Consider the following 72089-nt stretch of genomic DNA (forward strand, 5'->3'; position numbering starts at 1 on the left):
ACAAGACCACCGACGAAGAGCAGGAAAATAAATTTTCTTTGCTCTCATTCTGTGGCTCTGTGTCGGACAAGATAAGCCGCCTGTTGAAAAGACAGAAGATCAAATCAATGTTCAGGCCTCCAATGAAAATCCGTCAATTACTGAGACCAGTTAAAGACGCAGTAGGTCTCAGAACACCTGGAGTCCAGGAAATTCCTTGTGAGTGTGGCCAGAAGTACATCGGACAAACAGTGCACACTGTGGAACAACGCAGGAAAGAACATGAGAGGTATTATCGCATACGCTATCCAGAGAAATGTGTGTGTTAGCTGAGCATGCGTTAGAAAACGGTCATGACATAAAATTTGACCATACCTCTGTCGTGCCTCGCACTAACGGCTTCTGGGACAGTTTAATAAAGGAAGCCATTGAAATAAAAATTACCGCAAACACCCTGAATAGAGACGGTGGTTTGCAGCTCAGTGCTGCGTGGGATCCAGTGATCGCGCGGTTGAAGAGGGCACATCGAACGCCGACTCAAAACATCCTCACGGGCACCAGTGACGTCACAGCCGGCAGTTAGCGTATATAAGGGCGCACCAACAGCACACTGGCAGTCATAACACTTGACAATGGCTAAGAGTGCTTGGCCGAAAGCTTGTGTAGTTTTAAGCAATTGACGAGGTTGGAAACCCGATAACATTTTATTCAGAATCAGCTTTGATCAGAAAACACGGAAGACCTCCACCTTACCCTCCAATGATACCTCTTTTACCACCAGTGCAGTCGCAAATGACGGTGGTTTGGGGTCAGTGGAATGCGCACTACAGAGCGGTTGGCTCGGAGGTGTCCTTCAAGTAATCGATTTGTTGTGTCACTGTGGTGCCAACCGCTGCTCAGATTGCTGCTAAAAATGTAGTACTATGCTCCAGAACCATAAAGCGAACACGATGGTCTCCCTTCTCGGTAGTGTGACGTGGCCGACCGGAGTCTGGTCTTCTTCTGCTCGTAGATTCTCGTGAACACCACTGCCAGCAATAATGTGCAGAGGCTCCAGTCCCATCAAGTTTTTCTGAAATATCGCTGATGGAATATCCACATTCTCGCAGCACTATTACACAACGTGGATAGTACTCAGTGAGGTGTTGATAATGATGTCTTTCCCGCCTCAAAGGCATTGTCGACTAACATCAGCTCACCACGTCCAGTTTCAAAAGTAACTAACTTTCGCGACCGTTGCATTGTGCTCTTAAAGCAAATGTGATCTGCATCCTCGTGGTGGGGTTACTAGCACCACTCATATACGGTTGGCACGAAATTTGAACAGACATCATCTTTGAGATGTAGAAATATATCTACCGACTTCGGTATATGTTGCACAACTACTTCTTGGTACTGGGATTTTTTTCGGCTAATGTATTTCTTTTTACGATTTAGTGACATTGTTTTTTGGCCGTGAGTACATGAAGAAAGCCGGCAACATCAAGAACCACGATGAGGCTTAGTAGTCTGAGACGGGTCGTTCTTGAGCAAAATCATTTGTTAAACTTTTGTCGTCGTGTATCTTACTTTGTAATATTTTCTGTTCTATAAGGAACTTATGTAGTCGTATCACATGTTGAAACTAGTGATAAAATGGGTAATACTTTTAATACGCTTTATGAACGTATATCGGCAACGGCCTTGCCGCAATGGATACACCGGTTCCCGTGAGATTACGGAAGATAAGCGCTGTCGGGCGTTGTCGGCGCTTGCATGGGTGACAATCCAGGCCGCCATGCGCTGTTGCCATTTTTCGGGATGCACTCAGCCTCGTGATGCCAATTGAGGAGCTACTCGACCGAATAGTAGCGGCTTCGGTCAAGAATACCATCATAACGACCGGGAGACCGGTGTGCTGACCCCACGCCCCTCCTATCCGCATCCTCCACTGAGGATGACACGGCGGTCGGATGGTCTCGGCAGGCCACTCGTGGCCTGAAGACTTTTTTTATGAACATATATCGCGTTAGACAATTCTTCACTTTCTTTTTTATGCCGAACGTATTCTACAGATAAGGCTATGGTTGGGGTAAATCCAGGGAGAAACGAAGGGGAAAAACCGAAACAACCTGATATTATTCCATGACTTTTTTACATATAACATGTATGTGTATTGTAAGAAGTATATGCTTTTAACGGTATGTTACTTATGTTTTCAAGTTTTAATAACTACAATTTAATAATATGGAATTTTGTCATTTTCGTCTATTTTAGCCTATTTTTGACACTAGTAATTGAATTACTACCCCTTATTGAAGATATATATTGTCATTTGATCTTGGGCCGTTGAGCACCTGATACGGTAATGAAATTAAGACACGATTTAACAGCCATCCTGGAAGAGTGGTAACACTGTAACAAATACCTTAGTTTTTCGCGCATGCATACACTAGAATTGCAACAATGCAAAATTACCCCTCTGGGCTTAAAAGAAAGGGTGTTATTCTGCTCAAGGCACATACATTTTGCGAAGAGGAATTTGTACCATCACATACAACAGAAAGAATGTCAGATTCCCAGAAGACAACAGAGTCAGATACTGATTCTTCCTCACATGCTGTTCCGTCGACTGATGGGCACACACAGTCATCATTCGCTGTATTACTGGAGAGTGTAAAGCCAGTTCCTGATTACGATAGACCATCATCAACCAGCTGAAGAGGAAAATGGACCGTGAGTCTCCCTGCAAAAATGAACTCAATGCAACAAAGCATCTTATAGGCAGGTTGAGAGAACGTTGAAAGACTCTGGGTCTGGATCATAAGAAAAGAGAAGAGTCGTGGGAGGCAAACAGGTCTTCTGAAGATAAGGATGAAACGCCCCGTCTTCTTTGCAAAGAGACTTACTCGCGAAGAAAGAAATCAGATGATTGGGTAAAGTATTTAAATTGTGAGACGTGGACCCATGAGGACTGTACAGCGCAGACTGAAGACGATTTGCATGAGTGTCGGTGTCTCCCATGCCTAGGACGGAAAATGTAACTCTTCCTGTTTGCGTCTCACAGGGTATAGTGGTATATTGAACAGTGCTGAGTTATAGTAAATATAATTTAAACCATCAGAAAGAAGTCCTCATTGTTTCATGTCTTGTTTTTCTTTCAGGGAAATAAATTTGAATTCCGAACTACGAAAATTGTCATTATTATCTAGTTTCTTCTCAGTTATCCAATTACACCCTACCTTCCCCTACGAGGACGCTGACATGTTGAAAGATCAATCCTCGTATGGAATGTACGTTATGCGAAAAAGAAAATGGTTGAAATGGCTCTGAGCACTGTGGGACTTACCTTCTGAGGTCATCAGTCCCTTAGAATTTAGAACTACTTAAACCTAACTAGCCTAAGGACATCACAAACATCCATGCCCGGGGCAGGATTCCAACCTGCGACCGTAGCGGTCGCGCGGTTCCAGACTGTAGCGCCTAGAACTGCTCGGCCACCCCGGCCGGCCATTATGCTAGTACTGGGTCTAGTCACATAAATGCGACGACCTTTCAAAAGCCCGAATATCCACCTTTTCCAGCGTGCACGTGCAGGAAGAGAGTCAGTCATGTTCCGGAAGCTGACGAAAGGGATGTGCTGCAACGCTGACTTCAGTGCCTTGGTCAGCTGCGCTGGGTTTCACATTTAAAGATCCATGGTGGGAACAACCTAATCACATTCTCGATAGGACCTAGATCCGGGGGGGCCTGGTGGCCAGAGGACTACAGCAAACGCATACAGATAAACTTCAATCCACGCACATACACTGAGAGCTGTACTACACGATGCATTGTCCTATTGGTAGATGCTATAGTGCCAAGGAAAAATAAAACTAAGTTGGGATGGACATGGTCCCAAGGATAGACGCATATATGTGTTGATCCACTGTGCCTTCGAGAATGATGAGATCACCCAATGATATCACCCAACGGAAGACAGGAGAAAATAGTCCAGAAAATAGTCCAGATAACAAGTCCCGTAGCTGCGACACTCCTGATGATTCTGGCAGGGTAGTACGCGCCAAAGACTATCTTCCGATGGAGCATAAAACGTTTTTGAACTTGCAAGGTCACCTATCATCACTCAGTGGCAGTCCAGTTCCGATAATGACGTGCAGATTCCAGCCTTTGTTGTCAATGAACAACACTAGTATGTGTGCACGAACAAGGCGCTGACACGCTACAATGTTTGTTGATAGGTCTTTGAAGAGACACTGTTGATAGCCCCTTGTTTAATCTGGGCGTAAGGTGGTCAACAGGTGCACTTCTATTCGTCCATACGTATCTCCTTATCCGTTGTTCATTCATGTTACAAGTGACCTATAGTTCAACATTGTTGGCTCAGTGCTGGTTTTTGATAGCGCCGATTTACCATGCGTGGTGTACTTTACGCACTGCGACACGCGAACTTTTTGCAAACTCAGCGGTTTCGAAAATGCTTCCACCCTGGGCGCAAATGGCAATGATCATGCCTTTTTTGATGTCAGATACATAGCTGAGTTTTTACATTACGACAACGACTGCGCAGTTTTCCGCAGCACAGCGGTACGCTTTATACACTGACCACTGGTAGCGCCGTCACATGGTATCTGTGAGTGGTTACTGCACGTTAACGTCCAATATAGCAGGTGTCACATCGATATGACTGGATCGTTTACAACAAATCCATGATCGTACAAGCCGAGCGGGTGCAGTGCTTGTTCCTTTCCCTGAATTTTTAACGTAACTGTTCGTTGACTTTGGCCATGGTTCACGACGATAATAGCCGGAACAAAAACATTACGTGTGCACCAGATTATTCTTGTTATTATTACTGGATAAACTAACCACGGAATAGTCTGAAGGAGAATGTAAAGCATCTTGAAATCCAAGTCAAGACGAAGTGTAGCTGGATTTTTTTTCTCTAATGACTAACAATAATTGAAATAAAAGTTAGGAGAGAGCAAAGTTCTCTAAAACTCCGAACAAATACACAAATGACGCTAACACTGTCCGGAGGTGCAAAAATGTTTGATAGTCTATGGAGGAAGTGCAATATGATCTGCTCATCCGGGCAGCCCGTGAAATGAAAGTCAATGATACAAAAACACGACACAAATTGTAACCAATTTAAGTAAGACTAGTTGCGTGGCAAATTAAGTAAGTAACGAGCTGTTCAGAATACTGATCGTCCCACCCCAATTGCAAGACTTAAATTTCCCCAAAATTAGCAACCGTGTACCAATTAGCACCAAACGGCAGACTTGAGACGAATTACCCTAATGGCAGTTGTCGATTAAATGACCATGAAACATAGGTCTCCCTGTACAACCCTGTACTTACGAAATAGTCTAAATGGAAGGGTAGATTCAGTGATGGCCACAGTTACGGACGATAATGTTGCTTATTTCATGAAAAATGGGGGAAGACTGCAGAAACTCCCCACTCCTGGTGTACAAAACACTCCTTAACAAATGAAAGATTGATATTGGGATTGGGCAGTCTACCATCGATTTGTTTGCTTCTTCGTTCCAATCACTATGTTGGGGTGACTCAGTCCGACTCCATACAATTTTTGTGCGTAAGCAACTGGCCTTTGCGCGCTGGCTGGCCAGCATTTTGCTGTCTCACCCTTTGACGTCTGAACGGAATAGACAAAAACCTCACGCTTAATTATTCGATGAAGATGACAGTGGTGGCACAGCGTCTTCCACTCGGCGAAGTGTTGAGTGCTATTGACAAGGATTTCAGATTGATTCCGTATTTATGGATTTCCAGAAGGCTTTTGACACTATCACACAAGCGGCGTGTAGTGAAATTACATGATTATGGAATATCGTATCAGTTTGGTGACTGGATTCGTGATTTCCTGTGAGAGAGGTCACAGTTCGTAGTAAGTGACGGAAAGTCATCAAATAGTTCAGAAGTGACTTCTGGCGTTCCCCAAAGTACTGTTATAGGTTCCTTCCTGTTCGTTATCTATATAAACGATTTGGGAGATACTCTGAGCAGCCGTCTTACGTTGTTTTCAGGTGACGCTGTCGTTTGTCGACTTATAAAGTCATCAGAAGATGAAAACAAATCACAAAAGGAATTGGGAAAAAGTATACATGGTGCCAAAACTGACAGTTTACGAAAAGTGTGAGGTCAGCTACATGAGTGCTAAAAGGAATCCATTAAACTTCGGTTACGCGATAAATCAGTCGAATCTAAACCCCGTAAATTCAACTAAATACTTAGGAATTACAGTTACTAACAACCTAAATTGGAAGGAACACACAGAAAATGTTGTGGGGAAGGCTAACCAAAGACTGCGTGTATTTGCCAGCACACTTAGAAATGTAACAGATCTACTAAGGAGACTGCCTACACTATGTTTGTCTGTCCTCTTTGAAAATACTGCTGCGGCATGTAGCATCCTTACCAGATAGGGTTGACAGAATACATCGAAAAACGTTCAAAGATAGGCAGCACGTTTTGTATTATCGCGAAATATGAGAGAGAGTGTCACTGAAATCATACAGGATTGCGGGTGGACATCATTAAAACAAAGGCGTTTTCGTTGCGGTGGAATCTTCTCACGAAATTCCAATCACCAACTCTCTCCTACGAATGAGGAAATATTTTGTTGACACCGACCGACTTAGGGAGAAACGATTTCTTTATTCTTTCTTTCACTTGTGCCTTTTTCCCACAGGTACGCAGGTCGGCATGGTTAATCGGATTTGGCAATGTTAGATTAAGGGGTGGCCGCATGCCCTTCCCGCCACCACCCTCTACCCCCCCAGGACGGAATTAGTGTACCCCAGCTGTCTGTCTGGAATCCATGGAAGAATGCGGAAGTGTTCAGATGCCCACGAGCCGTGTAACTGAGGCGGGACATGGGGACCAGCCTGGTATTCACCTGGTGGGATATGGAAAACCGCCTAAAAGCAACATCCAGGCTGGCCGGCACACCGACCGTCGTCGTTAATCCGCCAGGCGGATTCGATACGGGGACGGCGAGCCTACCACGAAGCAGCGCATTAGCGCTCTCGGCTAACGTGGCAGGTCACTTATAGAGAAAAGATCACCATGATAAAATAAGGGAAATCGGAGTTCGTACGAAAAGATACAGATGTTGGTTATTTCCGCGCACTATACGAGGTAGCAACAATAGAGAACTGTGAAGGTGGTACGATGAATCCTCTGCCAGGCACTTAAGTGTGATTTGCTGGGTATTCATGTAGATGTAGATGTCAAAGAATAGGCACCAGCTCTGCTGAAAAAGTCCGATGTAAGCCCGACCATTAGTCCTGTGAACACTGCCCAGCTCCCTGGGGAACTTCGCCCTACGTAATGAGTTTCTTTGAGCGTTTCTGCTGATAACAAGGACCCAGAGACCACACTGGAAGGACTTCACATCCATGAAAGACGGCAGTGTTTTCTCGTAGCGAATACGCCCAATACACACGAAATGAAATTAAACATAAACTGGTGGCAAGAAAGAATATACACTACTTGCCATTAAAATTGCTACAGCAGGAAGGTGACGTTCTACAGACGCGAAATTTAACCGATAGGAAGAAGATGCTGTGATATGCAAATGATTAGCTTTTCAGAGCATTCACACAAGGTTGGCGCCAGGGGCGACACCTACAACGTGCTGACATGAGGAAAGTTTCCAAACAATTTCTCATACACAAACAGCAGTAGACCGGCGTTGCCTGGTGAAATGTTGTTGTGATGCCTCGTGTAAGGAGAAGAAAAGCGTACCATCACGTTTCCGACTTTGATACAGGTCTTATTGTAGCCTGTCGCAATTGCGGTTTATCTTATCGCGACATTGCTGCTCGCGTTGGTCGAGATCCAATGACTGTTAGGAGAATATGGAATCGGCGGGTTCAGGAGGGTAATACGGAACGCCGTGCTGGATCCCAATGGCCTCGTATCACTAACAGTCGAGATGAAAGGCATCTTATCCGCATGGCTGTAACGAATCGTGCAGCCACGTCTCGATCCCTGAGTCAACAGATGGGGACGTTTGCAAGACAACAACCATGTGCACGAACAGTTCGACGACATTTGCAGCAGCATGGGCTATCAGCTCGGACACCATGGCTGCGGTTACTCTTGACGGTCCATCACAGACAGTAGCGCCTGCGATGGTGTACTCAACGACGAACCTAGGTGCAGGAATGGCAAAACGTCATTTTTTCGGATGAATCCAGGTTCTGTTTACAGCATCATGATGGGCGCATCCGTGTTTGGCGACATCGCGTTGAACGCACATTGGAAGCGTGTATTCGTCATCGCCATACTAGTGTATCACCCGGCGTGATGGTATGGGGTACCTTTGGTTACTCGTCTGTCACCTCTTGTTCGCACTGACGGAATTGTGAACAGTGGACTCTACATTTCAGATGTGTTACGATCCGTGGCTCCACCCTTCATTCGATCCCTGAGAAGCCCTACATTTCAACAGGGTAATTCACGACCTCATGTTGCAGGTGCTGTACGGGCCTTTCTGGATACAGAAAATGTTCGACTGCTGCCCTGGCCAGCACATTCTGCAGATCTCTCACCAATTGAAAACGTCTGGTCAATGGTGACCGAGCGACTGGCTCGTCGCAATACGCCAGTCACTACTCTTGATGAACTGTGGTATCGTGTTGAAGCTGCATGGGCAGCTGTACCTGTACATGCCATCCAAGCTCTGTTTGACTCAATGCCCAGGCGTATCAAGGCTCTTACTACAGCCAGAGGTGGTTGTTCACGGTACTGATTTCTCAGGATCTACGCACCCATACTACGTGAAAATGTTATCACATGTCAGTTCTAGTATAATATATTTGCCCAATGAATACCCGTTTATCATCTGCATTTCATCTTGGTGTAGCAATTTTAATGGCCAGTAGTGTATATCGTGTAGCGGTATGTGACGGTAACGTGAGAATGTTTGAAAATAAATAAAAAGCTTTCATTTTGTCGTGCTGATAATTAAACCTTTATTAGTGCCCCCGAGATTAATGCGTATAAAACATTGAGGGGGAGGATGGGGCAGGGGGGCGGCGACTTACGGGGAGAGGAATCTCACGGACTGCCGTTTCCGACGGCAGGGTGGTTGCGCTGCGCGGGACGTACTGCGTTGTCGGCGGCAGATACGGCCGTTGGGGTGCAGCGCGGCGCGGCGCGGCGAGGCGGGGTTTTTCCGTTCCGCTTGTCCGGAGCGAAGCGGACGATAGGCGGCGTTCAGATTGCGAGCGAGCGCGGGCTTAGCCTAATGCGGCCGTTATTTTGATGCACGGCCCGCGCCTGTATCGCCGACAGACACAGCCGGCGCAATATAAACTCTTATCGGCGGGTGGCAGCGGCCGTCGCCGATAGCCGCCGCCGTATCTCGCCGCGGGGCGCGCTGCAGTCGCCGGGTGGGCCCTAATGGCCGTCCGCGGACACGTCATCACAATGGAGTCGCGTCCTACCTGCCTGTGGGCGGCACGGGTGAGTGTAGACAGAACGGCGCCCCCTCGCAGGAAATGTGGCGCTTGATGTCCGAGGGCCATGGAAATGAAGCATAAATACAAATACTTGGATCTGATTGTTAAAACTGAGTTCTGCCGGAGAAGATTTTATTTCCTAGTCGCATTAAAGTCGGCTATATATACACACTGCGTAGTTGTTGAAGGGTAAACTATAAACTGCACGTAATTTTGCTGGTTGTCGGAAGGTATGGCTTTAGAACTCTATTTGAATGTTGAATGTCCTGCCCCAAGACGTCTAATATTTAATTTGCCTATATGGTAGATTGCAGGATTTAGAGATTTCATGTTTGGGGTAAAATTATTGGATGGATAGTATTTGAAATATCAATAAAAAATTTAGTTTCAAACGTCTAAATGGAGTAAGCTGGTTGTAGTCAACTTGGTCCCTATGCAAAATCCCTCGCTTTTAAACTGATACTGTTATTACTCAGCCGCGAGTCCGTATGTGATGTACAGTATAACTGGTCAGCATTTCCACCCGGAATTTGCGAGTGTAAGTCGGACCTTCCTTGATCCGCTTCGGTGGGTCGTCTCGTCGGATTTCCTCCCACCTGTGCACAGTGCAGCTTTCGTAAATGTCGTCCCGTTCAGATTCTTCATTGGCGCATTGGATGTCTGTGTCAGTGGAAGCTAATTATCTGAAATTTCTGTCGATAAACTTTTGGGGTATCTATTTACTCAGAATTAACATTCATAGTGCCGTAATATCACTTTTATGCCTATTAGACCAATTGTAATACCCCACCCATCACTTATCTGGTTTTGGTGTGTGTTCACCCTAGGTAATAGACTGACACATCAATAGAGAGTGCAAAACTGCCACAATATCGGATAATGCAAAGAAAGTAATAAGGCCCTGTGACTCCTGATTGAACTGCAGTGGCAGTGTTGACATTAATTGATTCATAATTGATCCCTTTTAATTAAAAGGGGTGCACATTGATGTTATATTCAGCTATTGAACACCAGATGCAAATGTTGAACACAAAATTAATTAAGAAAGTGACTTGGGATTTAAAATACTTGATTGAATACAGATGCAGTCGATTAGCACAGATTTATTTTATTTCATGACCTTCGATCATCATATTACATGACTCTCCTAACAGGCAGTGGAAATAAATAGCGTCTGCGTGGAGTAAAGCGCGAATCAAAAGTAATTCCTACCACTGACCCAGGTGTAATGCGAAGTCTGAGAAGATTTCTACAATACACGGCCCATGAAACCCTCGTGGAAACTTTGCTGACATGATCCAACAAATTAATCAGTGGCCGGAGCGGGCGCAATATCACCGAATTCCGCGTGGCGGGGCAGTGTCGTTATGCAGACATCGGCCGACCTCATGGTGCTGCAAGGCTGCACTCATCTATTCACTTCTAGCTATCTTGCTCAGTGCATAGCTGAACGAAAACTTTCTACCTCCAAGCTTAATCGTTCCGTTTGCTAAGTGCAGAGATGTTGACTCTCTCTCAGGCAAGCTGAGTAAAGAACGCCACGTCCGCACTCTACGCAAACTGGGAAAGGAAGACCACTGCGGAGACTTCTCCCAGTCTGCTCCTCTCCTCAGTATCCCCTCCAGCAAAATCACTTATGCCAATTGCAGTGCAAGTTACGTTAATTATGCATCGCTTCCCAGCGCCGACCAATGCCTGATCTGGGAAGTGAACAAATTCCTACAAAATTTCTCTCCCTCTCAACTTCTGCTATTTAGCTCCTCCCAAGCCACCCATCAAGGTTAGCATCTGCACAAAACACCAATTTTTTCCGGAATTCTGACTCCCAGGAGAGTACTTCAAATTCCATGGTCCTATGTTCCCATCGGAGGCCAACATATTTCATTCTGTCACTCTTCACCTGATTTACTTCAGACTCTGCAGACCATGAATTCGGCGTGAAGTTGCTATAGTCATGAACGCTCATAATTTGATCTCTGTTGACCGCTCCACCATAGCTTTGCATGGCTTTGTCGCATGTTTCACTGAAAACTGGACAATGAACATTTATCAACAGGCATACAAGTTATCTGTCTGCTTCCTGGTACACCAGCATGGGGTCAACCACCCACTCACTGTCACTCATCTTTAGGCAGCTGGAGGCCGCGCCCCGTTACCGTTTTCTCAGAGCTTGAGCTGCCCTAAGCTGCCTATTGTCGCTTCCCTTCGCCACTCCCCAGCCATCCACGGTCAATTCTGAATGCTTCCCTGGGATAAACTAGCCGCCAGTAGATCGACGAGTTTCCACAAAGTTTTCATGTCGTGTGAATTACTTTAAAACCATCGCCAGACATTAATTATTCCAATACGTCCTTACTATACCCTCTACAAGGTGCATTGTGCCTTGTCAGTAATTTTTGTTCAGCCCTACTGTTCGCTCAACGTGAGTTAGATGATCTTTACTGACTTCATGTAAGGGGCATAGTTCTTGCCATCTTACACAATAATGAAACACTCATGTCACAAACTACTCATAACCAAGAGCATAGCTACCATCGAACAAGACAGGAAGAGCTACCGACTTTGGCACGCAGTCTGTATCTCTTACTAGTTCCGTCACAGTTCGTGGATTTCCGATCAAGTTCGTACTTACTAAGATATGCATTTGTTAATGAATGGGTGTGAATTTTAATGAGGGAAAATTATGATAAATACTGTAGTTTTAAACATCCAGAGGCTCCTCCTAATATTCATGTTGTCATAAATGACTTTAATTATTAAATATAAATAAACAAAATCGGTGACTTTGGCGCCAAGATGCCGGTACTTTCCGTCATGTATATTTCCCAGGCTGACGCTTGTTGCTATGGTCCAGCGCCGAGCCCCACCCCACTACGCGTGACATATGGTCGCTTCGTCACCTAGCCAGCCAGCGTGGGAAATGCTCTCTGACTCATGGCCGGCACTACAGCACTTCCCAACTATCGTGAATACATCAATAAGAGGTAATAATTTATTAAAATTGGTAAAAATGTCTTCCTCACGTAAGAGGCACCTTACGCCTACCACCCACTAGAGGGCATTCCAACTTTCATGGTGGACGGTTGGAGGTAAGGCTTCTAAAACTTTACATTTTCATTAAATTTTGAGATAATAGCCCATCAATCAATATCAAAGTGGCCCACAGACGCTACCAAGCTACGGCGCATGCACCCCGTGTGATGTGGTGAATATGCTCTCCCCTTTGTTATACCACCGGCTTTTCGCTAACATCGGTAAGTTAACGCTTGCTGTCAGACTAATGAAAGAAAGCAGCTGAACTCACACGCTAAAATTAATTATGGTTCTTTTCCAAATCGATGTAAACTTAGTGAAGAAAATGTAACAAATTTAAGCTATACCGTGTTTTTTTGTCTAATCCTTTCACAATCGGAACCTGTTATGTTACGCGTATTTATGCGGGCTAATCGGTCGCCGCGAACTGGTGCTAGATCAGGTTAATTTGTTTACAGGGCTGCGTGTGAGTAGGCGGGATGAGGACGAACCAGATGTAAGGGCGTCAGCAAAGGACTGAAGGTGGGGAAAATCCTGGCATGGGGAAAGTGGACTATGCGTCGATCACTTAAGAGGGCTGGCTATGCTTCCAGCAATGGAAGACTTTGATAGGAAATGAAATACGGTTTCTCACAGCTCTTCGAGAGTTTGTAATAACCCACAGTCAAGTACTAAAGTAAATTTGAATACATTGCCGACCACAGGTAAATGAGGTGCATCTAGTGACACAACCAAATCTCAATATCTTTGAAACAATAGAAGTTCATCGTTGAAAGCTACGTATCTGTATCTATCTTATTTCTGGATTTATTACGTCTTTTACATATTTTTTAGATGTAAATGTTTGTCAGAACAACGAATTGTCCGCATTCATACAGCTAATGAATACAGCTTGAATACATCACATACTGCCATACTTGTGTAGCCATTTTATGAACACTAAACTACACACGTCACAAAAAGTTTTGCGTCACCTGGGTCGGAGAGTTTCGGAACCTGTACAGAAAATTTGAATAGAGGTCAACATAAACACCATTTCCGCCCTTTTTACTGGTCGTGAAAACCACATATCGCGTGTTGTTCCAGCATACAGCGAGACCTTCAGTGGTGGTGGTCCACATGGCTGTACACATCGGTACCTCTAATACCCAGTAGCACGTCCTCTTGCATTGATGCATACCTGTATCGTGCCACTCTTGGTCCAGATTGTCCCACCCCTCAACGGCGATTCGGCGTAGATCCCTCAGAGATGTTGCTGGGCCACGTTGTCATAAACTGCCTTTTCAATCTATCCCAGGCATGTTCGATAGGGTTCATTTGTGGAGAATTCATGTGTGGAGAACATGCTGGCCACTCTAGTCGACCAATGTCGTTATCCTGAACGAAGTCATTCACAAGATGTGCAGGAGGGGGGCGCGGATTGTCGGCTATGAAGACCTATCCCTCCCCAATATGCTGCCGATATGGTTGCACTATCGGTCGGAGGATGGCATTCACGTATCGTACAGCAGTTACGGCGCCTCCCATGACCTCCAGCGGCGTACGTCGGCCCCACATAATGCCACCCCAAAACAGTAGGGAACCTCAACCTTGCTGAACTCGCTGGCTAGTGTGTGTAAGGCTTTCAGCCTGACCGGGTTGCCTTCAAACACGTCTCCTACGATTGTCTGGCTGAAGGTATATTCGGCACTCACCAGTGAAGAGAACGTGATGCCAATCCTCAGTGGTCCATCCACACGTTGTTGGGCGCATCTGTAACGCGCTCCGCGGTGTCGTGGTTGCAAAGGTGGACCTCACCATGGACGTCGGGAGTGAATTGGCGCATCATGCAGCCTATTGCACACAGCTTGAATCGTAACACGACGTCCTGTGGCTGCACGAAAAGTATTATTCAACATGGTGGCGTTGCTGTTATGGTTCCTCCGACCCATAATCCGTAGGTAGCCGTCATCAACTGCAGTAATAGCCCTTGGGAATCCCCACTGAGGCATGTCATCGACAGTTCCTGTCTCTCTGTATTTCCTCCATGTCCGAACAACTATGCTGTGTTTCACTCCGAGATGCCTGGAGACTTCCCTTGTTGAGAGCCTTTCCTGGCACAAAGTAACAACGCGGACGCGATCGAACTGCGGTATTGACCGTCTAAGCACAGCTGAACTACAAAAACACGAACAGTGTACCTCCTTCTTGGTGGAATTACTGGAACTGATCGGCTGTCGGACCCCCTCCGTCTAATAATCGCTGCTCATTCATGGTTGTTTACATCTTTGTGTGCATTTAGTGACATCTCTGAACAGTGAAAGGGACTGTGTCTGTTATACAATACCCACATTGAACGTTTATTTTCAGGACTTCTGGGAATCGGGGTAATGCAAAACGTTTTTTGATGTGTGTATTTTGCCAGTAACTTTACTTAACTGTTGATTACAAGTACTATTAAAAAAGTGTACTAATTTGAAAGTCGTCAGTCATATGTGTTAGTGGGCACCACATTTGAAAAGAAAACTGAAAGATTCTTCTGTCAAGAGGGCATAAATATTTGTTTAAATAGAACTTAACGACAATTCTATGTCATTTAACGCGAGCGCACCTAAACAACAATACTGGCTTATTTATGTACGTAAAGTTCCGTCAAACCATGTCTACAGAGTGTATTGACAATGTTTTTTTGGTGGGAATTATCTTCAGCCAGTTGAGAAGAACACTGTAGGGGAACACTATGGGACTCAACTGGAGACTGGACCGTTTTGAGTGACAATCTCAGGGAGCGATTCTGGACGCTTTATGTCGAGATCTGGAAGGAGGCAGATCTGCTCATGTTAATGTGCGTGGTTCAGGTGTTGGAAGATGACTGATTCTGGACACTGAACGGCTACTGCAATACTCCAACTTTTGAAGAGACTTTATATTTCGAGAGGTCTGAATGTGCTCCAGAACTGCACTCTAACTTATTCCAGAGTATGAGTTACTGGCCTTTGTATCACGTATGTCAATTTGTTAATCATCGTATTGAACTCTGGATTGTTTTGAGCCGGTGAATGATCACATTTGGTGATTACGAAATGGACTTAGTTGTCATGTATCTTTGTGGACTGTTTGCTCTGGGGATTATACTATCATTCACGTAATACTCTCAACATAATTCTACTGCATTATAGAAGAAAATCTCCTTAAGTATTTTAACTGAATATCAGAGGACCATTTTCCGTTTATTTGAGATGTCCTTTATTGAATAAACATTACACAGCATAGTTTTCTGTCGTATAAATGAATTGCAACTGTTAAAATAGAATGCTTCTTATTAAATTCTTCATTTAACTTTTATTTTGATTTATGTGTAATTTGTTAACTTTCAATTCTAGCCAATGCATCGACTATTTGACTACAGGATCATAGCTACAGGTTATTATTTTCAACCTAATTCGGGGCATGAAAGCAGACGCGATCAGCTCGGGCCGATGACTCTCTCGAGCTGTTCTCTTTTAAACAGAGTCATGCATTGCCCGAAATGGTTCAAATGTCTCTGAGCGTTATGGGACGTAACATATGAGGTCATCAATCCCCTAGAACTTAGAACTACTTAAACCTAACTAACCTAAGGACATCACAAACCTGCATGCCCGAGGCAGGATTCGAAGCTGCGACCGTAGCAGTTGCGCGGTTCCGGACTGATGCGCCTACTGCTCGGCCCAAAAAGGTACTAGTAACCAGAGGTAAAGACGCCACTGGTACGCTCGTATGGAGTACTGTTTGACAGAGCAGATACTCACTAGCAGTAACCGTTAGGTACCATCGCAAGACATTTGTGAAGGGAAAGGTTCTCAGTGACCTTTGCGTAAGTTTGACCGTGCATTTCGATTACTTAAACCCCAAAGAACAAATTTACTTCCAAATTTGATGAAAGTAGCCAAGTCTGAGTTCAGCAACAAATAACAGACAAATATAAAACACGAAAACCCCCGTAAATAAATTCTTAAATAATTTAGGAAATGGATATAATTGTGTTCAGTTGTAACTGTAAGGTCCGAATAAATTCGTACTTGATTATGAATTTGACGTAATACAGGGCGATTTTTTCCACTTCATGTACAAACTCTATGGATTGACCGATGAGAGAATGCAGAACAAAAAAGGTCTGATGAACCTATGACCGGAAATGCATGGTTTCCATGGTAGGAACCAATTATTGAATTACGCTTGGTTAGAGAGATTGCGGTCCAGTTCGAGCTGTACCATGCAGCCACAGTTACATTATGCATGGTTTCTTCCTAGAGGGTTGTACTGTTCCTTATACGTCATGCCTTAGCGCTGTCTCCTGCCATAGTAATTGGTAATATTGTGTCCAATTCACTTTTGTTGCTGACTAGCCGTGTAGAGGCTGTGGTACAGTGTTGTACACAATGGTTCCGTGTTCGAATCGACAGCTTGCCGACATTGTGTTTGCTCATCGAAAGGCAAATGGGAAAGGGGGGCTGGCAGCAAGTTTTGATCAGACCTACCTCCGCAAACAGAGCATACAATGACTGCACAATGTTTCGCCTTTTGTCTGAGACAGGTTCTATGAGAAAGCAGGAAATCATGAAGAATGTACCCGAAATGTTCGGCCGCTAAGACTGGAGGAAAATGTGATTAACACTGTGGAAGACGACCGCCCTGACAGTACCAGGCAGTTGGCCCGCCAGGACAGGGTAAGCCAGACGAATGTGTGGAACATTCTCCACTACAATTGTTACTTCCCTTATCACTTACAGCATGTGCACGGCTTACTAGCGACAGACTTTACACATCAGAGCAGTTTTGTCATTGATTTCTTCACCAGGCAACCACGACTCCGGGATCTGTGTCATCCCTCCTATTCACAGATGAGGCCCTCTTTACGTGGAGTGGTATCTTCAGCGTTCATAACAGTCCTCTGTTGGGTAGTATGCAGAACTTCCATGGTATGGTGACAGCGAATCATCAGCTTCGGTGCAGCCGGAATGTGTGGGCCGGGATAATTAGCGGCCGTATTTTGGATCCGTCTTCCTCCACGTCGCCTAGGAGACCAGAGCTCTCGGCGTTTCTTCCGGGTGACTTTGCGTCCCTTGCTTTTAAGAGATGCCATTGATGATTGGAAAGGTTATGTGGCTGCTACATGACGTTGCTCCAGCCCACTTCGTCGCTAACGTCCGAACTCATCTCAGTCTTGCCTCCACTGGTAGATGGATCGAACCAGGGGCCAAGTTTTATGGCCTGGCCCGCTCGTTCACTGGATCTCAACCTCTGCCATTTCTGGCTATGGGACCATCTCAAAAGTATCGTGTACGCAGAGACCATTATGTGGAGACATTGGAGCAGCATATTCATACTGCCTTTGGCACTGTTCGGATGCAGCCTGGCCTATGTGAATGTGTAAGGCAGAACATGCTATGGCGCGTACATGCCTGTGTAGAAGCAGATGGAAACCATTTACAGCACATACTGTAAGTGTAGCTTCATGGCACAACGCGAATTGGACCGCAGTCTTTTAACAATGTATGATTGAATAAATGGTCCCTTAGCATGGAAATCATGCAATGCCGGGCATAAGTTCATTACACCTTTCTTGTTCCGTATCCTCTGATCGATCAGTCCCTAGAGCTTGTACACAGCGGAAAAACTAGCCTTTTATAACGTATTATTGAATGTACACACGGTTTATGTAGCTGACAGCTGTAAAAACAAGACTTGCGCCAAAAGCGAGCGAGCAGCTTCGCTATGACTGGTCGGCGCTCATAATCTAATGGCAGGTGCCACCGCTTACGCTGGTTGGCGCACACAACAAAAAATACGTAAATTCATGTATAATAAAACACTGCAGACGCGTGAAAACACAAACCTCCAGCAGAATACGTAAAACACAAGCAATAAGAGCTACAATATAATGTAAGGGAAGATGAACGTACTTAAACAGTACGACTGCTGTTTATGGTGAAGTTAACAATGTCAACGCAGATTGCATATGCTCTTTGCAAAAACTTTATTTATTTAAGGAATGTATATATAGAGAAATTAAATTTGAAACTGTTTTTAAGATGTTTTTAGTGTTTGTGGACGAGAACGCTAGTCGTTGAAGCGCATGTTTTTGAAGACGATGCGTTGTGACGCCGAACGGTGATTCGTCAGTGCTGGCGGTGTAATTAAAGCAGATCCATCGGTTCTGAAATAACAGCAAGTAATGATATTGCTTGGAACGTGTTTCTCCAAGCGGATATTCCATTCTTTGTTTCAATTCTTATGTCACAGGCCGTTGGAACATAGTTGTTTACGTATAAAACCTTGTTGGTATGCGTAGGATTACAACGTTCCTTACACACACTTTTCTGTTTCTAGCGTCCCATACACAATTCTAAAACAGTACAGTGTTCGATTCGAACTCCCGATCGCGATATTGCCTCAAGTACGCGTTTGGAAATCGTGATCGCGTAGTGACTGTTCTGGCAAAAATAGTGTAGCAAGTCAAAATCAGTTTGTGAGCCTCCACGGAGACAGTTAATGTTTTACGCTCGTAGCAATTTACCGAACAGCAAGCGAGGTCAGTATATTAAAGTACATTAATTCCTAACAGTCAATTAAGTGCAAATAGTGCAGTTCTCACAACAACTATTTCAGTCAATTTGTGTCTACATTACCTGCCTGAGTGGCCGTGCGGTTCTAGGCGCTACAGTCTGCAACCGAGGTTCGAATCCTGCCTCGGGCATGGATGTGTGTGATGTCCTTAGTTAGGTTTAATTAGTTCTCAGTTCTAGGCGAATGATGACCTCAGAAGTTAAGTCACATAGTGCTCAGAGCCATTTGTACCATTTTTGTGACCACATTGTCACTGCTGTTTATATTATTCCACGAAGCTCACAGTAGCGACAGTGTAAAATTTTGTTTCATAACATCCACATGTAAAGCCGTGACTGAAGAGTAAGAACACGAGCATGAATTTTCGTGTGCTTCTGTCTAGCACGATTACACAACATAAACCGCGCGTATGCTACGACACCGCACTCTTCTTGACAGTTCTTTTCTCTCCGACTGCATCTATCGATATCGCTCTCACATCTCACGTCATACAACAGTGCTGCCTATTACATTTATTTTTGCACAGCGCATTATACATAAGCATTACAAAGAAAACTAAACATACACTGAAACTTTTATATTTTATTATTATTCTGGATTTACAATGTGAGTACATTTTTCCAGCACCTATTCTAGATTACAGTAAGTCACTAATTATTGTTCTCCACTCTTCTCTATTTGTCCATAAATCTTCAGGAATGTTGTTCTTCCTCATTGCTGACTGAACTCCCTGTATCCATGTATCAGGTGGTCGTCCCCTTTTTCTTCTTCGAATTGGTACTCAGTCAATTATGCATTTTGGTGTCCTTTCCTGTTCCATTCGTCTGATGTGTCCATACCATTTAAGTTGTTTGTGCTCGATGAAATCAATAATTGAATTTTTACATTGCATCTTGTCTCTGATTACTTCATTTCTTATTCTTTCTCGTCTTGATATTCTTGCTGAACGTCTCCAGAAATCCATTTCTGTGGCTAATCATTTGATTTCAGTTGCCATTTTGTTGTCCACACTTCTGAACCATATGTAATAATGCTCCTAACTATTGTTTTAAAAATCCTTATTTTGTTATCAGTTGTTATGTGTTTGTCCCAGAGAATTCTATTCAATAAAGAGATTGTCGTCTTTCCAGAATTTATTCTTGATCTAATTTCTTTGTCCTGTTTCCCATCATTTGTAATTTTCACACCGAAATATTTATATTCCTCAGTAGCTGTTATTGTTCCCATCCCTTCTTCTAATATTAAGTCTCCATTCACTCCACCAATTACCATATACTTTGTTTTATTCATGTTTACATTTAGACCTGATTTTTTTATATTCTTGAATCAATTTTCTGGTCATATACTCTATGTCCTCATAGTCTTGGGCTATAATCAGTTAGTCATCTGCAAATTGTAACGAGTATATTGTTCTATCATTTATTGGTATTCCCATAGCGTGACATTTTTTCTTCCAATTCTGTAAAGTTACTTCTGTATATATTTTATACAATGTAGGTGAGATGCTACATCCTTGACGTAATCCTTTTGTGACTTGGAATCCATGTGATAGATATTTACCAATTTTTATTTTTGAAATAGAATTTTTATATAAATTTTGAATTGCTTTAATTATTCGTGGATTTATTCCTACTGATATTAAAGCTTTCCATAAACTGGATAAAGTCACACTATCAAAGGCTTTTTCTATATCTATGAATACTAAATGTATAGGTTGTGCCCGAACCATTTTTTCTCAATAATTTGTTGTAGACAAAAGACATGATCAATTGTTGATCTTCCAGCTCTAAAACCTGCTTGTTCTTCAGCCTCCTTTTCTTTGTGTTCTTGTTCTGACAAATATTTAATAATTCTTCCATATAATCTACTGAAGGTATTGGTCACTGTTATTCCCCCATAATTTTTACACTCATCTTTCGCTCCTTTTTTATGTATCACTGAAATATATCCTACTTTCAAATCATTTGGGACATCTTCCCCATTTAAACATCTTTCGAAAAGGTTTCTTAACAATTCCATTAATTTCTTTGTTCCTAATTTTAATAATTCTGTGGGAATACCTCCAATGCCTGTAACCCTTCCATTCTTTAAAGATTTTATTGCAGTTTTTACTGTCTCTATTTCCAAACGGATGTAATTCTCTGCTTGTAGATCTATCATTTCATTATATTCAGGGTTTCCCAAGTATTCTTCCCTGTTTTCTGTTAATAAACTTTTAAAATATTTTTCCCAAGAGTCATGAGTAATATATTTAATATGTGTTGTTTCTTTGGAATTCCTTCTTAAATTTTTTATAGTTTTCCATGCTTCTGTGTTTCTTTTACCACCAATATAGGATTCAATTTTTTGACATGACTGTTCCCAAACTTTGTTTTTTGCTTCTGCAACCTTTTTCCGGATTTTCGCTTGTTGTACATTAAGCTCTATTTTATCTTGAAGATTTCTGGTATTTAACCATTTTAAATATTTTTCTTTCTTTAATTTCACATCCTTTTTAATTTCTTCATTCCAGTAGTATAATGGATGGTTTGTACATGTTTGTTCTGTTTCTCCTAAAGCTTCCTTGGTGGCTTCATGTAGTTTATTTACAATATGATGATATAGATCTTCTATATTATCAAACTCTGTTTCTACCAGTTTTTCATCTAATCTCTTTTGATATAAAAATATTGTGCTTTCATTCTCTAAACTATGCAAATTATATTTAGGAATTTTGATTTCTGTTTGTATATTTTCTATAGGGCAATTTCGATTTTCTTCAGTGCTTTTTCCTCTGAAGGGAAATAAAAATTTGGAATTTACCAAATAATGATCGCTAAGAGTTACCCCTCTATATACTCTTATGTCATGTATTTTTATCCTCGTTTGCTGTTTAATTATAATATAGTCTATTATTGATTTTTGATTCAATGTATCTTTATGCCATGTGTATTTATGTATTTCTTTATGTTGATAAAAGCCATTTAATATTTTCAATGAATTTTGTTCACAGATATTAATAAGTCTATTACCATTATCATTTATAACATTTTCTCCAAATGGTCCTATAATTTTATTTCCAATTTTACTTCCAGTTGTACTGTTAAAATCCCCTGCAATAATAATCTCCCTGGTTTTCCCAATATCCTCTATGATTCCATTTAAATTATTATAGAAATCATCCTTTTTACAAATTGGTTCATCTTCGCTTATTCCATATACTCCTATAATAGTAATTTTGTATCCATGAATATCAATATTAATTTTAATCAGATTTTCATCAATAGGTTCCCAGTTTGTGACCATTCTTTTGAATTTGTTTTTCATCAATATCGATATCCCCCGTTTTGCTCTTTGATTTTTTGGGACACCACTATAGAAATGTGTATATGATCCTATTCTTTCAATACCTCGTCCTTTTTTCTTAGTTTCTGGGAGTATAATAATATCTTGATTTTTAGCCTCCATTTCTTTAATCACTTCTCCTACTTTATTTTGTAATCCTTGTATATTCCATACACCAATTAAGACAGTCCGTTTTCTTAGCCTTTTTCGTCTCCTATTATATCCGTCCTGCTGTAATCTTATAGGCTTTTTAACCAGTGAGGTTTTTCCAATGAATGGGGAGTTGGCCCATCGCATTAACCCCCAACCTGGAGGACCAGGTAGTTTTTGCTCAAGGTTTTCTTCCTTTAGCCTTTGGTAATCCAATACCTAAACTACAAGGCAGTAGTTGCTAGTTTTGGTCCACCCCGGGTATTTTATTTCCCCGGTACCCTCCATATCTGGTGGGCATTCCCCTATCCGCCACCTGGGGAGGCGCCCGATGGGAGACTAGCAACTCCACACGGGTGAAACTTTTATATACTCCATTAAAAGGAGATTCATGGAGCAATACAAGTAAGCCTGAATGTAGTAATGTTTCATAATACTGAGCAAAACACAAAAATGTGTTGTAGAGGATCAAAGTTATGTGTATGGAGTGAAAGAGGCACAAGAAAAGAAGGAAGAAAAAATTTACCAATCGAAATCAGCAATATATTTACAAATTAGGTTTATAGACACAGTGGTCTCGTAGTGAGAAGGCCAGAGAAACAAAACGATTTAACTGTGAATTTTAAGCTCTTAAAATTCACAAATCTAAAGTAAGATGAAATAAACGTGAATTTTACAATTTTTAATTGCACGAATAACCTGTTTGTGTAAGAGAGCGGGAAGAATTACAAAATTTCGCTTACTGTGCGCGCGCTGTATCTTAGGCGACATTTGTACGCCAATTTGAGGTTGCACGGAAAACTGACGTGGAGAAAAACACGCTATTATCTAGTACTGAAATGTCAACATCACAGAGTCGCATGGTATGCAACACATTTGTAATAACGATAGAGCAGACAACATTGTTTTGCCACACACATACGTCTATTGGGTCGTGAACTAGAAAAATCTCAAACAGCTTTCAAACTTGAAAATACACTCCTGAAAATTGAAATAAGAACACCGTGAATTCATTGTCCCAGGAAGGGGAAACTTTATTGTCACATTCCTGGGGTCAGATACATCACATGATCACACTGACAGAACCACAGGCACATAGACACAGGCAACAGAGCATGCACAATGTCGGCACTAGTACAGTGTATATCCACCTTTCGCAGCAATGCAGGCTGCTATTCTCCCATGGAGACGATCGTAGAGATGCTGGATGTAGTCCTGTGGAACGGCTTGCCATGCCATTTCCACCTGGCGCCTCAGTTGGACCAGCGATCGTGCTGGACGTGCAGACCGCGTGAGACGACGCTTCATCCAGTCCCAAACATGCTCAGTGGGGGACACATCCGGAGATCTTGCTGGCCAGGGTAGTTGACTTACGCCTTCTAGAGCACGTTGGGTGGCACGGGATACATGCGGACATGCATTGTCCTGTTGGAACAGCAAGTTCCCTTGCCGGTCTAGGAATGGTAGAACGATGGGTTCGATGACGGTTTGGATGTACCGTGCACTATTCAGTGTCCCCTCGACGATCACCAGTGGTGTACGGCCAGTGTAGGAGATCGCTTCCCACACCATGATGCCGGGTGTTGGCCCTGTGTGCCTCGGTCGTATGCAATCCTGATTGTGGCGCTCACCTGCACGGCGCCAAACACGCATACGACCATCATTGGCACCAAGGCAGAAGCGACTCTCATCGCTGAAGACGACACGTCTCCATTCGTCCCTCCATTCACGCCTGTCGCGACACCACTGGAGGCGGGCTGCACGATGTTGGGGCGTGAGCGGAAGACGGCCTAACGGTGTGCGGGACCGTAGCCCAGCTTCATGGAGACGGTTGCGAATGGTCCTCGCCGATACCCCAGGAGCAACAGTGTCCCTAATTTGCTGGGAAGTGGCGGTGCGGTCCCCTACGGCACTGCGTAGGATCCTACGGTCTTGGCGTGCATCCGTGCGTCGCTGCGGTCCGGTCCTAGGTCGACGGGCACGTGCACCTTCCGCCGACCACTGGCGACAACATCGATGTACTGTGGAGACCTCACGCCCCACGTGTTGAGCAATTCGGCGGTACGTCCAGCCGGCCTCCCGCATGCCCACTATACTCCCTCGCTTAAAGTCCGTCAACTGCACATACGGTTCACGTCCACGCTGTCGCGGCATGCTACCAGTGTTAAAGACTGCGATGGAGCTCCGTGTGCCACGGCAAACTGGCTGACACTGACGGCGGCGGCGCACAAATGCTGCGCAGCTAGCGCCATTCGACGGCCAACACCGCGGTTCCTGGTGTGTCCGCTGTGCCGTGCGTGTGATCATTGCTTGTACAGCCCTCTCGCAGTGTCCGGAGCAAGTATGGTGGGTCTGACACACCGGTGTCAATGTGTTCTGTTTTCCATTTCCAGGAGTGTATGCACGTCGGCAAAATGTTATTCCGACTTAATTACAACACCTACCAGCCACTCCATGGACGTGGCAACAACAGTATAACTGACGACGTCGACTGTAAATAGTGGTAAGAGATAGTCTCTGAGAAACGGAGGTAATGTATATTCAACAGACATAACAAGAGTCGCGATTCTGCGGCTGTATAGGAAAATTATGAAGCCGTATGAGGGTGCTAAAATAATTCAATGGCGACATCTGAATAGTTGTGTCAGACCTATACTCGACCTCGGATTTGCCGATTTGCACGGGTGGCCGTCTCAGTGGTTTCGGATATATGAACACGCATTCCGTCAACCCTAATCCTCTACTTCTTGCACGCTACTTCCGTAGCGCCCCCTGTACGTTTTCCTCATTGCTCGCAGCATCTCACATGATCCTGCAAGAGATCGGACCAAGGGTGCATCCACACCGAAAATATCATGAAATGCCGTTGAGCTATAGATATTACTATTACAGGAGTGGTGTCTGTTCTTTCGGACATTTCGTGATATTTCCATTGTGGATGAATCCCAGGTCTGACCTCTAGAGGGAATCACGCAATATGTTGCGAGCAGTAGGTAAATTGGAAAGAGGGTTGCTACAGAAGTAGTGTGCAACAAGTTGGAAACTTGAGCTGGACTGGAAGCGTTCGGCACAAAGGTGACGGCAGACTTGCATGCCATCTACATGCAATAGTAATCTGAAAGTATGTTGACCTTCGCATCCAGTGCAATTTATCCTTCACAACATGTTGATTAGTTTAAAACTGGAGGAGAATTACTTTTATGGAGGGAAATTGTCTGTCAGATTTACCGGCTCATAGATAATGTACACAATCAAGTTGTGATTATACACTGAAGAGCCAAAGAAAGTGGTACACCTGCAACTATCGTGTAGCGCCACCGCGAGCACCCAGATGTAGTACAACACATTGTGGCATGGAGTCAACTAATGTTTGAAGTAGTGCTGGAGGGAACTTACACCCTGAATCCCGGAGGCCTGTCCATAAATCCGTAAGTGTATGAAAGGGTGGAAATCTCTTCTGAACAACTCGTTGAAAGGGATCCCAGATATGCTCAATAATGTTCAGGCCTCAGGAGTTTGGTGGGCGACACAAGTGTTTAAAGTTAGAAAGTGTTCCTGGAGCCACTATATAGCAATTATGGACATGTGGGGTGTCGCATTGTCCTTCTGGAATTTCCCAAGTCCGACACAATGCATAATGGGCAGGAATGGATGCAGGTGATCAGTCAGGATGCTTACATACGTGTCACCTGTCAGAGTCGCATCTAGATGTATCATGAGTCCCATATCACTTCAACTACAACCCTACCTCTGCTATTGTAATTTAATATGCCTTTGCCTAAATAAATGAAAAACCTATCTCTATGTTGTAATGTATACTACAAGCCCAAGAGAACAAATAGTCCTGTTGGTTTCAGCGGGCAATGCCCCGTCTACTGGCTTAGTCACAGCCTCAGCTGATTGTTCTGTGACATTACTCTCCGTTTGCATTGGTATAGAATTAATTCTCGCTACAGCGGTCCTCTGCAGCGACTTATCAGCTGACGAAATACTTCAGTTGCTGGCCGACTGTGATTCACCTGCAGTACCATCTGTCGTGACTGGCCTAGTGCCCGGCATCTCATCTGCACCGTACTGCAGCGTATCAAAGCTTCACTTTCTATGTCGAAAATATTCCTTGCATTTGTGCCTCCTGTATCTTGTTCACGCGTCCATCCGACCCTCAACGTTCGCGTTATTTAGTTTAACTCCTCCCTATGGAAGCTATTTCGCGGCCTATGTCCTCTTCCACGATGGTTAGAGGAAAATCTTCCTCTGCCTCTTCCTCTTTTAACAGTATTAATTTGTTACAGATTATCATTTTGCCCATGATTACTGTTATTCCGATTGTTCTTTTGAATCCGGCGGTTATTACTCTGACGGAAATTGTTTTCTTGCCAGCGTTCTTCGTCAATCACTTTTTCTAAAAATGCCGAAAAAGTATTATGGTTTCTGCCTATATATCTTTTGGTATCTTCTGGTAACTTCTTCCAGAGCTCACATATGATTTCGGAATCACTCTTTCGATTCCTTAAGTGAGTCAGTTTCCTATACCGTAACTCACAAAATTGTTTCATATTCGTTTGGCCTTTACCTTCGAACATTCTCACCATTATAAACTCACGCCAGATCATATTTTGTACCTGCTCGGACCAATATTTGTTCAAGAACTTCTGTCTACATCCACTGAAATCCATTGCCTCAGTACTTAAGTTAATTCCGCACCGTTTAGCATCTCCTGCCAAACCACTAATTACGATATTTACTTTTTTGTGATCTGTGGTATTTTCAGGAAACAACCTTTTGCAGTTCTTAATAAAATCCTCAGGGAATAATCCACTGTGTTTTCGATAATGGTCGAATTTTTCTTTGCCCTCTAGTACCTTGTAAACTGGTTCTGTCTACCGCATAACTGCCATTACACGTAATCTTCCCGTCCATGTCACTAACTTTTTCATGTATACTGGAAGTGTTATTGCAACACTTCTCTTTGCAGTGCTCTACCTTCCTTTCTAGGTTTTTCTCAGTCTCTTGAACAGTCATTCTCAGTTGACAGTTGAGATATCTGTTCTTCACTTGCTTTAGTTATTGCTTTCTTAATATGGGAAATTTTTTCATCAGCCTTTGCTTATATCATATGTTCGAACTGTTCCTGTATTTTCTCTACCTCGGTTTCATACCTGTCATGAATGTCCACAATTTCTGCCTGTATATTACTAACAATTCCATCTAAATCCATTACATTTTTCTTCATGTTAATAAGTTCCTTAGTCAGGAAACCTATTGTATTATTAACTTTTTCTAACTTTTGGTTATTCCGTTCCATTTGTTCACTCTGTTTCTAGAACTTTTCGTTTATACTGGCAGTCGTTTTTAGTCTGTGTTTCCATTTTTACAGATAGACTTTTAGTAACCTAGCCTGTTCCTAAACTAATTTTATTCAAACTTTCAAATTTTTCGCTTTGAGCCATCATTTGTTAACTTAGAATTGAAGTGTTCTTGTTTTGTGCTATTAGCTGTGTATGCATACTGTGTAGTAATGCGTACAAATCAATTGGTTGTTATTCATTTTGTTGATAATTGTCTACCCCCTTGTATTCCTCCTCTGAATCTACTTCTTTCTTAATCTGAGATGGTCTTAACAGCATAAAAGTCTCATTCCCCAAATCAGTATTTTCTTCCTTCTTCTCCATTAGTTAAATCGATTTATCTCTGTCCTGTTCCTGATCACTGTTTACAGAAGTGTCACCACTCTTATCCCCCTGCTTTATTTCTCTATACTGCATATACTTATCTCTATCCATTTTTAACAATTGCTGAAACCACATGTATAATAATTTATACGACTATACCTTTCTCTTAACAAATTTGTGCCCCATAGACATTTATACTTCTTCCAAATAACCCTACCAATCTGTAAAATGTATAACTGTGCTTAACTACATATGGACTCTTAACTGCTGCAAAAGGCCCTGTCACCAAGCGCCACGCATAACCCTACCTCCACTATTGTGATTTAGTATGCTTTTACCTAAATAACAGAAAAACCTGTCTCTATGTAGTCGCGTATACTATACCCTAACAGAACAGATAGTCCAGTTACGGGAAAAGCCACGCATAATCCTTTTACTAAAATTTAGTTTCCAACTAAAGTACACTGTGGGAGGATAGTCCTGCCATTAGGAAAAGGTAATCAATAGAGTTACCCTTTTTAATGGATTTGACAGTGTGTTTTGTCTAATGGATAAAGAAATCAGACCATTGAATTCTTTTCCAAAGATTTTACCCAGCAGTTAAATAGAAATGCAGTATGAATAACATTATACTGAAGCTAGCACAACTCAGTTCCAAGTTCATTTAGTGGTTTAAAACATGTACTGATGGTCGCCAGCCTATCCAGGCAATGAAATAGGGAAGTATTGGAAAAGCAGGAGTATGAATTTTGGCCACTTTCTTGCTATTGTTTAATTTGGTTTTTTAATTCAATATTACTCCACATAAACAATTTTGGTGCAGACAATGGCATTTATTTTTGACTTCTACACCCTTACACATTACGTTTTAAAAAAATAAAAAAGCCCAGTAGATAACTTCAGGGAAGCTAAAAACTTTTGGCCAGGGGGGACATATGCAGTCATGCTCATAAATTAAAGGTAATGCTGTTACATGATGAAACATAGCTCTGGTGGGCGGTTTGCGGGTTTAAATCACCTCCGGGTATGACCATGCGGTGCATCTGACCTGCGGCCGTCGCACGGTGGCGTTGGCAGCAGTCCACATACGCAGAGGTGTGTTGGTGCATGTCAGAGTACGTTGCAGCGAGTAAGTGTGCAGACGTTTTCAGACGTGGTAATGGTGACTGTGTGTTGAAAATGACTCAAATTACACGTATTGATGACGTTATGATGGGTAGAATACTAGGGCGACTGGAGACTAGTCGAACACAGCAGGTCGTAGCAGGGGCCCTCAGTGTACCACAAAGTATGATCTCAAGATTATGGCAACGATTCCAGCAGACAGGAAACGTGTCCAGGCGCTACAGTACGCTACAGTAAGGGACGTTCACAGTGTACAACAGCACAAGAAGACCGATATCTCACCATCAGTTCCTGCTAAGGGCCACGGAATACTGCAGATGGCCTTGCTCGGGACCTTACTGCGGTCACTGGAACAGTTGTCTCCAGACACACAGTCTACAGACGACTGAACAGACATGGTTTATTCGCCTGGAGACCTGCAAGGTGCATTCCACTGACCCCTGGTCACAGGAGTGCCCGTAAAGCCTAGTGTCACGAACACAGTACATGGTCATTGGAACAGTGGTCCCAGGTTATGTTCACAGACGAGTCCAGCTATAGTCTGAACAGTGATTCTCGCCGGGCTTTCTCTGGCTGATGACTGGTGCACGTACACCCCTGCATGTCTTTGACAGAGGAACTGTAACAGGTCAGGTGTATCGGGACATCATTTTGCACCAGTATGTCCACCTTTTCAGGGGTGCAGTGGGTCCCACCTTCCTCGTGAGGGATGATAAGATATGGCCCCACTGAGCTGCCACCGTGGAGGAGCACCTTGAAACAGAAGATATCGGGTGAACAGAGTGGCCTGTCAGTTCTCCAGACCTAAACCCCACCGAGCACGAGTGGGATGCTCTCGGTCGACGTATCGCTGCACGTCTTCAAACACTTCAGGAGCTCCGACAGGCACTGGTTCGAGAATGGTAGGCTACACCCCAGCATCTGCTCGACCACAATATCCAGAGGATGCCAACTCGTTGTGCGGCCTGTGTACGAGTGCATGGTGATCATATTCCATACTGATGTCGGGATACACGCGAAGGAAACAGTGGTGTTTCGTCGTACGTGTGTTTCGGGACCGTTTTCCCAACTTATCACCAATACCGTGATCTTACATATCAGTGTCGTATGTGTTCCCTAAGTGCCTATGCTTTTAGCGCCAGTTTTGTGTAGTGCCATGTTGTGTGCCACCATATTCTGCAATTATCCTTAATTTATGAGCATGAGTGTAGAAAAGCATTTTTTATAACAAACAACCTAGATGCTGAAACACTTAGATACTAAAGTACACATTTTTATAGCGAATATTTCACTTGAAGGAAACCTCTTTCTTACTAGACTTTACTTTCACAAAGCTATTATTCTTTCAACTAACTCTGTGTAGTCATTTACCAGATTCTAGTAACTTAGCTACATACTGATTAAATTTAACGTAAGCAAACTTTTACTATAACACTTTGTAATTGTTAAGAAAACACAAAAACAGTTAAATGATGCCTCTTTATATCAATTTGGCACTTCATAAGTCTGTGAAATAGGAAACTCGGATTCATCAAACACTAGGAAGGAACCCTATATACGCGTATGATCTGGATGAAATACCGGGGTTATTAGAACACAATTTAAATTAATGGTCCGCGCTGTACAAAAGTAAACTTTCTATAAAATTCTTATCTGGTAGCTGCAGGCTTTGGTGTGGCGAACAATTATGACAGCCTCACTACCCATAGTACGGCCTGCAAATCTCTTGATGTATGGGCTCAATTTCTTTTCTTGTCGTCGTTCAGTTCTACATACAGTGGCGCAACAACTCGCAGCTATGCCGTAAGAAGTTTGCAGTCAACATCCTCAGTAAAGAGGTACATCATTTGGAGTTAGTGAGGTCCGACAGGAAATTGGCCGGATTATGAAAGCATGTAGGAGTTGTAAAATCGAGAAACTGAAAGCAGTACGGGCGCCAGAATTGATAAATAATTTAAAGAAACGTAAAAGTGTCTAGGTGGGGCTGGTACGTAGGTCAGAGCAGACGAGGGGCCCCAGAGGATTCATCTGTGATGAGAGAAACCTCACTCAAATCCGATCCACTACCTCAGGCATCCGCCCCTCCGACCCCTAACAACATGATAAAGTGCTTAAGCGATGCACCCCTCCCCTGAGCCTGGATGTTTGTAATACACGGCCCAGTCACGTTAATGTAACCACAGCCTACGTTAGACGTCAAAGTGCAACAAACACTCACAGCAGCAGTGGGGGGGTAAGTAAAGCATTTCGGGAGGACACGGCAAACAGCGCTTTTATTGTCTTAACGTAGAAATGGAGCTATTTATCTAACGTCTAAAAGGGCATGATCATTGGCTTTCTGGCCAAGAATGGAAGAATTTTCGAAATAGCTAAATTTGTAAGCTGTTCGCATGCCACCTTGGTTAAAATATACCACACAAAATGGTGCCATCCGAAAACGGCACAGAGGCTACTGTGGTACATCATGTGCCATAGATTACAGAGGTGAACGATGGCTGCCGAGATGAGCACGGGCGAACAGACAAGCAACTGACCGCCCGGATGAACTGATGGGCCACAACCACTGTCTCCTCAGTGACTGTTCAGCAAACGTTGCTGCATAGGGACCCTTCAGCTGGTGCCTGCTTCACGCAATGATGCTGGCTGCTTCGAGGCTGGAATGTGCATGTCAACACCGTAACTGGGCGTAAGCTGTGCGGCGACAGGTAAGCTTTCCAAATGAATCAGAATCATGTTTTACGCTCCGTCGGACAGATAGGCGTTGGCTTGCATGGCGTCGTGAAATGTCTGAAAGCAGACACCTTGCGACATATATGGTCAGTGAAAAGCTTAGTTGCCTTCTCTGGGTGATTCTCATTTTTGGAGGTACAATAGATCGGCAAAAATATGCATCTATCTTTGCGGGACATATTCATCATTACATGGAAGACGTCGCTTAACATGGCATCAACCAGCAGGCAGTGCAACTTGGCACTCAACTCGAAACGTACGTGCATGGTTAGAAGAGCACGTCGATGAGTTTACCGTACGCCTCCTGCCACCAGACATACCGGATTTCAATCCAATCGAGAATCTGTGTGGCCACCACGATCGAAGTGATCGCGCCATGGGTCCTCAACTGTAAAACCCAGCACTGGAGTCGAGATAGTGTCTCGCAGTGATGCACGCTCCTAATGGTGGTTGTTCTGGCTTTTAACAGGTAGTCTAATTAATGTGACTGGACAGTGTAGTAGCAGTGTGAAAGCTAAAATAGAAAGTGGCAGAAATGATGAGGCCAGTAGGTGAGTGGAGCTACACGAGGATGCCCAGGGCTCAGCAGATAATAGGAGCCCTCCATCACTTAGCTGTCCCACTCCCCATCTGATTCAGTCAAAGTGTAAAGAGGGGACCAGCGTTCACCATTTATATGTGTGCCGCTCTAAAAATAAGGTCCGGCAGAAAAATGGAGCCAACCACATTTAAACCCAATTAAAGCTCATATCATGGACTCAGATCATCAAGATATTGCAATATATCGTTGGGATTAAATGAGTTTGCATCCAGGTGTGATGAACCATCCTTCTGCCTCCCCAAGTTAAGCAACGTCTTTCAGGTCCCTTTACCCATAATAATAGCAGACCATTCGCAGACATTTGAGATGTTTCTCCTTCTTCTCCACTTAAGTCATCTCAAATGTCTGCGAATGGTCTGCCATTATTATGGGCAAAGGGACCTGAAAGACGTTGCTTAACTTGGGGAGGCAGAAGGATGGTTCATCACACCTGGATGCAAACTCATTTAATCCTAACGATATATTGCAATATCTTGATGATCTGAGTCCATAATATGAGATTTGTAATCTCAAGATGATAATTAATGCTTCAACGTGTACAGACTGATCGAAAAATTTTGTCCAGTTAGAATAAGGCAGATGATGGAAAGCACAGTGTACAGTAGTTCAGTACTTGGTAAGCAGGAAGTATATAGATCACTGGTTTGCGCCGTCACCTCGCCTTTGTCGGGCAAGGACATAGTGGGAGCCAAGATTTTGAGTAGAGATGCTAATCCCATCTTAAACGCTCTAATTAGACCTAATTAGAATAGATATGATTTTATACCGTTTTGTAACAGACTGATTAAACTGTTCAACTTGCTGCAGCTCCCAGGAACGATGTGTCCTCCGAGAAGGCAAACATCCGTGAACTAAGAAATGCTAGAACTAAACAGTGAGGCCAGGTTGAACATTTGATTAAATGCTGCTATTGTTCGTTCGAAGCATAAGCGTATGAAACTAACATAGCGCCTGTTGCTTTTGTAGTTATCAAACTTGCACTGCTGCAGATCACAGAAAATTTATGGAACACGAAATGTGCTTGGCAAAACTGAGTCACTGTGTGAATACTGAGACAAGCTGTACATCCATGTACTGGAGCCAAACACACGCCACCTATTTGCCAAGTGTTATCTACACAGCGCAACAAAAGTAAAGGATCACTTTTTCGAGTCGACGTAAGTTTCTCCCATGACAAGACATAAGCTTGAATTTAGCTCAAACATGAATACAGCCCTCCTCTGTAATGGTGCAAAACGATGGCACCCTATGACGTCATCGTAAGTCTTGGCAACACTCCACATAACAAGGTGTCGAATTGAGTAGTCGTTTTTTCACACATGTGTCAATGTCAAATAGTCCAGCCATCACGTCACAGGTGGGTGAAGAAAATCAGGAATGAAAAGCATAAATGCACTTACTTTCCCTGGGTCATGTTCAAATTACGTCACAGTAGAAGAAAGCTGTATGTTTGGGTTCAGTGTTTTAAACGTAAGTATGAGAGAAGCACGAGCTTACTTTTAAGAAACTTGGCCCAAACCCACAATTCTCTTTTACTATCCCAAATTTCCATTTCTAGCTCTCTTTTTGATGTAAAAATTATTAAAATTATAAATTATATTATAAAGTACATACAATATTAAGAGAAAAAAATGAGGTGAATTTTTTTCTTATGTGACCTTTCAGAAAAATCTAGTTTAAGAAAATGGAAGTGCATCCTTTTATTATATTTTTATATGTTGTACACCTTCCATAATTCTTCTATTATTATGAACTGTTGTTTTTACATAGGATAAAGCTGCATATATTATGATTGCCAACCTTTCAGTACTTATCTTTATGAAATTCTCCAGTATTTTTGTTAAGGAAAAACTACATTTCGAACTAGAAAATCTAGGTTACGAAATTCTTTATCTTTATGTCTAAATTTTTTCATTCCTTTGTCTCTTAACTTAATATTTTAACCATAAAAACTGAAAATCAAAACCACTAATTAACTTCAAACGCTTATCTGGTAAAGGAGTAAGTTTACTATCAAGATATATAGAAATTTTTTCTCCATGTCTAGTATACAAATATGTACAACCAGTAATGTAATATAAATAATTTAATTCTAGTTCATTAAGCTTTTGAAACACATTAGAATTGTTATCATTGTTGAGCTTCTTCAGTAGAGCCACCATATATATGGTAACAATTTTTATTAATAAAATTTAAACTAAATGCTGAAAAATGTGAAATTGAAACTTCCTGGCACATTAAAACTGTGTGCCGGACCGAGACTCGAACTCAGTACCTTTGCCTTTCGTGGGCAAGTGCTCTCCCAACTGATCTACCCAAGCACGACTCACGCCCCATCCTCACAGCTTTACTTCTGCCAGTACCTCGAAGGTAGACATGGAGAAAAAATTTCTATGTAGCTTGATAGTAAACTTACTCCTTTACAAGATAAAAGTTTGAAATTAATTAGTGGTTTCGATTTTCAGTTTTTAAGGTTAAAATACTAAGAGAGAAAGGAATGAAAAAATTTAGACATAAAGATAAAGAATTTCGTAACCTAGATTCTCTAGTTTGAAATGTAGTTTTTCCTTAACAAAAATACTGGAGAATTTCATAAAGATAAGTACTGAAAGGTTGGCAATCATAATATACGCAGCTTTTTCCTGTGTAAAAACAACAGTTCATAATAATAGAAGAATTATGGAAGGTAGGAGACGAGGTACTGGCAGAAGTAAAGCTGTGAGGATGGGGCGTGAGTCGTGCTTGGGTAGCTCATTTGGAGAGCACTTGCCTGCGAAAGGCAAAGGTCCCGAGATCGAGTCTCGGTCCGGCACACAGCTTTAATCTGCCAGGAAGTTTCATATCAGCGAACACTCCGCTGTAGAGTGAAAATTTCATTCTAGAATTGTGTAATTGTTTGATTAGGTAGTGCCCATAAGGCAGTGCATCTCTTTTATTTTCTAAAGCATATCTTTAATTGTCTTGTAGGCTAAATGCCTTTTTATTTACTTCAAATGAATACACTTTGTGTTAAAGCTTCATATTAAATACATAATTCTGTAACACACTCTATTGTTAAACATAAAGTCTTTATAATCTTCTTAACACATTTTACTTTTAGCAACATATTTCTTAATCCATTTAGATTTTTCTTAATTTGTCACCAACCCTGTAGGCATAAATTTCTGCGTTCTGACAACAAAATTCATCTATTATTTTTTCGTTATATTCATCTTTCATTTTTCCTAAAACTTATTTGTTATTTTTGGAATGCCATAAATATTATCTGTTGGATAATTACTAGAATCAAATTTATTAGTCACCAGTTTCATATCATCATAAAAATCAGCAGTCCAGATATTATATATGTACCTTGACAGCAAAGTTCACAATTTTCTCCATATTTTGGTGTCCCAACATTATACCGAAAATCATGTATCAGTTCTTTGGATAATTTAGAATACTTATTCCAATGTAAAATGAATAATAGCACACGGTTTTAGTTTTATTTATAGCGATACCTGTAAAATTTTCATTAAATTTTGTTCTTCCTTTGAAGGTTGACTTCGTTTCAAGTTTATTACATTTATTTCCATCGGAAAAAAACTTCTATCTGCTCTATTTCCTATGTTCACCAGTGTCTTACCAAACATAAAATTATTTATTAAATTACAGAAATATTTTCAAAATCATTCTGCACTTTCATTCTCATTACTGTCTTGAAATCTATATAGTTGTTTAAGCAATCAGATCGTTTAAATTTTAAAACTCTGTTATCTGTATCTGTAGAGACAAATACTGTGTAAGATTTACATAGTGAACTCGGTAATTATGCTTGTCTTCCAGAGTTGTCAATAACTTATTTTCTTTAGTTCCTCAACAACTTTATTTTCAGGAGCAGGTGGTAAATCCTTAAGTAAATCAGGCAGTTCTTTTGGATATTCTAGATCTGCTTCAAATATACTTCGAAACTGAGCATTTGGTTCATCACATTCAAGTCCACCATATAAATTATTTGCATCTAAATGTGTTAAATATTTCGACAGCACTTTTATATTGTAATCATTCACATGTTTATTATTTGCTTTGACATATTTTTAATACATTGGAATATACCATCTGTTATAACTTTTTCAACCTTTAAATCATATCATATTCGTCTAATAATTCAAGTTGCTGACCAGTAATTTTTCACATCACATCAAAAGGTACACTAGGTGATTAGAATAAAACAGTGCACCTAAAGCAAATGATTTTGTACATACTTTTCTAAAAATGTTAAATTTATCGGTCAATAACAAAACATCAGTTTTAAGATACACATCATGATATTAACCAAGATCTTAGACATTTAACTTTTCTCAGACTAGTTTTGTATGTTTATAAATTCCATCACTTACTTCACAGTCATTCAGTTTATTGAAAAATTCTTTTCTTGATGGAATCCTTGTTGCTTCAGATTTCTTTCAACTATTCATATGGCTCTGAGCACTATGGGACTTAACATCTTAGGTCATCAGTCCCCAACTATTCATATAATTATAGGGATAGACACCTTTCTATATTATTACACTTAATAGATTTTCTGGAATTGTTTTAAACATTTTTCGATTGAGTCTTTTTTCAAATTTGTTGAAAATTTTTCAAGGCTTAAAGGCATGTATTTCAAGTGTCAATAAACCTCATCCCATACTTACTGTCTTCTTTCCAAGACTAATATCTCTCATTCCAAGTGGATAAACATCTGTCACTAGCGGTTCCACCATGTGTGGCACAGAAAAATTACTGTCACATTGTATTAGAAAGGTGTCAGATCTCACTCACTGGTATTGCAGCAGCCCATGGCGTCTATTGAGGGGGTTTGAAATGCCCTCTGTGTGGGAACCAGGCCATATTTCCCAAAAACATCGTTCTCTTGGTCATCGCACTGGCAACTGTTGGTATTTGACTGTGAGATTTGTGAAATCAGTGCAATGAGCCAAGGGAACAGCTTGTTTCATTGACATATGAGCCACCCTCTGAAGCCATTTCATGTCGATTACGAGCGACAATGTCTCTAATATGTTTCTGTCGGCTAACCAAAAAAGAAAGAACAGCTTGACTTCAACGCTTTGTGTCGTCACTCTTACCTACATCTGAGAGGCGTAAAGCGAAGGGGTGCGATCAGCTTATTGACGCATTGTAGAAATCAATGATTCATAAAAATACAAATTTCGAAAGTACTTTAACTTCATAATATCTGTGATAGATCAGTGGGACCAGGCGACAATTTATAACAATCAAATCTGTGTCTATAGGTTTGCCTTTTATCACACCAAGATGGGTATGAAGTGATAACAAGAACCAATTAACGGATAGGTCTTTGAATACACTTAAAACTCATTCTAAGATTGTTGCACACAGAAAATAAAACAGCCTTCTCAAAACTATGTACATGTATCTTAAATTAAGTAAAACACATAGCACAAACCAAATTATGAAAGAAAAACGTAACAATATCTGGAAAATACTTGCAAAAATAATTCCAAGTTATACATCCAATAAAAATATGGGCTACTACAAACATTAAAGTAGGTCATCATTGTTGTTGTTGTTGTGGTCTTCAGTCCTGAGACTGGTTTGATGCAGCTCTCCATGCTACTCTATCCTGTGCAAGCTTCTTCATCTCCCAGTACCTACTGCAACCTACATCCTCCTGAATCTGCTTAGTGTATTCATCTCTTGGTCTCCCTCTACGATTTTTACCCTCCATGCTACCCTCCAATGCTAAATTTGTGATCCCTTGATACCTCAAAACATGTCCTACCAACCGATCCCTTCTTCTAGTCAAGTTGTCCCACAAAATTCTCTTCTCCCCAATCCTATTCAATACCTCCTCATTAGTTACGTGATCTACCCAACTCATCTTCAGCATTCTTCTGTAGCACCACATTTCGAAAGCTTCTATTCTCTTCTTGTCCAAACTAGTTATCGTCCATGTTTCACTTCCATACATGGCTACACTCCATACAAATACTTTCAGAAACGACTTCCTGACACTTAAATCTATACTCGATGTTAACAAATTTCTCTTCTTCAGAAACGATTTCCTTGCCATTGCCAGTCTACATTTTATATCCTCTCTACTTCGACCATCATCAGTTATTTTACTCCCTAAATAGCAAAACTCCTTTACTACTTTAAGTGTCTCATTTCCTAATCTAATTCCCTCAGCATCACCCAATTTAATTTGACTACATTCCATTATCCTCGTTTTGCTTTTGTTGATGTTCATCTTATATCCTCCTTTCAAGACACTGTCCATTCCGTTCAACTGCTCTTCCAAGTCCTTTGCTGTCTCTGACAGAATTACAATGTCATCGGCGAACCTCAAAGTTTTTACTTCTTCTCCATGAATTTTAATACCTACTCCGAATTTTTCTTTTGTTTCCTTTACTGCTTGCTCAATATACAGATTGAATAACATCGGGGAGAGGCTACAACCCTGTCTCACTCCTTTCCCAACCACTGCTTCCCTTTCATGCCCCTCAACTCTTATAACTGCCATCTGATTTCTGTACAAATTGTAAATAGCCTTTCGCTCCTTGTATTTTTTACCTGCCACCTTCATAATTTGAAAGAGAGTATTCCAGTTAACATTGTCAAAAGCTTTCTCTAAGTCTACAAATGCTAGAAACGTAGGTTTGCCTTTTCTTCGTCTTTCTTTTAAGATAAGTCGTAAGGTTAGTATTGCCTCACGTGTTCCAACATTTCTACGGAATCCAAACTGATCTTCCCCGAGGTCTGCGTCTACCAGTTTTTCCATTCGTCTGTAAGGAATTCGTGTTAGTATTTTGCAGCTGTGACTTATTAAACTGATATTTCGGTAATTTTCACATCTGTCAACACCTGCTTTCTTTGGGATTGGAATTATTATATACTTCTTGACGTCTGAGGGAATTTCGCCTGTCTCATACATCTTGCTCACCAGATGGTAGAGTTTTGTCATGACTGGCTCTCCCAAGGCCATCAGTAGTTCTAATGGAATTTTGTCTCCTCCCGGGGTCTTGTTTCGACTCAGTTCTTTCAGTGCTCTGTCAAACTCTTCACGCAGTATCTTATCTCCCATTTCGTCTTCATCTTCATCCTCTTCCATTTCCATAATATTGTCTTCAAGTACATCGCCCTTGTATAAACCCTCTATATACTCCTTCCACCTTTCTGCTTTCCCTTCTTTGCTAAGAACTGGGTTGCCATCTGAGTTCTTGATATTCATACAAGTGGTTCTCTTCTCTCCAAAGGTCTCTTTAATGTTCCTGTAGGTACTATCTATCTTACCCCTAGTGAGACAAGCCTCTACATCCTTACATTTGTCTTCTAGCCATCCCTGTTTAGCCTTTTTGCACTTTCTGTCGATCTCATTTTTGAGACGTTTGTATTCCGTTTTGCCTGCTTCATTTACTGCATTTTTATATTTTCTCCTTTCATCAATTAAATTCAATATTTCTTCTGTTACCCGAGGATTTCTATTAGCCCTCGCCTTTTTACCTACTTGATCGTCTGCTGCCTTCACTACTTCATCTCTCAGAGCTACCCATTGTTCTTCTACTGTATTTCTTTCCCCCATTCCTGTCACTTGTTCCCTTATGCTCTCCCTGAAACCCCCTACAACCTCTGGTTCTTTCAGTTTATCCAAGTCCCATCTCCTTAGAATCCCACCTTTTTGCAGTTTCTTCAGTTTTAATCTACAGTTCATAACCAATAGATTGTGGTCAGAGTCCACATCTGCCCCTGGAAATGTCTTACAATTTAAAACCTGGTTCCTAAATCTCTGTCTTACCATTATATAATCTATCTGATTCCTTTTAGTATCTCCAGGATTCTTCCAGGTATACAACCTTCTTTTATGATTCTTGAACCAAGTGTTAGCTATGATTAAGTTATGCTCTGTGCAAAATTGTACAAGGCGGCTTCCTCTTTCATTTCTTCCCCCCAATCCATATTCACCTACTATGTTTCCTTCTCTCGCTTTTCCTACTGACGAATTCCAGTCACCCATGACTATTAAATTTTCGTCTCCCTTCACTACCTGAATACTTTCTTTTATCTCGTCATACATTTCATCTATTTCTTCATCATCTGCAGAGCTAGTTGGCATATAAACTTGTACTACTGTAGTAGGCATGGGCTTTGTGTCTATCTTGGCCACAATAATGCGTTCACTATGCTGTTTGTAGTGGCTAATCCGCACTCCTATTTTTTTATTCATTATTAAACCTACTCCTGCATTACCCCTATTTGATTTTGTATTTATAACCCTGTAATCACCTGACCAAAAGTCTTGTTCCTCCTGCCACCGAACTTCACTAATTCCCACTATATCTAACTTTAACCTATCCATTTCCCTTTTTAACTTTTCTAACCTACCTGCCCGATTAAGGGATCTGATATTCCACGCTCCGATCCGTAGAACGCCAGTTTTCTTTCTCCTGATAACGACATCCTCTTGAGTAGTCCCCGCCCGGAGATCCGAATGGGGGACTATTTTACCTCCGGAATATTTTACCCAAGAGGACGCCATCATCATTTAAGCATACAGTAAAGCTGCATGTCATCATTATGTGAAGAATACACACAGAGATCAGCTTCATAACATTTCATACTGAAGATCTCTTTTACACCTTTTACGCAGGTTACGTAAAGTGTACTCACAATAGAGCATGAATTCTGGTTTTATGTATAAGACATAAAAGAAGGTGATAAGCATTTTATCTAACACATGCCATAGGAAATGTAGGTAATGTTACTGCACTGTATACCTGGTTAGGTTAATGTGCGTTATGGAAAGCTTTATATACACATGACGATCTATTCAGACATGTGACGCTCTTCTACGATGGTTTATTGGACGTGTTTGATAATGGCTCACGACCGAAATTAGCTAATAGCAGAATTTTATTAAAGTTTAATGCAGCCTACAATGGACAATGTATTCCTTCATTAAATACTTAGAGACGGCGGTTCATCACGGATGCAAAATTTTCATAATTCGTGCTGTGTGACTGTTCTTGCTACATCACAAAGTAAACTAAAGACATCTGTACTAATGTGATACCATAGATCATCTCGATGTCTCTACCTTCGCTGGATTGTGTCTCGAAGTAGACGAAATAAAAAAAAAATTAAACATTTGCATTAATGACCGATTTATTACGATTAGTGGAAGGGCAATAAGCTGCGCAAATTATAACCGTGGCTGCCGCAAATAAAACTTGTTACTGGTACCAGTTTTCTGAAACGCTGAGTAATTGAACAAAGACATCGCATTTACTGCTTTAAACTCGACAAGAAAACGCATTTTGGAAAGAAATCTGATGCTGTGTAATATGAACGCACACTCACGTATATACATCGTAAGTGTGCGAGCCGATAGTCCTCTCGAGACAATCCAGAACGAAGTCGGTTGAATATGCCCAATTCACTATCACAAGGCAAAGCGGCTAGACTGCGAGGCAGAATCGTGTCTTTGTCTGTCAGCCACTAGGCATCGTGCATCGGTTCTGCCATCAAACTTCCCTATTGGTTTTGCTCACCGAGACGGTCTGGCTTCAATTGCCGGCCGGGTGGGGCATTTTCTCCACTCAGTGACTGGGTGTTGTGTTACCTTAACTTCGTATCGTCGTAAATGACATTAATATCGTCTAAAGTACGCTATCGCACCGTCTTTCCATTACTGAGATGCGCTAATGGACACACATTTACACTTGACAGAATGACATAAACAATTATATGGAACCAGAATTTTGCGTGAAGGCAAATGTATAACGTAAAATCATTTCTCGATACAAACTCAGAAAGTGCTATAAACTCCATGCAATTTTCCTGCCAGGAAATAGAACCAGTGTTTTGTCGAAAGTGAAAATATTACATTCTCAGTAAATTCACTCCTGGAAATGGAAAAAAGAACACATTGACACCGGTGTGTCAGACCCACCATACTTGCTCCGGACACTGCGAGAGGGCTGTACAAGCAATGATCACACGCACGGCACAGCGGACACACCAGGAACCGCGGTGTTGGCCGTCGAATGGCGCTAGCTGCGCATCATTTGTGCACCGCCGCCGTCAGTGTCAGCCAGTTTGCCGTGGCATACGGAGCTCCAACGCAGTCTTTAACACTGGTAGCATGCCGCGACAGCGTGGACGTGAACCGTATGTGCAGTTGACGGACTTTGAGCGAGGGCGTATAGTGGGCATGCGGGAGGCCGGGTGGACGTACCGCCGAATTGCTCAACACCTGGGGCGTGAGGTCTCCACAGTACATCGATGTTGTCGCCAGTGGTCGGCGGAAGGTGCACGTGCCCGTCGACCTGGGACCGGACCGCAGCGACGCACGGATGCACGCCAAGACCGTAGGATCCTACGCAGTGCCGTAGGGGACCGCACCACCACTTCCCAGCAAATTAGGGACACTGTTGCTCCTGGGGTATCGGCGAGGACCATTCGCCACCGTCTCCATGAAGCTGGGCTACGGTCCCGCACACCGTTAGGCCGTCTTCCGCACACGCCCCAACATCGTGCAGCCCGCCTCCAGTGGTGTCGCGACAGGCGTGAATGGAGGGACGAATGGAGACGTGTCGTCTTCAGCGATGAGAGTCGCTTCTGCCTTGGTGCCAATGATGGTCGTATGCGTGTTTGGCGCCGTGCAGGTGAGCGCCACAATCAGGACTGCATACGACCGAGGCACACAGGGCCAACACCCGGCATCATGGTGTGGGGAGCGATCTCCTACACTGGCCGTACACCACTGGCGATCGCCGAGGGGACACTGAATAGTGCACGGTACATCCAAACCGTCATCGAACCCATCGTTCTACCATTCCTAGACCGGCAAGGGAACTTGCTGTTCCAACAGGACAATGCATGTCCGCATGTATCCCGTGCCACCCAACGTGCTCTAGAAGGTGTAAGTCAACTACCCTGGCCAGCAAGATCTCCGGATCTGTCCCCCATTGAGCATGTTTGGGACTGGATGAAGCGTCGTCTCACGCGGTCTGCACGTCAAGCACGATCGCTGGTCCAACTGAGGCGCCAGGTGGAAATGGCATGGCAAGCCGTTCCACAGGACTACATCCAGCATCTCTACGATCGTCTCCATGGGAGAATAGCAGCCTGCATTGCTGCGAAAGGTGGATATACACTGTACTAGTGCCGACATTGTGCATGCTCTGTTGCCTGTGTCTATGTGCCTGTGGTTCTGTCAGTGTGATCATGTGATGTATCTGACCCCAGGAATGTGTCAATAAAGTTTCCCCTTCCTGGGACAATGAATTCACGGTGTTCTTATTTCAATTTCCAGGAGTGTACATAAATCTGTCCGTTCCACTTTATACTTGTAGCTGAGAATGACGTACACTATGTGACCAAAAGTATTCGGACATATGGCTGAAAATGAATTACAAGTTCGTGGAGCCCTCTATCGGTAATGCTGGAATTCAGTATGGTGTTGGCCCACCCTTAGCGTTGATGACAGCTTCCACTCTAGCAAGCGTAAGTTCAGTCAGGTGCTCGAAAGTTAGTTGGGGAATGGCAGCCCATTCTTCACGGAGTGCTGCACTGAGCAGAGGTATGTATGTTGGCCGGTGAGGCCTGACACGATTTCGACGGTCCAAAAAATCTCAAATATCTTCTGTAGGGTTCAGGTCAGGACGCTGTGCAGGACAGCCCATTACAGGGATGTAGTTGTCGTGTAACCACTCCGGTAAAGGCCGTGCATTATAAACAGGTGCTCAATCGTGTTGAAAGATGCAGTCGCCATACCCGAATTTGTCTTCAAAAGTGGGAAGCAAGAAGATGCTTAAAACGCCAGTGTAGGCACGTGCTATGATGGTGCCAGCCAAAACAACCAGGGGTGCAAGCCCCCTATGTGAAGAACACGACCACACAATAACACCACACCCTTAAAATTTTACTGTTGGCACTGTACACGCCAGCAAATGACGTTCACCGGCCATTCGCCATACCCACTCCCTGCCATCGGATGCCACATTGTGTACCGTGATTCATCATTCCACACTACGTTTTTTCCATTGTTCCATCGTCCAGTGTTTACGCTCCCTACACCAAGCAAGGCGTCGTTTGGCATTTACCGGTTGATCAGCAGCCGCTCGACCGTGAAATGCAAGTTTTCTCACCTCTCGCCTAATTATCATAGTAGTTGCAGTGGATCCTGATGCAGTTTGGAATTCCTGTGTGATGGTCTGCAGAGATGTCTGCCTGTTATACATTATGACACTCTTCAACTGTCGGCGGTCTCTATGAGTCGACAGACGAGGTCAGCCTGTCGTCTTTTGTCCAGTACGTGTCGCTTCACGTTTCCATTTCACTACCAAGTGGGAAACAGTGGACCTAGGGATGTTTAGGACTGTGAAAATCTGGCATACAGACGTATAACACAAGCGACACCCAATCACCTGACCACTTTCGAAGTCCTTGAGTTCCGTGGAGCGCCCCATTCTGCTCTCTCACGATGTCTAATGACTACTGAGGTCGCTGATATGGAGTACCTGGCAGTAGGTCGCAGCACAAGGCACCTAATTTGAAAAACGTATATTTTTAGGGTGTCCGGATACTTCTGATTACACAGTGTGTGTCTGAACTCACCAGTAGCCACACAAAATCACTGTCACAGGTGGACGTTTTCTTTATTTTAACTCTATTACGGTGTCACCCACTCTCAAGCTGCGCATCGTGATGTTTTTACTCTTGACAAACTAAAAAGCTTATGCCAGTCCTCTATGGAATAATAACTGTAACAGCATCCAGTCCTTCCCCTAAGTGATTTTATATGTTTAAATGCGAACAGTTTTAGGTTAGGATTTACAGTGACTGTTACTGACATTAAATGAAACAACAAGTTTACTGTTACCAGCCACCGTTTTATTTATTTTCACGACGCGTTTCGAAGGTTTAAACCTCTGTCATCGGGTGGATTTACATTAGTTAGTATTACATTTTTGTGTGTGTTGTGTTACGATTTTTGGAGGATCTTGTAGCACTGCTTGGTGGAGAAACAAGACACTATTTCAGAATATGGTTTAGGATCACTTTTGACAAGAAATTAAACTGATATCTAATGGTAAACATTAAATAAGTAAACTGAAGTACCTCCAGTGGTCACAGGTTCCTTTTGCTGTCGTAATACATCACATGTATACTGCCACACTTGTAAACAAATATGGCGTCTTGAATCAGCTGGGTGCAAGGTTCGTATTGCAGGAGAGAAGACATAATCGAAAAGTGCAGAGAATATACATCGTAAGAACATTATTACAGAAAAATTGTTTAAAGCATTTGGAGGTGTTTGTTTTGAGATGTCGAATATATGTGTGTGTACTTCAGGTGGTATATAAATCCAATTTTGACAAGTTAAAACAGCCAAACATTCGTACTCGTTTATACAATCAGGTGAAATGTTAAAATGGCTTAAACTTCATACTTGTTAATAAAAATTAGGTGAAATGTTACAGACTTGAATTACAATGATAATATTGGCTACAGCAGTAAAATCATACATAGGTGACACTCTTTGATTGGCATTAATAAACAGATGCGAGGGGCTGGAGGCATAAGGGGAGGAAAATTGTGTGTATGTGAGAGAGAGAGAGAGAGAGAGAGAGAGAGAGAGAGAGAGAGAGAGAGAGGAATGAGTGATTATATGAGAGCAAACATTTACATGGCAAGGAGTCTTAAGATTATATGTTGCATATATTAGCTGCCTGAAGGTTGGGGTAATACATTGGTTAATGCTATAAAATATGCATATAGATATACATTTGTGCCAGTAGTTGATGTACACACAGTTTTAAGCTGACAAGGGGTACAAGCTGTTGGTGTGATGAATTATCTGTGAATGAGGTCAATCTCCTGTACTCTCGGCGGCTGTCAATATTTATGGTAAATATTAGGGTGTGTGTGTGTGTGTGTGTGTGTGTGTGTGTGTGTGTGTGTGTGTGTGTGTGTGAGCATTTTTAAGAGTCTAGGCTGATGCTGAAAACAAATGATACTATTGTAAATATTGTCATTTTTGCCATTTAAGATGGATTCTCGTTGTTTCATTTGGTGTTTGTATATTTGGAGTGTTTCAAGAATGTCTAGTTTTCTGCCTTTTGGTTGGATGTGTAGGATGCTAATACTTGTGTTGTTAACATGGAGTTTTGTTTCATGCAGGTGTGTAGCTATTGCTGATGGGTGGTATTTTTTGTTTTTTTAATGCACACACTCCCGAATATTTACCAAAAATATTGACAGCCGCCAAGAGTACAAGAGATTGACCTCATTCACAGATAATTCATCACACCAACAGCTTGTACTCCTTGTCAGCTTAAAACTGTGTGTAGATCAACTACTGGGACAAATGTATATCTATATGCACATTTTATAGCATTAACCAATGTATTACCCAAACCTTTAGGCAGCTAATATATGCAAGATGTAATCTTAAGACTCCTTACCATGTAAATGTTTGCTCTCATATAATCACTCTTTCCTCTCTCTCTCTCTCTCTCTCTCTCTCTCTCTCTCTCTCTCTCACACACACACACACACATACACACAATTTTCCTCTCCTTATGCCTCCAGCCCCTCGCATCTGTTTATTAATGCCAATCAAAGAGTGTCACCTATGTATGATTTTAATGCTGTAGCCAATGTTATCATTGTAATTCAAGTCTGTAACATTTCACCTAATTTTTATTAACAAGTATGAAGTTTAAGCCATTCCAACATTTCACCTGATTGTTCCTTGAACCTAATCTCAAATGATCTGCCTGTCTGGCCTATGTAGAAGCAGTCACAGTCCAAACATTCAATTTTGTACACGCCTGTGTGAAGAAGTGGGTTTCGTGTGCCGATGTTGTGGGGTAACTTCTGTTCAATCTTGTTGTCTGTTGTAAAGGATATACTTATGCCTCTCCGTTTGAAGACATTGGAAATCTAGTATGGAATGTTACCTAGAAAGGAGATTGTATGGAAGATGTTATTTTCTTTTTGTTTTTGTGTTGTGTTTACTTTGCCATTATTGAGTGTTTTACGGTGGCTACTATGGAGCTGTTATAACCATTTTCAATAGCTGTTTGTTTTATTTTTTCAATTTCTTGATTACATTTATCTTCAGAGAGTGGTAGTTGGATAGCTCTATTACTCATGTACCGGAATGCTGCCATTTTGTGTGCTGTGGGGTGGCAAGTGGAGTTGTGGATTGTGGTATGTGTTGTGGTAGGCTTCCAATAAATTTCAAACTGATATCGGTTATTCTTTATTCTAATGGTATGGTCTAGGAAATTTATACTGTCATCTTCTTGGTGTTCAACTGTGAATTTTATGTTTTCATGGGAGTTGTTGAAAAACTGATTCAACTCACTGATGACATCTTTAGTGCCTTTGATTAAAATGATGGTATCATGTACATATCTGTAGTAGTAGTAATGATTTCATATGTTCCGTTTTTCATGCTGTTCATGCGGTTTTCTCGATAGCGTACAGCTCTAAATTCTTTTTATAGATGTATAAAATTAAGACACAGCTACTTTACTGTATTCTCGACTGCACGATTAGACCTCCTTAGTTACATAAAGGGTTTCTCTCTATCACTATTACTTCAAACATTTCCAGTCATTTTGCTCTTTACGTAACAAGGTTTCATCGCCTTGTTCACTCTGTCATCTATTAGACAATGTACAGAACACTGGTCTGTATTTCACTCAAGCAGAGACTTTAGAGCCATCTGCAAGTTGTAGCGTATATTTGTGTTATGACATTACAAATAAGTTATATTCTTCAAGAGATCGGTATGCCTTGTGTCGATATTCCTGTTTTACAAAATAAGTCCAAAATGACATAATGGCGGTGAAACTACAAATAATGCATTTTATTTTAAGGCAGCCTCCGCAGAAACTTAAATGTTGTGAAAGATGTTATTGGAGCTGCTAAGGAGTCTTGTAATATTTAAGATTATATCTGTCTACATCAAGCTAAGTACGACGATAGCGTATCGAAACCATCTCAGGTGAAACTACCTACTTTTCAGCAATGTTGTTGTAGCACACAAGTATTTTTCTGTTTCAAAAGCTTCGGACGATAACTCTGTCGAAATCGGTGGCTTTCTGTCGATGTGTGCTTCAGGAAAATACATCTAAATATACTCTCGAGGTCCATTTGCTCCGTGACAAAAAAAAGGGGAATAATAATAATAGGAGTCCAGGCTTCAAACTGTCATAAAATATATGACACAGCTCGGAACACACTCATTTCCATTGCGAGTGCAATTTATTGCGCCTATATTTTACCGGGAACTGCAGATTTATACGCGGCAAAAATCATATTTCCCCGCACCCGCCGGCGAGCGTGAATTACGCCATTAGGTGGCGTAGCGTATGGCGTGGTGTGGGGGCGGAGCGGGCTAATCGATGCCGACAGTACAACTGTTCGAGGGAGCGGATTTGCCTTCTTGAGCAGTTCGCCAACTCGTATCGTCCTGGGCGGAGAGGGCTAAGCCGCTTGTTTCTTGAATTGTGCTGCCGGAGATTATCCCCGCAGTAGCGACGGCGTCCGAGGAGGCGGCGGGCGTCGTTTCGCCCCTCCCCTGCCCCTCTCCTTCCCTTCCCCCTTCGCCGCCCGTTCGCCAACCCCCGCCCTCCCCACAGCACCCCGCGACGCTACGCTACGCGCCTTTCCGATGCCCTTCTCACCGGGGGCCGCGGTGAGTATTGGATTCTGCTGGTTCCGGGACCTGAGAACTACTCCCCTGTTGCTCTTGCCAACCCGCCTGATCGACAGCTGGAGTGACGTCTTACATTCTGGAACAGAGGCTCCCAAATGTTGTGGTGCCGTTATCACGGATGGGGATCGCGTATTCAACCAATATCCCAACAAAATTTCGCGTCTGAAATGAGGAAAGATAAACATTCAACCAAACAGAACTAACGTTTGTTTGCGGGTTATTTATTGAACCGAGTACATTTCGGATACATGGGGCTCTGCAGCTTCGATGTACTTGACAAATGTCATAAAAAAACACCTATAATGGACGCGGCCAAACCTGTGAAATTTTTTATTGGATCTTCATTTACTACTCGATATTGAAATTTTAATTCATCCTAAGTGTGATAGGAATAATAACTCACAAAACCTTGCAAAGGGCCACTGCCTTATCTTCATCAGTATTTGCTCATATTATTTATTGCTGCGGTGTTTTCTTACAGTTTTATGCAACCACAATTGGGTGGGGGATATTTTGGAGTTTAGCAGATCCTGGACTTCTACAAAAGTGTGTGCAAGGGAAAACTCAAAATCCTAATGAAAGTTACAACTCTATGATAAGAAAACCATGCCCCAAGACAACAATTCTTTCGACACCTGCTGTTGAAATGGCACCACATGTTGCTTGTTTCGTTTCTAGCTGTGCTAATCTTGGCAGACTACGAATTCTAGAGAGGCTGGGATTTGGTCTAGGAGCTTTCACACTGTCGTTATTGATGCAGTAAGTCTCACACATAAGGTAAGACGTAATACAACAACAATATCACATTTTTCATTCATGTTTCTCGCGACTCACATTTTGGATACATTATCTATCTTTTCCTCACAAACTAACAATGTTACAGTCGTTACATTTCGCAGGCAACTAATCAGTACTATAGTGAAACATACCGTGGAAGGAACTTTCATGTAATACGGTAGTAAGGCATTTATGCAAGAGAAAAAAAACCCTAAAATTTGGTGCATTTCTTCACAAATATTTTGAAAGCAGTAACAATACATCAAACGAAGATATAAAAATTCATGTCCATTTATATTTGCTATGACGATATATCAAACTCTGTACAAAAATGAATTACTTTCTTTCGGATCAATTTTTCAAAAAGGAGCATTTGTATTCACAGTATTGAAAAGATTTTAGTTTTTTTCAATTACAGACGTGTAACACTTGTGTGCATATAACATTTCATAACAATTGTACCAATTTCAGTTACATTATCTTTAAAGCTTTGGAATTTACAGTGTTTTTAAAAGTACTGCTATTTCGCATATATTCCCACCGTAATAAGTCTGTTGAGCGACATCACACAGTGGTAATACACTGACCATCATATTTGTGTGAAGAAGAGTTCAAATCCCTGTACGCTCATTCGGATTTGTATTTTGTATGTTCACCACAAATCAGTTAAAATAAATTCGATAGAAGGTCCTTTGAAAACAATAACATTTATTTGAAGAGAGAAGCACACAAAAACCTACAGCTGGTAATGGTAACCACAAAGATAATATACAGTGTATAACACTATTGGCGTTGCGCGTGAGTGATTGTCCTACACTATTTTCTGGTAACACAATTTTCTAACCCGTCACGAAGAAGCCAAGTATAACACTCTGCCAGCGGATTTGCAAAATATGGCATAAATTAACAAAAGGTGTTACCCTCTGGGAGGATTTTTGAAATTGACCGTGTGTTTACAGGAAGAGGGTATCGAACATGAATTTCGTAAGGGTAGCAGTTGGTAGATGACAGAAAGAATAAAATTTTGCAAGAAGGTACAATAACAGAGTTCTTGTAAATGACATAATGCCTAATTAGGCGTAATAATGTGAAAACATTATTTAGAATGAATCTACCTTTACTCTTAAAAGGAATTTTCATTAATTCTTTCTCATTAAAGTGCAATGAACACCTGCAATAACCAGACGAACTACACAGTGAATAGCAGTAGTTACAAACAGCATATGGAAGCAATCATAGAAATAAAAAATATTTACGTTATCCCTGTTGACCAAATCTTCAACTTTACCTTTCACTAATTTAGCATAGGAATTGTACCCAAAGCCTCACACAAGGTTAAGTGGCATCTGATAAGAATTAAAGTTTGACTAACACACATATACACATCACAACTGCTATAAGATAACGCTGAACACATACCTTTTATATATACTCTTTTAAATGATTTTTTCAGGTTTCTTTAGATAGAAAACAATTATTCAGTTTCGTTTCTTCCCGATATAAAAGAATGAAATGGGGGCCCACAAACCATCCCTTCTTTACGTAAATATTTTGCATAATGATAAAAGCTGAATTACTGCCTCACTCAAGATCACTTATCTTGCAAGATTTTAACATTATTTGTACTGACGATATTCTCTACAACTTCAGAAATGACTTCAAGTAAAAGTTCAACTTGAAATAGCATCAAAACCAAATGCTTTATAACACCACTTGTGAAGCAAGTAATTTCACTGACAACTATTATAACATTGAACATTAAACTATGCCACTTGTAAATTAGACGTGATTCAAAGTAAATTCGAGTTTTTCATAAATTCAACGTAAAACAAAATAGATTAGTATCAGTCATTGACAATTAGGATACTCGGACTTAAGTATTTAGGGGAGAGGACCCAGCTTGGTTGATTGAAAGGAAAAGTTTCATAGTTCAAATACCAGTTTTTGCAACACTTGGATTATTACTGCAAATTTAAACATACACAAACACACCGGTTCATGCTGATATACAGTTATAGCCTCCTGAAGTTGTTGGAGCAGTGGCGTAATAGCGGTGGCGAGCACATGGCGGCTACTTGGTCTCTCCTTTGGCGGGTTATTGCTGTATTTCATTTCTTCTTGAAGATGTAAATATTAATTTTACAGCCACTCCCAATGCGAGAGCACCCTTTTATAGCAGTAACCACATCCGAGGCCGTTACATCATGATGAGGATACCGAACGCCTCACTAGGCACCTGCGTTGTTGACTCGACAACTGCTGGCCACTGACTGCCTACTGTGCTCTCTCACTTCCCTCTCAGCCTGAGCACCATTTCCCCCTTTTAGTTCGTGCCACACCATTTCCGTAGCGGAGGGGAATCACTGTGTCTTTTACATTATATGATACAAAGTCCCTAAGTATGAAGCAGTTTTTTACATTTCAGTTTCTCAAACAGAAACACATATTTAATAAAATTCCATTATTTAAGCAAACTATTACGTTAAACAATTTATACATCATTAAGTACCACCTCCCTCCAGTGATCCAAAGAACTTAACTAGTAACGATTAAACACTTCTTAAATAAAGTTACACTACACATAAATACACGTAATCGATAATGGTGTTACAAGTGGAGTTTAGATCGCAAGAGAACTGGAAGAAATTTTGGTCGGATACATGGCCGATTCACGAGATACATAAAACTGTAGTGAGACGAGTTGAGATGGAAGCAAATGCGCCCGTTACTCTATGCAATAAGACAACTGGCTAGACGTGGCTGGACAGCATCATCAAAACGACTGTACAGTAAAGTTTCCTGTCACAGAGGTAATAGATTGCATTCACTTATGCGTCAATGACTCGCAATTCACACACAGTCAAACTACAGATACAGAACGCAGTTCTATTTCGGAGGAGACAAAATGCAGTTAGCGATAATACATGACCCAAGTATTTATGATTATAGACTAGACTTGCCTTACAGTCATGTGTGCACTGTATAACCATATCACCCAAACGCAGTCAATACCTTAAGGTCCGTAGAACATAAAAAAATAATCAAATCGATCAAATAAATGCAATGCGCAGTGCCCTAGTGTTGCAAAACTCGGGAATGACATTCCAGAACTAGGACACAACCCATATTGCTGGTACGATACACTTCACATAAGAGAATCGTCGAACGGCTGTCGTTGTGGTGCCATATGCAACAATACGAGCGATGTAGATTTGCCGGCTCTGCTGTGGACAAACTATCACAACAGAAATGAGGAATAATCTAAGTCACTAATCAATATTTTCATACAGTCAAATGATATAGTCACTTACACATCAGTTAAACACAGTGGTAATCCTGCGACGAGGCAACTATCATAAGATATTCATAATAGACGCTAATGTGAAATCATAACTTTCTGACAAAAGAGAGCTCTGCCTCCATGATGCCATACAAGACCTAGGGCTTCACGTCATGAATAGGCCTTTTAACTCTCTAATATTGCACCACCGCGTACGTGGGACAGTGTTCATATACAGGTATACCACGCTTGCTACCTGGGAGGTCAGTGACCGCAGAGCAAATGGGATGGTCTGTAACGGATTTACAAGTGCCTACAGCGTCGTATATTTCACAATAACAGATGAAATTTAAGTTTTGGGCGCCATCTTCCTACCTAAGAGAATATACAATTTACGCCAGGCTAATTGGAAGCTTTTAAAGTAGAATTCAATGTACAGCCGTTTCGAGGAAAAGGTTGTTATGACGATGCCAAGGCAAACGCATTGTGCAAGTACTGCAGAGGCTTAAGAGAAACTGTTCAGAGTTCATTAGAAAGTCAAAAGGGACTAAAATTCCCTACGGTCTCTCCCTATAATCTCTAAGAGGCAGAGTAAGACTGTCGAGAAAATACTGCTAGTAGTCGACAGGGCAAATGGAAAGAGAAAGAAGGCAGGAAAACAATGTAGAGACTTACTGCACTGAACGAGAGTAATACGTTAAAAACCAAAAGATAACGGATACCATTTTCCATAAAAACATGCTGCAAAAAAGTTGAATGACTTACTATGTTGCCCACTTTGTGACGAGGAATTGGATACAAAAGTCCAACATTTATTAGGAACTAGACTGTGCAGTGGCAGTGTGATTCCACACAGCCAGGAGGAGCTGATCCGGCGACAATGTAGTTGCTGTGACAAAAAATTTAAAAAGAGGCATTTGGTGCAAACAGAATCGTAGAAGAAGTGCAGCATCAGCCAGTAGCCCAAATTGTTGCAGATTGACAACATTATTAAACAATTCTCCTTTGCAATGACAGGTGCTCCGAAAGTGAGACACCTTTAGTATCATTATACTAACGAATGGGCACAACAAAGACCCAAGCGACACAAAATCTGCCAGGCCGTCTTGTTTTGCAATAGTTCTGGCCAAAATACGGCATAGTTCGCTAACGACTTGTTGGGGGTTCATAGGCACCTAAATGTCTGGATTAACCTCCAGCGCATTTTCAGGGAAGTATTCAATGATCCGCGAACGACATATTTTCAACACTTCAAACTACAAATATCCCACAGACATAAAGTTTTCATAGGTAAGTAATTCCATAATTTATGGTGCTTTTCCCTATTCAGAAGCTGAAGCAGATCGACTGTTCCAGATGTCTCTATAACAACCTTCGAGAGTGCATCATAGAGAGCCAGATGAAACTAAACTACCTCGGGAAAGAAACAGTGAAAAAAATGTTCCACAGGGCTCTTTGTGTGGCCCAGAGTTCTGGGTGTCGTTGCAAAGCCGTTAGTAACAAGCTTCGCCATATGGGAAGTATCGGTAGCTGCACAATGTACACAGTTGATCTGCTGATAGTAATTGCCCGCAACAACCGTGGTAAAATTAACAGAAAAAAGTATACTTATTCTTCAACGCTCAGTGATTGGAGTGTAGAAAATAAATTAACGATAGCCGCACACGAAACAGATGCTGATGCTAATGTTATCATGAGCGAAAATCCTATCAGTCTGATTAAATGAACGATCACTGAAGAGAATAGAAGTCTATGGGCGTCTTGGTATATACATCTGTGAGAGACAGAGCCTTCACACGCACGTAAAATTTCTCGGCAGAGAGGTATCAGAAGAGTATCAACAGATAATGGTAAGAAATACAAGACAACCTAGAAATATTTAGGAGAAACAGATACTTCCAAATATAATAGAAAGATCTAGAATATCAAACATCTAGCAGAGCAAAACATCCATATTCTAATTGTACGAACGCCATACTTGCATATTTACTTAAAATACGCTAACGTGCAACAAAAATCTGGAAATGTCCAACAATAGAAACCACGGACGTCATGTGAAAGTGTGCCAGCAGGTAAGGTGTTACAGAACAGGACACAAGCATCTATGTTAACAAAACAGTCTACAATACATTATGGCACTACGAAGTGTGACGTAGAGTGAATATGCTGAACAGGGAAGACAGCACAATAGAAACTGGAAACTTGTCTGGCAGAGCAGACTTACTGGGGAAGCCATGCATGGACAGCGAGACGCACAAAGGCAGAAAGCGCTATCACACGCTCTTCCGCAAGCAGAGAGGAGGAGTAACAGCAAGGGTTTCCTGAGACCCTGACACCCATCTTACTCCCAATTTCCAAAGCCTTCCGAGGGGGATGAACAATAAATGGAACATAACCACATAGTTCCTTTCATTCCTAAATATTTCCTCAGCACGTCAGAATGTAATAATCCGCGACAAATGGAACAAGAACATTACTTCTGCCTACTAATATGGTAGTGTAGTTATGTAAAGCGTAGAATTGTAAATTTTTGTGGAACTACAGGGGATACTACAGTGATACTGTAACCTGTACAGTATCTTTTGGATTGTAGATGAGCACGTATTTGAGTGCCAGTGACTCAATGGTATTAAATAGACATATTTCTTTTACTAAACATGTAATCACTCCTCTTCTGTTTCTCTGTTCCTCTTCTTTCCCATCTATCTTCCTTTCTTTTATGTAATACTAGAATGCTAAAACACAGTAAAACATTTGAAACGTAATGTAAATGTAGTATATGTAATATGTGCAATGTCACGTCACAACATCTGATTTGCTTTAGAACATAGCTAACACACCATACAAGCGCCAAAAATAAATAAAGTATTAATCAGGCTCTGGGAACACTACATAAAATTTCATTTGTGTGTTCTTTCTTGTGTTGTAGGGAAACGTTCTGTTTATGGTGCCACAAGTCAGTGGAAAATTATTTAATCTCTTTATCAGATCTTCAGCATGCTCTTAGGATAACAAAAATCCTAAACTGTTACACCTGCTGACTTGTACAGTTACATTATAAGCAACTGCAGTGGTTCAAATGCCATTGAGATTTGTTTAAGGACACCTCTAGGATGTCGTTTCGAAGCAAGTGGAAGACTAGCTGCTGAGTCGACAGCAGATCATTATCGTTGTAGGCCAACAAGACATCAGTATTAGCAAATAAAATAGCATTTACAGCTGTTTTCACAACATTTTTATTTTTATTTCATTTTTTTGTCATAGAACATATCTGCGTCGATACAGACATTTATGAAGATTCGGTGATGGGAGACATTCTTGGTCTACCTGCTTCCATCAACGCGGCAAATTCCAAATAGACATTGCTTTTGTCCAAGCAACCCACAATCCTCAACATGGAGAACAAGAGATTTTTCATTCGAGGTTTCCTACGTTGTGGCGAAGATACCTTCTTTACCCGTGTTTCCTTAGGAACTGTTGTCCCCAAACGGATTGGTTTCTCTACAAGGACTTAGTCCCTTCGGTTTGTGTTCTCTCCGCTCTTCATAGCGGACTCTTCCTTATGAGAGCACCACACCTTGCCTGGCAAATGAAATTTGAGTGATCCTACCTGAAGTATATGCTGCCACCAGCGTTGTTTCCAGGGTCGTAATAGAACACGCTAACCTCTTAATCTTTCCAAGACGGGAAACCTCGAAGAGGTCTGTTGTACAAATGGAGTTAAAATAAAACCAACAACAGCTCACTCAGAGTCGTAAAATCGATCTACCTTTACACCGTATCCGTTACTAGAACTCTATCGAAAGTTAGTACAACGAAAGTGTATAGCTCTCTGAGATGTGTATCACACAGTGTGAGGCGTAGCTCCTTGTACCGATCCTGCCTTGGAGGCGGTTAAGTGGGAGATGTGTCTCAGAGCTGGATAGTGACAGATGGTGACGCGAGACTGGACGCGCATGTACTTTATGTATCAGCCGATAGAGGACAGTATTGGATAGGTGACTGTGATTTAGTTTCGATTGTGCCCACTAGATTGCAGTGTAATAAAGCGGCTGGGGTGGATGAAATTAAGTCGGAACTCATCAAATACAGTGGAATGTCAGGTCTTAAATGGCTACACAGGATAATTGAAATGGCCTGGGAGTCGGGACAGTTTCCATCAGACTGGACAAAGGCAATAATCACACCAATCTTTAAACATGGAAACAGAAAAGATTGTAACAACTACAGAGGTATCTCTTTAATCAGCGTTGTGGGTAGAATCTTCTCAGGTATTGTTGAAAGGAAAGTGCGAGTATTAGTTGAGGACCAATTGGATGAAAATCAGTGTGGGTTTAGGCCGCTTAGAGGCTGTCAAGACCAGATCTTTAGCTTACGGCAAATAATGGAGAAGTGTTATGTGTGGAACAGGGAATTGTATCTATGCTTTATAGATCTAGAAAAGGCATATGACCGGGTTCCTAGGAGGATGTTATTGTCTGTCCTACAAGATTATGGAATAGGAGGCAAACTTTTGCAAGCAATTAAAGGTCTTTACATGGATAGTCAGGCAGCAGTTAGAGTTGACGGTAAATTGAGTTCATGGTTCAGAGTAGTTTCAGGGGTAAGACAAGGCTGCAACCTGTCTCCACTGTTGTTCACATTATTTATGGATCATATGTTGAAAACAATAGACTGGCTGGGTGAGATTAAGATATGTGAACACAAAATAAGCAGTCTTGCATATGCGGATGACTTAGTTGTGATGGCAGATTCGATTGAAAGTTTGCAAAGTAATATTTCAGAGCTAGATCAGAAATGTAAGGACTATGGTACGAAGATTAGCATCTCCAAAACGAAAGTAATGTCAGTGGGAAAGAAATATAAACGGATTGAGTGCCAAATAGGAGGAACAAAGTTAGAACAGGTGGACGGTTTCAAGTACATAGGCTGCATATTCTCACAGGATGGCAACATAGTGAAGGAACTGGAAGCGAGGTGTAGCAAAACTAATGCAGTGAGCGCTCAGCTACGATCTACTCTCTTCTGCAAGAAGGAAGTACCAAGACTAAGTTATCTGTGCACCGTTCAATCTTTCGACTAACTTTGTTGTATGGGAGCGAAAGCTGGGTGGATTCAGGTTACCTTATCAACAAGGTTGAGGTTACGGATATGAAAGTAGCTAGGATGATTGCAGGTACTAGTAGATGGGAACAATGGCAGGAGGGTGTCCACAATGAGGAAATCAAAGAAAAACTGGGAATGAACTCTATAGATGTAGCAGTCAGGGCGAACAGGCTTAGATGGTGGGGTCATGTTACACGCATGAGAGAAGCAAGGTTACCCAAGAGACTCATGGATTCAGCAGTAGAGGGTAAGAGGAGTCGGGGCAGACCGAGGAGAAGGTACCTGGATTCGGTTAAGAATGATTTTGAAGTAATAGGTAACATCAGAAGAGGCACCAATGTTAGCACTGAATAGGGGATCATGGAGGAACTGTATAAGGGGGGCTATGCTCCAGACTGAACGCTGAAAGGCATAATCAGTCTTAAATGATGATGATGATGATGATGATGATGATGTGCCCACTAGAGTACACTAAAGTAATAGAATGTTTTCCATAAACTGTTCTAGTATATTCATAAAATGTTATTATGTCTTTTTGTGTATGTAAAATGTTACAAATGTGTTTTAGCAGTATGAATGATACGTGAGTGTGGTTTAAGGTTAATATGATGATAATTGTTTAACGAGTTATGCAGTGGGACTTAGTGTGGGAAAATTTCGAAGAAGTATGGATGTGGACAAAGGGGGTTTTTGTAGAATAGATTTGTAAAATAAGTTTATGGTAAAGGGAAAGTTAATTCAGGTATAAATAACAATAGTAAATAACTTTATGCATAAACAAAACTTCAGCGTATTAGATAATTACGTCGGTAAATAGTGCAGTAGTTAGGTTTACTATTTTGCGATCGGTTATTGATGAAAAGCGTGGACTGACGCGGGAGAATGTTGTTTTGCTATTGGCTGTTGAGTAAACTGACCACTGGTAAAGCAATATTCTTCGCGCGCCTTTCTCTGCTGGTAGAGAGGAGTTCGGACGTGTGTAGTAGTAGTTCCGATGGAAATGATAAGTTGCCGGATCTAGCAGTGTTTCACACATCAAAAGTGTTGTAAAGTGACGGCATAATTATTCCGATAGGTGTGTAGAAATTTCGGAATTTTTAAGTGAATTTTGTGACGAGAAAAGTAAATTCAACGAGGCGTATTGAGCAGCTCGGTGGCTAAAACTGTGAACGCATTAGGTACCGACAGACTTAATATTTGTCGAGCATTCTCAAACAATAACAATCCATATTTTTGCAGCTATTGCGTTTTCGGGAAATTCAACACAATAAACTTGCTAACGTGAGTGAAAGGGATTGTGAGTGACTTTTTTAAGACTAGCACAGGCTTGGCAGTGATACTTGTTCACGTAAGTTTCAGAATATGTTAATTAAGGACAACATTTCCAACCTTTCATTTCAAGTGAAAACTTTCTCCCGAAACGTAGATTAGTGACTTTAATTGCAGCCTGTCGAAGTACAGTAGGTTTCGCTTGGCTTCCCTACTGATGATATGCTGAGACAATGTTCACAGGTAGGTGCAGGTCTGTCGTAAAGGAACGGAAGAAAGCGCCCCGCCACAGGTGCTTCTCAAAAAGGCAGACATGTAAGGGCAGTGAACAAAATATTTGCCGTCCTGCCCCCCCCCCCCCACCCCGCCATCCCAAAAGAAAAGAACTCAGTGTCTGCCACTGCTGCCCTCAATACGTGACTAATGACTGTGGAGTAATGTATATGCGCCAGTCGGTTGTCCAGAGTCAGGCAAGTAAGGTGGGTTGACATGACGGCGTGACAGAATAGCAGACTCAAACTGAGGTGTATCGTGTTTGGACGTGGTCTCGTCCCAACCGTTAATAAAGCTGTCCGATGTGTTGGTGCATCAGAGCGGAGTGGGGAACGTGTCTACAACGAAAGGGGTACAACTCGCAGCCATGTGATATGACGTAATAGCAGTGGTTGTAAAAACATTATTACTCCCAGGGCAGAGAGACGATTGTAATGTCTTGACAATAAGAATCAATTTCAAACCCCTATCAGTGGAAAAAGCGAACATTAAGAGGAGAACTGCATATAAGGAACATTTGGAGTCGGGTACCTCACTGAAGGCCGTTATTTTATGGCTGCACTGCACAAGGACAAAAAAATATAGAAACGGGACAGTTCTGTGTGGGGGCTTATGGCATACTTCGACAAGCTGACATTTTGTCCCGTTGCAAATAATATAAGTTGTGAAACGTCGAACACACCGACACTCCAATGAGGTCTTTAACCCAATGTCTGGAGGGTGCTCTTCAAGCTGCAGGTGTTACTGTGATTTCTTGGAATTTTTTTTCGCACCGTGACTTGGACTCAATCATTCGGGTGACTATGAGCATGAACTCATGAACTAGGATGAAATTCTCAGTGACAAGTGTAGCCGTTCCTCCTACATCTTCATGATGAACATATTAACGCTGTTGTCTTCCAAGGAGACAGCAGTCGTGTTCACAGGGTTACAGCCACACGAACCTGTTTTAACGAACACCCTAACACCTACCGCATCTCTAGTGGTGCACTAAATGGCGAAATGCTAATCGCATAGAAAATGTCTAGGAGTATTGGGAAAAGGCAAAGCAGCTAAAAACGGCCGTTATCTCCACAATACGCTAGCAGTACGGGGCCTATTAATCAACGAGTAGCTTCCGAGCTGCGAATGAAAGCAGTTTTACAGGCACCTGTCGTGTTGGGCAGAACGCCATCTAATTGTTTGTGAGCTTGACTCCTCGTTATGTGTGAGGGGTCGGACTAAAGTCTATACATTAATCAAAGAACTATTCCTTAAACTCTTTTTAATAAATGAGCAACTAAGCGAAACATGTTTTATAAACAAACAGGAAATGAATGGGCAGATCCTGATGATGTTTAAGAAACGGAGTGCTATATTTTACATCATATAGATGTTGTATTGTATTGTACGTTAACCGGGGGCCTAGAAACGACGGAGAGATCCCGTACTTGCCGCAGCTGCAGTGGTCCACAACCCCACGATGACTACCCCTGTCCACTTCATACCTTAGCCACCCCACACCGAACCACTCTTTCAGGGTTATTGTGCGGTTCTGCTCACGGTGCACCTCCCCCCCCCCCCCCCCCGCCTCCCCGCCCTCCCACGGAACGTCTCACACCAAACGAGTGTAACCCCTATGTCTGCGTGGTAGAGTAATGGCGGTGTACTCGTACGTGGAGAACTTGTTTGCGCAGCAATCGCCAACACAGTGTAGTGTGGTATCACCGCCAGACACCACACTTGCTAGGTGGTAGCCTTTAAATCAGCCGCTGTCCGCTAGTATACGTCGGACCCGCGTGTCGCCACTATCAGTGATTGCAGACAGAGCGCCGCCACATGGCAGGTCTAGAAAGTCTTCCTAGCACTCGCCCCAGCTGTTCAGCCGACTTTGCTAGCGTTGGTTCACTGACAAATTACGCTCTCATTTGCCGAGACGATAGTTAGCATAGCCTTCAGCTACGTCATTTGCTACGACCTAGCAAGGCGCCATTACCAGTCACTATTGATGCTATAAAACATGTACTGTCAAGAGCGATGTTCACCAATTATGGATTAAAGTTAAGTATTCCAGAAGCTCCATACTTTTTTTACTAGACTCAACTCCTATAAGTGTTCCAGACCTCACGCCAGCATGTGTGAGCTTAAACGCGTGCCTTTCGGCTTCCTCCTAGTGGATTGGCTGTCTTGCCAGTCCACAACAGTTTGGCGACGAGCCAATTCGCGTTCGTACCTATACTACACTGATTTACTTGTGTAATGTCTTCGCTACAATCTCCAGATGTACTGTCCGAATTTTATCGCTTACAGAATCAGCAGACGCAGGCCTTACTGGATGCCCTTGGACAGCCCGTCCAGGGTCAACGTGCAATGCAAAACGATGCGGCAGCCGCCGCTCCACCGCTACTGCAGCCACAACACGCAGTTGCACCACCTTTTCGTCCTTTTCATGCGGCACTGGAAAGCTGGACGGAGTGGTCACGCCAATTTCGATTCCATATCGCCGCCTACAGAATTCAAGGTAATGAGCGGCAGCCTTTTCTCCTTTCTTGCGTCGGAGTGACCACGTACCGTGTGATAGTCAAATTATTTCCCCGACGCGACGTAGCAACGCTGTCCTACAAAGAAATTTTGTCTGCATTAGATGCGTATTTCAAAGAATCAGTCAATGTTGAGGCGAAAAGGTATACCTTCTTTCGTACAAAACATATGGCCGGTCAGACTAATAGGGACTGGGTTGCAACCTTGCAAGGCCTTACTAGGGATTGTGCTTTTGAGTGTCAATGTGGACTCCCTTATTCAGATACTATGGTACGTGATGCAATTGCACAGAACGTTTCTGATGTTTGTATACGGGAACAGATTTTGAAACTAGTTAATCCCTCCCTTAAACAAGTGATGGACATATTGGATCGGCAGGACACACTTGACTTTGCTCAGGAATCATTTGAAACTTTGCCACCCATGTGTCACGTTAACCGGCCCGCCAGGCAAGCTGCACGGAACAGTAAACAGTCCTCGCGCCCGGCCGCGCCAAAGATGCCTGGCTCTCAGGCACGTGTCCCGCGCCGGCGTGCACATGCAGAGAAATCTTGCCCACGGTGTACTAATAGACATTCGCGTGAGAATTGCCCATCACGCCAAGGTATTTACTTTTTCTGTAATAAGAAAGGACATGTTCAAAGTGTTTGCCAGAAACAGCTCCGATCGGACGCTCAATACCATTCCCGGCCCTTTGCTTCGCTCCGGAATCGGAATCGAACCAAGGATACTCCAGCTTGTGAAACTTCGCCCATGGAAATTCATGTAGTTCATTCCACTCCGCCCAGTACCACTCTCTCTAAAAGTAACTGTGTTAGTCCCACAAATAGTGTGCGTCGACATCGCCAGAAATCCCGTCAAGTTGCTAGTGATTCTGTACCAGCGTCAGTTCACGTTGCACGAGACAGTCGCTCTTGTCATCAGCAGAACAATAAACTTTTTGTGGACTTGGACATTAACGACAAAGTGATACTGTTCCAGCTGGATACCGGAGCTGCAGTTTCACTAATCAATCACGACACGTACAAACAGCTGGGCACACCTCCATTGCGTGCCGCAAATGTTAAGTAGTTATTCAGGACAAGCGATCCCTGTGTTAGGACAATGTAGCCTTCTTGCAACATACAAGGGACAAACAAAACTTGTGTAATTGTACGTCCTTAGTTCTTCTTCTGCAGTGAACTTGTTTGGTTTCGATTTGTTTCAGTTGTTTAACTTGTCTATAGTCAATCAGGTCCTATCAGTGAACCAGACTGTGCCTTCAACAGTGTTTCTCGTCTATGTGAAGAATTTGCAGACATTTTTGCACCGAGTCTCGGTTGCGCTAAGCACTATAAAGCACATTTGGAACTGAAAGTAAACGCGCAACCGAAATTTTTCAGAGCGCGCAATGTTCCCCACGCATTACGTGATGAGCTCGCAAGAACATTACACGATTTGGAATCACAAGGTGTAATTGAATGTGTGCAGCCTTCTCTCTGGGCATCACCCTTAGTAATTTTGCAAAAACCTTCGGGAAAACTGAGACTTTGTGTGGACTTCAAGGCAACAGTGAATCCCCAACTAGTGACTGCAACTTTTCCTTTACCCCGCCCGGAAGATCATTTTGACAAACTGTGCCTGGGTAAACATTTTTCGAGGTTGGACCTAGCCGATGCGTACTTGCAAATACCGGTGCACGAAGAATCCCAGCGCGTTTTGGTGGTTAACACGCATCTTGGTTTGTATCGATTCAAACGACTGCCATTCGGGTGTGCATCCGCCCCTGCATTGTTTCAGCAATATCTACAAACTGTTTGTCCGTCGGTCCCTACTGCAGCAAACTATCTGGACGATATTGTGATCTCCGGAAAGGCGGAAGAAGAACATTTAGCCAATCACAGAACATTATTTCAGGTCTTGCGACAAAATGGTTTTGGCTTGCGGAAGGACAAATGTGTGTTTTTCGCTCGTGACTTACCCTATCTGGGCCATGTAATCAATGCCCAAGGCATACATCCCAGTCCAGAGCACCTCTGTGCCATACAAGACTTGCCTCCGCCGCAGAATTTGAAGCAGCTACAGAGTGTGCTGGGAAATATCAATTATTACCATAAATATGTGCTCCACGCCTCTTCCATTTCAGCTCCGCTTCATCGCTTACGCCGTAAAGGTGTTCCGTTCGTCTGGACGACGGAATGCGAACGCGCCGTTCGCCAGTTGAAATCGGCGTTGCTCTCCAATACTGGCCTTGCGCCATTCGATCCCCGGAAGCCCCTTTTGTTGGTGGTGGATGCATCGGATTTCGGGATCGGTATTGTGCTTGCGCACAAAGATGGTTCGCACGATCGCCCTATTGCCTTTGCGTCCAAATTGCTCTCGTCTGCGCAGAAATTCACTCGCTGGTCTATTTTCCTCTCGCAGTACCGCTACGATATCTTGTATCGGTCCACTGCTAAGCACGGAAACGCTGATGCGTTGTCCCGTTTGCCTGTTGCTGAGGACAGAGCATTCGATTCCTCCGAACTTCCTTGCATGTTCATTGATTCGGAAACCGATGACGTGGTCGACTCGTTTCCGATTGATTTTCGTCGTGTAGCTACAGCCACAGCTGCCGACCCTGTCCTTGCTACCGTTCTGCGTTTTGTTGCTACGCAGTGGCCCTTGTCAAAGTCACGGATCGGGGATGCGTTGGTTCGCTGATTTTTTGCTCACAAGGAGAGACTTTTTGTACGACGTGGTGTTTTGCTGTTGCGTTCTGATAATGATCAGTCCAGGGTCGTGGTCCCACGTTCGTTACAGTCCCCTGTCTTACGGCTTCTCCACCAAGGACAATGGAGTATAGTGAGAACGAAACAACTTGCTCGTCAGCACTGTACTTGGTTCGGAATCGATGCTGCGATTACGAATATGTGTTCTTCTTTCCGAACAATAATCCGCACCACCGCGGAAATTCTTTGCATAGCCAAAAGCCACTTCCCCTGTGCAACGATTACACATCGATTTTGCTGGTGCATTCTGGAATGCTCGATGGTTGGTTGTGGTAGATTCATTCAGTAATTTCCCTTTTGTTGTCCGGATGTCTTCCACGACGTCTTCTGCCACCATGCAAGCGTTATCGGCTGTCTTTTGCATTGAAGGTCTTCCACGGACTATTGTTTCCGACAATGGCCCACAATTCATGTCCGCAGAATTTCAGTCATTCTGCAAGGCCAATGGTATTCAATATCTGACGTCCGCGCCGTTTTCGCCACAGTCAAACGGTGCCGCTGAACGATTGGTCAAGACATTCAGGTCAAAGATGTTGAAGTTGAAAGAGTCGCATTCTCGGGAGGACGCGTTGTTGCTCTTTTTGTCTTCGTATCGCTCTCAGCCCCGAGATGGTCGCTCGCCGGCTGAGTTGCTTCACGGTCGCCCTCATCGAACGTTGATATCTTTGCTACATCCGCCGCATCAGGTTCCTGTGCAGCGGCAGCCACCTGCTTTTGCTCCAGGCGACGTTGTCTATTATCGCAACTATCGAGGTTCACGGCGTTGGCTCGTAGGGAGCATTCTTCGCTGCCTCGGCCGCGCTATGTATCTGGTTTTGGGGGCCTCTGGTGAGGTGCGTCGGCATCTCAATCAGCTGCGCCTCTGTCGTCGCACGGGATCTGCCGCTCCCCGTCTGCTTTCAGCGACGGTGCCGTCCGGTCAGCGCCCTGGGGACCCATCTACTGGATCGCCTCAGCCCCAGGTGTTACCGACGCTGCCTTCCATTTTGCCCCATGGCGTCGCGCCGCCGCCGCCGCCGCCTGTTCTCCCGCCGGCGACGGCCGCAGTGGACGCGTCGCTGCACCCGCCGGGCGCCTCCCTGGGTCACGCGCCGCCGATCGCTTCCCGTGACCCGTTGTCCTCCGCCATGGACTTCTTGCCCGCTCCAGACCATAGGACGTATTTGCCCGTCGGGTGCCCCGACCCGATGGAGGTCGACCCTTCGGCCCCTCCTGTCTCTCTACGGGTGCGTACACCGCATGTTGGCGTTCACCCTGGACTAGGTTTTCAGCCGTTTCCTAGCTCCCCTCGGACCGAATGGCAGGATGCGGGTGGCACAGCCTCGCCTGTTGTTAGGCTCCCCACCTCGTCGCATACGCCAACATGGGGTCCTCTCCACGGCGGGCGGAAGCCTTATACCACAACCGTCCGCCGATTTGCGGGGGAGGAATGAGGTGTCACCACCAGACACCACACTTGCTAGGTGGTAGCCTTTAAATCGACCGCTGTCCGTTAGTATACGTCGGACCCGCGTGTCACCACTATCAGTGATTGCAGACCGAGCGCCGCCACACGGCAGGTCTAGAAAGTCTTCCTAGCACTCGCCCCAGCTGTTCAGCCGACTTTGCCGAGACGATAGTTAGCATGGCCTTCAGCTACGTCATTTGCTACGACCTAGCAAGGCGCCATTACCAGTCACTATTGATGCTATAAAACATGTACCGTCAAGAGCGATGTTCACCAATTGTGGATTAAAGTTAAGTATTCCAGAAGCTCCGTACTTTTTTTACTAGACTCAACTCCTTTAACTGTTCCAGACCTCACGCCAGCCTGTGTGAGCTTAAACGCGTGCCTTTCGGCTTCCTCCTAGTTGATTGGCTGTCTTGCCAGTCCACAACATGTAGCTTAGGCGGAATAAGGGGAACCAGCGCGCATTCACCGAGGCAGACGGAAAACCGTCTAAAAACCATCCACAGACTGGCGAGCTTACCGGACCTCGACAGAAGTCCGCCGGGTGGATTCGTGCCGGCGACCAGGCGCTCCTTCCCAATCCGGAAAGCCGTGCGTTAGACCGCACGGCCAACCGGACGGGCATATAGATGTTTATTTAAGTAATGTCCACACTTATGACAATCGTAATCTCAGATAGAGTGCAGATTCAACTAAAAATGTAATAAATGAACAATCTGTAATTATTTAATGACAGCAGAGCATTAAATACGAAACAACATGCGAGCGAAGTTCATATCAACGCTCAGTGGAACACGAAGAATCAACGGAAACTTTCACTATCCAAATATCTACCAGTTTCTCTTTCATCCACAGTGGAAACTAAACATGATGTTGATCAGTCATTGAGAAAAACATGCAACAAGTCTATCACGCATGAATATAAGTACAAACTGCAACTGATAATCATTGTTTCCAGCTGCCTCATATCTATAAACGATGTTAAAGTTCGAGGAGTCCCAGACAACCATCCTTTGACAAACACAGTCCTAAAATCTAATTCTACTCAGTTGCTAAAGTACGTTTCTCACATACAGCTGCTCTGTCGACCACCCTCTTCGATAATATCACCAGTGCTAACCACTTATGACCAACGCCGCTGAAAAAATCGCCCACCAGCGAAAGACCATATGCGCGCTCCCACCCAAACTAAAATGCCCTCTGTGGTGTCATACACCACTGAATCCCAGGTTAATTATTAAGTAATGATTACTGTTAAAATTTAAAGCTAACTACACATGCACATATGACACTAGAAGGTATGAAAATTATTGTTGTCATTTTGTGAGCACTCTATGAAATGTCGATATAGTGTTAAGAAAGTCATTAACATTATTCATGAATGCTTGCATGTAACCGGTCTTACAGTGTGATAAAATGTAACTTAAATTTAGAAATATTTATCAAATAGTAGCTTGGGTTCACTCATCCACCAGGAATTTTACACAATGATCTGGGAAAATCGTGACGCATTCATATTTCGTGTAATTGAGGAGGTTTATTAGTATTGACCCATTTTCATATCAGCTATTAATAAATTGTCTGTATTTCTTTATACTTCTGGCTTATTTTGAATGCAGTATATTGTGGTAATTACTGATGTCGTGAGCTTTTATATGATGCATTGCATGTTCATATTGCTAACATAGTTTACTTGTTATTAATTTTAACTCTGTCGTAATTAAAAACAGCATTAACTATTAAAATAGCAATCCTATACTCGTGCTTGAAGATGCAATGAGCTCATCTCATGGCTGTGATTTTTGTGGTGTACTTGGTTATTTTGCTTGTAGGGGCCGTAACGTATTTTCATTGAAAACACAGGATTCACCATAATTAACAGCGTAAACGCGTGCAATTAAAAGTACACGGTAGCAGAAGCTAAAAAATCCTTAGAATTCCTAGGTCCACAAACGAACCATCTGCGAGATAATTGGGACTTCATAGTTACCGGCCACCGCCGATTTGTGTCTGTGTAAAACACATCCTAGCTAGGAAAATGTAGCAGTAATGTACAATGTTAATTTGAAAAGTTACTTGAGATACTTTGGTAGAAGTACAGTGTTCTGAGCAAACACAACTGTTACATGATTGTGCTTATAGTTAAAGGAGGTGTTCAAAGTGTCGGCATTGTACACCGATGCAGGCCTACATTTGTCGTCGCAGTGCGATTCTAATCCTTTCAAACACGCCTGGATCATTTCGATACGGCTGGTAAGCACCGACAAGTCTGTGCGCGAATTTTTGAACCATGTTATATGTAGTCGCCTACAGTACCCCTTTCAAGTGGTCCCAAACGCAGAAATATGTGATCTTCAGTTCAGGTGATCTGGGAGGCCACGACACAGGTGCCCCTCGTCCGATCCATTTTTGGCCGTATCGGTGCATTTGATGTCGAAACATAACAGCACAATGTGCCAGTGCTCCATCGTTGGTGGGCCATATCCTCTGGCGTTGCTCTAAGAGAACATCCTCAAAAAATCCTGTAAGATGATAGCACAGAAACCGAAGGTAATTCTGTCAACTCAGTTTGTTTGATAACGTGCGCGACCAAATGAGACGATCACCTAGTACTCCTAACCTCACATTCAATGAGGAAGTCGCTGATGTGGAGACTCATGTGGGTTGGAGGTTAGATAACTCCAAATGTGAGAATTCTCTTAATTGAAGACACCTTCACTGGCGAACCGAGCTTCGTTTGTATATATAATGTTATTATCAGACGTATGCCTTCAGCTTGATGTGAAATCCACTCACAGAACATTGGTCTAAGAGCAAAGTCCGCCTCGCACAGGACTCGCTGGCGGTTGTGCAGGTAGATGCACTACGAAGCATTGTTCTTCAAATCCTATTACGGTTCATTCAAGGAAGTTTTGTGGAACGTCTCCTTGTCGACATTCTTGAAGCGTGTTCCACTGATCCAGAGGCACATCTCCAATCCCAGTTGTAGTTCGTATAGGCCTGTCAGCTCCTGCAGCAACTACAAAGCTCCCAGTTTCTCGGAGGCGTTGTGCACCATAGTAGACGTCCTACTCTCTTGGTGTCTTCGGGCAAGATAAGCTTCATGGTACAAAAATGTAACCTCCAGTACATTGCTGGTTTTCCTAAGGTACATGAATTCCATATCTGCATACTCCTCGTTATTTTAATGGTCAATGTTACTACCACCAACACTCGTACAGTACAAGGGACATGCCGCAAGCAAGTGACATGAATGGACCTCTGACTGTGTACTATATTCTCGTATCCATTCTGTTTACAACCCCACGTCTCGAAAATGTAAACAAAGACTACAGCTCGGGCAGGCGTGCATTGTTTACATACAGTCAAATCAGTGGGGGCTATTAATAACAAAATATGTGTGAAATCTAATGGGACTTAACTGCTAAGGTCGTCAGTCCCTAAGCTTACACACTATTTAACCTAAATTATCCTAAGGACAAACACACACAACCATGCCCGAGGGAGGACTGGAACCTACACCGGGACCAGCCGCTCAGTCCATGACTGCAGCGCCTTAGACCGCTCGGCTAACCCAGCGCGGCTAGTAATAAAAAAGTCGTAGTTATCTCGCAAGCTCGTTTGCTTCTAGTAACATATACTTTCAAATGTTCGTGCCATTAATTACCGCACATCCTGATATTACGCTCCATCTTTCGTTTCATCCACCCTGGCTGTCATTCTCTCACTTCCATCCTTTTCAGTCAGCGTGCACGTTACTCAAGTAACCGTCCGAGGAAAACCCGTAATCCTGTCACTCGGCTGTGAGCTGAATTCTTGGCATGCTCTCATCTTGAACCTGCCTGGCTCGGTCGACATGTCGAATGCTCACCAGCTCCTATCACGCTGCGAACCGGCTCCTCGTGTCGTCAAGATATGCGAAGACTCTCCTCCTCGCCGAACTGAGGCCGCTACCAATGATACATGTGGGTTTACACGGCTTTAGTGTCCTGTCTCCAGAGAGCGGCTACATTTTTTGTCCAATCTGCTCAGATATAGCACGGAAACCGTTCCGAATCGACGAACACTACTGTGTGGCATCTGCCATGGTACTATGTGGTTGCGTCCGCCACGGCATGAAAGGCGAAGTACGCGGTCGGCCGCCTTGGGTGCAGGTTTTGCGCGCGGTCCGGCCAAGCCGGCTGTGTCGCGGCGCAGCCGGCACAATGGTTGGGACGGCCGGAAGGCGATAGCGGCGCCTGTCAGCCGCCGAGTAGGCCTCCCGCAGCGCTTCCTCCTCACCTCGAGGGACGCAGAGGCGGTCCGGTCTACCAGACAGGAGGCGGCGGAGCAGGTAGCAGGCGCCGCAGCTGCTGCTTAGCCGCTATCTGCTCCACTGTCCGGCTCAGCCGCCTGTCTCAGGGCTGGAACAACGAAGACGGCAGCGTCTCCAAGCTTATCGTTTAGTATCTCATTCCCCTCTAGACCTGTGCTCTAGTCTTGTGTAGTTCGCGAACGAACTAGTTCGGAAGAGCACTCCCACAGTCGAACTACACGAATTAGTTCACGGATAACCTCGGTATTTAGTTCGTTCGCTCTTTTCCGAAGACCAACGGACAATAGCAAGACGGAGCGAGAGCCAGCAGTAGGCTTTAAAAAAATCACGGTAGAAATACGTGCCGAAAGAAATATGACTTTGTCAGAGGTTATTGTGTTTTGTACCCTGCGTAACAGTTTTCTGCAGAAGCATGCTTCTAACAATAGAAAAATTGTCGCTGTGCAATCAGTGCTCAATAAAGGCATGGACGACCGTTTTAAAGATTTAGAGAATAACATTCTATACGCTGAGTGTACTATTCTGGACCCCCGATTTAGACAGAGAGGATTTAGAAGTCAAAAAGCTTGTGAAGCTGCATTACAACGCTTCAAAAATAAAGTTGGCAGAGTGCAGTTACTTCAGAGGGAGAATCGAGATATTTTAGTGGCTGATCTTACTGCTACCGATCCTTCGGCGGGTCGTTCTAGTAACTGCAGAAATAAGAAAACTCACTAGACCAGATAACCAACTTGCTGCTGGTATTCGCGAACTCGATAAATACCTCAATGAAGGGTATTTAGATCCGCTTAAGTGGTGGCACGAGCGTCGTTAGTTATATCTTCATGTATATGTACGTGTGTTAAAGAGATTTTGCATAGTAGTGACATCAGTGCCCTGCGAACGCGTTTTTTCGGTGACGGGACAAATCCTTAATGAACGAAGAACACTGTT

Source organism: Schistocerca serialis, chromosome 5, assembly GCF_023864345.2.
Source record: "Schistocerca serialis cubense isolate TAMUIC-IGC-003099 chromosome 5, iqSchSeri2.2, whole genome shotgun sequence".
NCBI lineage: Eukaryota > Metazoa > Arthropoda > Insecta > Orthoptera > Acrididae > Schistocerca > Schistocerca serialis.